The 67,475-nt window shown below is 35.5% G+C and overlaps 11 protein-coding genes and 2 pseudogenes across 27 annotated transcripts in view; 5 read left to right on the forward strand and 8 right to left on the reverse strand.

Annotated features, from left to right (window-relative positions):
• The window catches only part of LOC104724244 (cysteine--tRNA ligase 2, cytoplasmic), a 3,795-nt gene extending 2,910 nt beyond the window's left edge, over positions 1–885 (reverse strand). The window contains exons 1-3 of the mRNA XM_010442709.2: positions 583–885; positions 316–379; positions 81–242 (exon numbers count right to left, since the gene is read on the reverse strand). Of these exons, the coding sequence (XP_010441011.1) occupies positions 81–242; positions 316–379; positions 583–755 (399 nt within the window). The 5' untranslated portion in view covers positions 756–885. The remainder of the gene's footprint in view (positions 1–80; positions 243–315; positions 380–582) is intronic.
• LOC104724245 (kanadaptin-like) lies at positions 912–4,834 on the forward strand (the record flags this gene model as incomplete). Its single annotated transcript, XM_010442710.2, has 12 exons — positions 912–1,432; positions 1,579–1,664; positions 1,755–1,834; positions 1,935–1,990; positions 2,081–2,129; positions 2,245–2,391; positions 2,481–2,576; positions 2,767–2,880; positions 2,978–3,108; positions 3,280–3,530; positions 3,638–4,429; positions 4,538–4,834. Coding segments are annotated over 12 exons (2,373 nt in total), but the record flags the coding sequence as incomplete, so codon positions are not given.
• On the reverse strand, positions 8,928–10,642 carry LOC104728329 (annotated as a pseudogene).
• On the reverse strand, positions 19,719–22,024 carry LOC104728330 (annotated as a pseudogene).
• On the reverse strand, positions 32,140–36,557 carry LOC104724246. Of its 16 annotated transcripts, none has more exons than XR_002033889.1 (6): positions 36,266–36,549; positions 35,120–35,929; positions 34,775–34,806; positions 34,399–34,590; positions 34,219–34,288; positions 33,882–34,117 (listed from the first exon to the last, which is right to left on the reverse strand). XR_002033889.1 is itself a non-coding variant. In XM_019231547.1 (5 exons), exon 5 carries the CDS (start codon positions 33,312–33,314, stop codon positions 32,451–32,453), a length of 864 nt encoding a protein of 287 aa, XP_019087092.1. In that variant the 5' UTR covers positions 33,315–33,317; positions 33,402–33,591; positions 34,399–34,590; positions 35,120–35,929; positions 36,266–36,557; the 3' UTR covers positions 32,140–32,450. The 16 variants fall into 16 exon arrangements, 1 of the variants encoding a protein (XP_019087092.1); XR_757595.2 differs by having other exon boundaries at positions 33,882–34,590; positions 35,120–35,257; positions 35,488–35,552; positions 35,880–35,929; positions 36,266–36,542; XM_019231547.1 differs by lacking the exons at positions 33,882–34,117; positions 34,219–34,288; positions 34,775–34,806 and adding exons at positions 32,140–33,317; positions 33,402–33,591 and having other exon boundaries at positions 36,266–36,557.
• On the reverse strand, positions 39,785–42,049 carry LOC104728333 (UDP-glycosyltransferase 72E3-like). Its single transcript, XM_010447325.2, has 2 exons — positions 41,232–42,049; positions 39,785–40,758 (listed from the first exon to the last, which is right to left on the reverse strand). The coding sequence occupies exons 1-2, from the start codon at positions 41,829–41,831 to the stop codon at positions 39,913–39,915; spliced, it is 1,446 nt and encodes a 481-aa protein (XP_010445627.2). The 5' UTR covers positions 41,832–42,049; the 3' UTR covers positions 39,785–39,912.
• Positions 43,936–44,517, reverse strand: LOC109127346 (uncharacterized mitochondrial protein AtMg00810-like). Its single transcript, XM_019231950.1, has one exon. The coding sequence runs from the start codon at positions 44,515–44,517 to the stop codon at positions 43,936–43,938; it is 582 nt and encodes a 193-aa protein (XP_019087495.1).
• Positions 49,423–50,375, forward strand: LOC104728335 (alkane hydroxylase MAH1-like). Its single transcript, XM_010447328.1, has 2 exons — positions 49,423–49,689; positions 49,752–50,375. Exons 1-2 carry the CDS (start codon positions 49,423–49,425, stop codon positions 50,373–50,375), a joined length of 891 nt encoding a protein of 296 aa, XP_010445630.1.
• On the forward strand, positions 52,929–55,060 carry LOC104724248 (transcription factor BIM3-like). Its single transcript, XM_010442712.2, has 6 exons — positions 52,929–53,235; positions 53,346–53,421; positions 53,507–53,602; positions 53,693–54,021; positions 54,413–54,542; positions 54,688–55,060. The coding sequence occupies exons 1-6, from the start codon at positions 53,081–53,083 to the stop codon at positions 54,787–54,789; spliced, it is 888 nt and encodes a 295-aa protein (XP_010441014.1). The 5' UTR covers positions 52,929–53,080; the 3' UTR covers positions 54,790–55,060.
• Positions 57,315–58,448, forward strand: LOC104728336 (B3 domain-containing protein At5g38490-like). The gene has a single exon (XM_010447329.1). It carries the CDS (start codon positions 57,315–57,317, stop codon positions 58,446–58,448), a length of 1,134 nt encoding a protein of 377 aa, XP_010445631.1.
• On the forward strand, positions 59,821–60,669 carry LOC104728337 (putative B3 domain-containing protein At5g35780). Its single transcript, XM_010447330.1, has one exon. It carries the CDS (start codon positions 59,821–59,823, stop codon positions 60,667–60,669), a length of 849 nt encoding a protein of 282 aa, XP_010445632.1.
• On the reverse strand, positions 63,111–64,531 carry LOC104724249 (leucine-rich repeat extensin-like protein 3). Its single transcript, XM_010442713.2, has 2 exons — positions 64,279–64,531; positions 63,111–64,184 (listed from the first exon to the last, which is right to left on the reverse strand). Exons 1-2 carry the CDS (start codon positions 64,403–64,405, stop codon positions 63,229–63,231), a joined length of 1,083 nt encoding a protein of 360 aa, XP_010441015.1. The 5' UTR covers positions 64,406–64,531; the 3' UTR covers positions 63,111–63,228.
• LOC104724250 (AUGMIN subunit 5-like) overlaps positions 64,844–67,475 on the reverse strand; it is a 6,529-nt gene continuing 3,897 nt past the window's right edge. Inside the window, exons 6-11 of one of the 2 annotated variants that reach the window (XM_010442714.2) lie at positions 67,372–67,466; positions 67,104–67,289; positions 66,574–66,733; positions 66,008–66,203; positions 65,755–65,887; positions 64,844–65,347 (exon numbers count right to left, since the gene is read on the reverse strand). In XM_010442714.2, coding sequence (XP_010441016.1) covers positions 65,213–65,347; positions 65,755–65,887; positions 66,008–66,203; positions 66,574–66,733; positions 67,104–67,289; positions 67,372–67,466 — 905 coding nt within the window. In that variant the 3' untranslated portion in view covers positions 64,844–65,212. The remainder of the gene's footprint in view (positions 65,348–65,754; positions 65,888–66,007; positions 66,204–66,573; positions 66,734–67,103; positions 67,290–67,371; positions 67,467–67,475) is intronic. The other variant, XM_010442715.2, reaches the window with a different exon arrangement.

Consider the following 67,475-nt stretch of genomic DNA (forward strand, 5'->3'; position numbering starts at 1 on the left):
ATCTTTCAACCAACAACATTTAAGGAGACCAAAGAAGAAAATAAAAAAAGAATGTGAGTTCTCTTATCAAGCCAACATACCTTTTCAATCATCTTTATTATGTGGTCCATATGGTCGCTTACACGAGGCTGGTGGGTGGGAAGGAGGCACTGAAGAGCACCCATATCTACCAAATATTCCTCGCAAAACTGATTACTTAATGCTAACGGTTCTATACCACGCTCATTAGCACGATTGATGATCTGCAGAGATCCCAAAATTCAGATTCTAAAACATAATATGAACCCTAAACATAACCTTGGTTCAAAGCCATACCTTGTCATCAACATCTGTGAAATTGCGTACAAAATTAACTTCATAACCCAAATGCTTCAAGTATCTGCATATGTCATAACCAATCAAAATTACTGATAATTAAATGCCAAATCCACTTAGAACATTCCTTAATCCAAATATTCTTATCTTCAAATCTAAGTTATGAGGTCAAGTTTAAGCATATCCCCAAATTTGACCTCATCGATCTGACATATTCGACTCACCAAAAATGCAAACAATTTCTTAGAGAGGAAGAAGAGAGGAGACCTGTAAAGAACATCAAAGGAAACGGCGGCGCGTGCATGTCCGATATGGCTGAAATCGTAAGCAGTGATACCACAGACGTACAATCCGATTTTGCCGGGAGTGATCGGAATCAACACTTCCTTCTGCTGCGTCATCGTGTTGTAGAGCTTCAATTCCATTTTCTCCGCCTCCATATCTCGCAATCACCACACCACAAACTACAGCTCCACGGCGAAGTAAACAAATTTGATAAAACCCTTTTTTTCTTATCTTTTTTTGTTTGGTAACTTTTTTTTCTTCTTCTGTTACTTTATTTTTCGTTTTTGAACAGTTACTCTCTTTTTATTTAAATCTGTAGGTCGGGCCCAACCCATTTAGTTTATAAAAGCCCATATTCAAATCCGGATTTGAACCCGGTACCCGACCCGAGCTACAGTACTTGCCGCCTCGTTGATCTCTTTCTAATCTTCGGCCAAGTTTCTGAATCCTTCCCATCTGCAACCACGACTACATCGCCGATGGATCCTCCTCCGCCGCGAAACCCTAGCCATGATTCCGAACCTGAACCAAACACCGCGTCGATTTCTCAGAGCGACGAATCCGCAACCGTAACGGAAGTCGCGTCGATGAACCCTCCACCTCCCAGAAACCCTAACCAACCTGATTTGAAGACAACGGAAGTAGTAGAACCCAAGTTAATTGAAGAATCTAAGGAGGAATCTGTCTCTGTAGACGCGAATAAGCCAGTTCGTGCTCGAACCGTGAAGCAGAGTCCTGTCCCTTACACTATTCCGGAGTGGAGTGGCCCTCCCTGCCACCAATTTCAGCTTGAAGTTCTCAAGGAAGGCGCCATTGTCGACCAATTAAACGTGTTAGTAAGCTTTGTTTATCGCATTCTGAAGATTTAGGCTTTTGATTTCGCTGGAGTAGTAAAGTCTTTGAGTGGTTCTAGTTTCGGTTGATATTGAATTAGGAAGGAAAATGTTGTAATTCGTATGTTTTTTTTTCTCTTTGCAGCTATGAGAAAGGAGCTTACTTGTTTGGACGTGATGGTATCTGTGATTTTGCTCTTGAGCATCCCTCAATTTCTCGGTTTCATGCTGGTGATTATTATCTTACTGCTCATTTCAAGGTGTTACTGTTTTCAATTTTGGATTACGTTTCTTTAATTTTTTTGGTAATGATTTTGCCAGTTATTCAGTACAAGAGAAGTGGAGCTGCGTATATATTTGATCTTGGCAGTACGCATGGAACGACTGTTAATAAGAATAAGGTGTTATATCTGTGGCTTCAATATTTGTTATTTTCTTGATTGAGCCTTGATAAGCTGGGTTATAGTGTTTTTTTCTATTGGTGTGTTATGATTTTGGCAGGTGGATAAAAAGGTTTTTGTGGATTTGCATGTTGGTGATGTTATTCGCTTTGGCGGGTGAGTATATATATCTGTTAAGCTCATGATGATTACCTTGGTCGGTTCTGCTTTGATTTTCCTGAGCTCTTTTCTTTGTTTTTAATGTAGTTCGACTCGATTATACATTTTCCAAGGACCCTCGGACTTAATGCCACCAGTAAGATACACTTTTCACTTTGCACAATCTAATTTTTGTTTGGAGTTTTTTTCGGCATCGAGCCTTAGTTAGTTATTTGATGTCTTTTTAATTTACTTGTGGTTTGGATTTTTAGGAGAAAGACTTGCAATTATTCAGAGAAGCAAAGATGAGAATGGAAATGTCAGAAAGAGAAGCTTCACTGCGACGAGCAAGACAGCAAGCATCCATGGCTGATGGTGTTTCATGGGGCATGGGGGAAGATGCTATTGAAGAAGAAGAGGTAATAGTGACTATTGTATCTGTTAGTGGTTGTGGACGTAAGTGTATCTTTCTGACTGACCTTGTTTCTTCTATAATTTGGACATTCAGGATGATGTTGAGGAAATTACGTGGCAAACATATACCGGGGAACTCACTCCAAAGCAAGAAAAAACTAAGGAGAAAGTACTGAAACGGTTGGAGAAGGTTAGTTTTTTTGTTCTCAATTATTATTTCCCGATGCAAAATCATATATTTATCTGATGCTTCTTAATGACCTGAGTCTCTTGGATTCTCATTATAGTTTATAGTCTGTTCCAACTTTCCTTTATTCTTAAATGGTTTATAGACTGCTCCCACTTTGCGTTACTTTATAGGGATGTTTACTTCTTTGTAGATTGGCCATATGAAGAAGGAAGTAGCAGCTATTCGAGCCAAAGACATTTCCCAGGGTGGATTGACACAAGGACAACAGACGCAGATTGCCAGGAATGATCAGAGAACAGCTGAGGTAACCGTTTTGTTAATATGAAGTGTCCTTACGACAATCTTTTACTTTTGGTTGCAAAATCTGATTTGACTCTCCATTTCTATTAAATGTATGATAGCTTCTGGAAGAACTTGAGAGCTTGGAAGAGACTCTGAATGACAGCATCCGAGAAAGTTTGGGTGCGAAAACAGGGAGGAAACCACACGGAAAGAAGAAAGGAGCGGTGGAAGATGAGGAAGACTTGTCGAGGTAATCTTTCTTCTGTCTCAACTATTTTTCTCTAAGGGATCTTGTGGTATGCTTACCTGTGTTTCAGTCAAAGGCTGCTTCAAGTGTTCAACCTCTATATTTACATCTTCATGTAAAACTATAGCTTGTGTCTGTTGTGTTGTGATTCTCATACTATTATGTTCGTTTCAGTGATGAAGATGACTTCTATGACCGGACCAAGAAGATACCATCAACACAGAAAGGCAGCGAAAACCAAACTGTAGAAACTGTTGATTCACTTCTAGATAAGAGAGACAATGTTTTAAAAGAAATAGAAGAAAAGAATGAGCAACTTTTAAAAGAGAAGAATAAGATGGAGATAGAGAAAGTCACAGAGGTTGCATCTGGAGACTCCCTTGATGCCCTTGATGCATACATGACCGGGCTATCTACAACGCTTGGTAAATTACTTCTTATTTTGTGTCTTTTAATTTATATATGCGTTTTAATTCACATTGAGGAAAAAATTGAGAATGATCTCAAGGAATTTTCCTTTTATTGGTGTCAGTGCAAGATAAAACCGCCCAGATTCAGCAAGAGTTGTCTACTCTTCAGTCAGAATTAAGCAGGATCTTGTACCTTCTAAAAATTGCTGACCCAACCGGAGAAGAGGTTAAGAAAAGGGAGTTGAAATCACAAGAACCAAAAATGATGAAATCTGAAAAACCTCATGTAGAAAAGAAGACAAGTCTACTTTTGAAACCAGCTGATTCTGTTGAGCGTAAGGAGAAAGAAGTGAGCAAAGATTTATTGGACTCAGACAATAAGCCGGAAGTAGGAAAGAAAGAAAGAGAAACATCTGAAGAGAAGAAGACCACTGTGTATGTTCCATCAAAACCCCAATGGCTCGGTTCCGCTGCAAATAAAGCCACAATTGAAGAGAAAAAACCTGAGGTTGTAGCTGCTACTACTGATAGCACAGATGATGCTGATGGGTTTGTTGACTATAAAGATAGGAAGAAGATTCCTCTAACCACCACCACTGGAATTGAAGGTGCGACAGGATTGATAATAAGAAAACGTAAGCAAGAAGAAAAGAGTGAAGAAGAAGATGATAAGTCAAAGGAAAAGCAAGCAGAGGTGATGGCACAAGATGCAGTTGCTCTCTTATTGAAGCATTCTGTAGGACATCATGTAAACAAAGAAGACGAAGATCTCAGTAAAGAGGAAGAAAATAAGCAAGGAAGTGGCCATAGTAGGAAGAAGAAGAAGAAGACGGCTAAAAAAGTAGTTGGTCCTGATAAACCAGAGTATCTGAATGACAGCACAGATTATGATGATTCATGGGTACCTCCTGCAGGTAACGTAAAACAACTATTAGAAATACATTGTGCATTCTAAATCAAATCCAGTTTTAGGAAATGAGTATATATGGCTAATGAGTAATGCAATAACTTGAAATGTGCAGGACAATCTGGTGATGGACGAACATCTCTGAATGACCGATTGGGATATTGATCGAGTCCCCGGAGCAAACTATGGGATTGAGGGGAGGTTGAAGTGGCTTTAACATCTGTTAGTTTTACATCACCCGTCTGGTTATTTCTTGGTCAAACACTGTAAATTCAATACTAAATCCAGAGCTTCCCTGATTGATTCTTTTAAAATGAAACTTTACTTGCGACTTAAAACTCGTAAATAGTAATATTTTATATCAGGGTGTGCCATACTGCCATTATATAATGCTTACGTCTTTCTTTCTCTCTCTCTCAAAAGTCAAAAGTGAATAAGCCTTTACCATTTCTTCCATTCATTCATGGAGCATATCCAAACACAGATTTTTCTCCTATGGACTCTGCTCGAACTTGGAGATACAGCGTCTTCCTAAGCTTCCATGGACAAGATGTTCGTTAGACTTTACTGTTCCATTTGCGCCAACAGTTTAACTCAAAAGGGATTACGATGTTTGATGATCAAGAAATTGAGAGAAGCCAGACCATAGCCCCTGCTTTCATAGAAGCGATTAGAGAATCGAGGATATCGATCGTGCTTCTCTCAAAGAACTATGCTTCCTCAAGTTGATGCTTGAATGAATTGGTGGAGATATTGAAGTGCAAAAATATAGTGATGCCAATCTTCAACCAAGTTGATCCATAGACCATAGCCCCTGTTGGAAACGAGATACGGTTTGAATTCAGTAACATATCTAACGCCTATGAGATTATTGAGTGTGGTGTCCGATTTTATAAAGATGAAGAAGGTAGAAGCAGTAACGGGAGAAATGAGTATGAGATAGAGCAAGTGTATGACGGTGACTGGAGCTATATAGATTGGACCCGGTGAAGCGTCTGAATACGCTGAGAAACAATGGAAATATCGATAGACTAATCTGTGAAGGCAACAACATTATAGATTGTTGGAGTTGGCTCGTCCTCTGTTTTGATGTCTCTCATATCGTGACAACCATTGGAAGTTTAGTTTGGGGAGGAAGCTGAGATAGAAGCCAGAAGGGGAATATCATACGGGAGAAGTCGACCGAATTTGCAAGCGAGGAAAAGAAGATCTAAGACACTTCTTGTGTTTTTCTATGACTCAAATGTGTCAGGTGATTTAGCATATATTAGCTCATGATTTGATTATTGTTTCATGTACATGATATCAGATAGGATGTAAAAGCTGCGGAATGATACTGTAAAAGCTGCACTTTATATGTTTACAGTACCGTTTCAAGCTTATATTGTCTGTCGTTCTGAGGTTATAGCAGCTTTTGATAATGTCTTGTGTGGTTTGTGTGTGTAATATTAGAGGTAGCTTTTAGTCTTAATGTCCTATGTACCAGGTTCTTATTTACTGATGCCTATTTTGTTGTCAAACCAACAAGGAAATGGATGAAGAAACTGAATGAGAGAGGGAGAGAGAGAGCAACTACTTTTAAAAGCATATTTTATTCATTCTCCAAGTAATTTAAGGTACAATAACATTTTGAATGTATATGTCTGGTTTAACAGCATATGATATAAGAAATATCTCAGCATATGAAAGTACAACGGCACAAATTGGTTTTATCTCCGACACAAACTCCCTCCCCTCTGTACTTCATAAAACAAAAGTGTTGGCATTCTTGATAAGTGCATGGCTTGCTAAGTTCCACCTCCGCAGTACATTTTATTAGATCGATTCCCTCTACATTTGGCAAAGCCAACAAAGCTAAAAACAACACACAAAAGGCATAATATTTTAGAAAAGCTTCCAAATGCTTTTTGCGTAATTTGAAAATTATTAGTTCGGAGGAATCAAACCTATAGTTCTACATATATAAGATGGTATACATTTGCAAAATTTAAATACAGTGGCATAACTAATCATCTATCTAATCTAATCCATCAAGTCACAATTAATCATTTTATTATTTTCGTGTACTCTTTAAGAAAAATGACCAAATCAATAGTAAAGTATGTATACTCTAAAATTCACTTTTCTTTCCTCTGTTTTTCTTAACACTCATTCTCACTTCCTCTATTCACCTGCCAATAACCCCATCTATATATGTTTCAGTAATTTCTCTAAAGAGACTGAAAAAACAATTCTACTTTGCTTAATTGATCTGGAAGAATCAATTTCAAGAATTAATGTATGCTATGCGTTTACATGTTCACTGATAAGTCATACGAATTTATACCTGAGAGCACAAACATGGAGATGAGCAAATACGAACACGATGGTTTGGCCATGACTTGTGAAAATGAGCGGATTTTGTTAATCTAACACTTATTGTTGGATAGATTAGAATCACAAAGAAGGAACGTTTTTATAGATTACCAGTGACAAAAGAAACATAGATCAAACCTTTTTTAGGAAGCATATATTTAAAACAAAAGTGAAGATTTTGACTAATACATTAACAAATATATAGAGTCAAAAATAATAAATTTTGATAATTCTTTTAACAAATTAATCATCATATATTATTAAAGGGGTGAATTCAACTTGACATTTTAGGTGACTAATGTAAATTTTACAAATCATATTTTATTCAATCATGAATTTAAAAAGGTTCATTAAAATCCACGGTTATTGAACTGATAATTTAAAATTTTACTTTAAAATCCATTGTTATTCAAAACAATTTGTGGATTTAGATTTTAATAAGTTTTAGGGATTTTGGAGGATTTGAGAGGATTTGTTTAGTTAAAATCTAGAAATTCAAATCTCATGGTTTTAGGTGGGATTTGAAAGAATTTTACCATAAATCATATTAACTTCCCTAAATATTATTAAAATTCCAAATTTCCTAAATTTGGAAAAAATGTTATTAAAATCCTTAAGTAAACATTTTCGTTGATTTAAAACCTGAATTCTGTTTTTGGAAGGAAAAAACACCAATTATTTGTTAACTTCCAAATAAATCTCAAACTCTCGTTGATCTAGGCTTTTGAAGCACAACATTAAGTGGTCAAATAGAGAAATTAAACAGAGTTAATTATCCGTTAATAGCAAAACTACACTGTTTATAACACCCTAAAACCCCCATATTAAGAAATCGATTCTCAATTTCCCCAATTCACAAACCCTAATCGATCTCAATTTATCTTTTCTTCTTTAATTTCTCTTTTCTTCTTCGATTTCTCTCTTCTTCTTCGAGTTGACGAGATGAGTTCTAGCTCAAAGACATCAGTGGTAGCTTTGTTCGACCGTGGAGTGCCACTGAAGTGTGTTTGTGGAGCCGGTGTAACGATCTTTACATCGAGAACCGAAGAGAATCCTGGTCGACCGTTCTTCCGGTGTATAACAAAAAGAGATCTGGAATCTTCTCGTCATCGAAGATATCATGTTCGATTAAGGTTAGATCGATTAGGGTTTGTGAATTGGAGAAATTGAGAATCGACTTCTCAATTTAGGGGTTTTAGGGTGTTATAAACAGCGTCGTTTTGCTATTAACGGATCTTGTTAACGGATAATTAACCCCGTTTAATTTCTTTGTTTGACCACTTAACGTTGTGCTTCAAAAGACTAAGTCAACAAGAGTTTGCGATTTATCTGGAAGTCAACAAATAATTGGTGTTTTTTTCCTCCAAAAGCAACGAAAATATAGACTTGGAGATTTAATTGACATTTTTCTCATAAAAGAACTAATCATCAGATATTATTAATTTCGGTGCTCTGATACTAAAAGGACAATTCTTGGGTTCACTACTAAGGTGAACCCTTTTGTTCACTTCTCCTTATTTTAGCCAATAAGAATCTGACATCTCAAAATATATTTAAGAACCTATTTATTCACCTCTTTATAAAATATCTTTTTAAAAAACAATTGTCGGGATATTATTAGTTGCCGTAGATGGAGACCTATTACCTTGCATAGTGTCAAGGACAGTTGGAAGCACTGACAATGAGTTTCAGTAATACAAGGAGGATGAGGATCCATAGATGATGTTTCAGATCTTGTGTTTACTTTTGCAGGAGTGGAGTCAGAGGCCAAATCTGAGCTTGTTACCTACCACATTGAAGGGAGAAATTTAAGTGTAAGGAGCAGCCAATGTATTTAAGATCATGTTCTGATATTTAGAAGTTGATGATTAAGTGAACTCTCTCGATAAAAGTGTTTATTGAAGAGACAAAACGGGATGCTTTTATTGAAGTGTTTCAAGAACTAAGTACATTTTCAGAAGCTCCAATGCAAAACTATACACCAAAAAGCTAGACTCAGTACAATTTCAAAACTGTACACCTAAAAACGAGTTTTCTATTCAGCTTCTTCATTAGTAAGGTTCAGCCAATCAAACTCATTCTCTGGCAGCTCTTTCTCCTCTTCTTTCACTCCTCTCTCCACAATCACGTTAATTCTCCACAACACAATCTTACTTTCCCATTTCATGCCGTTAATTGCGTAGAGTCTCCAAAGCAGACACTTAAGGAACTTGTATTGGCATGTACTGTACCATTCCAACTGTTTAGTCACAATCCTTTCCACATCTCTGAAAGCTCTCCTCACAAGTCCAACTTCCATATCTCTTTCCACAAGCTTTCTCACAGAATCTATCATATTATGTGCAATCTCCTTAACGGACTTAGCGCGACTTGAGATCTCTATCAAGTGAATTGCTGCACAGAAAGCACCAGTAAACGTCAAAATCCAACAACTGTTATCTACCAACAACTCTGTTGGTGGGTCTTTTAGCCTTGTGATTATCTCTGTGAAAAGTTTCTCTATCATAGGAATCACAAAATCGTCTTCAACAAGCGCCATTGTTAAGCACTGGAAGATATAAACCGCTCTGTTAAACTCTGTTGTACTCGATGCAATATAATTACGTAGCTCATAACATGTCTCATCTTGGTACATCAACACCTCATACGCAACGTGGTTCACCACCTCACCTAGGACTTTGAACATTCTGTCAGAGATTCTTCTTTCCTCGTTTAAGCAAGACATGACCACTGGTTTGATTTGTCTCATCTCTGCAATGACTATTGGCACCTTCTGTGAACTGTGGTCAGATAGTAAGACATTGAGCCGTCTGATTGCAATCTCTCTAGACCTATCTTCAAGATCAGTGGAAGCAAAGATCTTTACGACTTGTAGTGAAGTTAAAGTCTTCAAATAGTCATTCCAGCCACGGTCAAACTCTTCTCTAGGACTCTTAAGTTCACTTCTCTGTGGTTCTGTAACAACCGTTTTGATCTTCCTCACAATTTCCTTGGTTTGTGTTCCAACTACTTCTTCGATCTCCATCATTGAAGCCAACACAAAATGGCACTGATCCTCATTGTAATGATACAGATTCATCTCTCGTGAGAAGAACCTCTCGAAATCTTCAAGCCCTCTTACCAAAATATGTTCCTTTCCCTTGTTCACCAACTCAGTTGCTGAATTCACAACATAGGAGAGCTGAGGCCCCATTAACTTCCTTATTGCCTTGAACTTCATACATGTATTCGTAAGCTGAATCCACATTTTAACAAGAGTTTGTAAATCCAAGCTCCACTCTTCGACTCTATAAGGATGAAGAAAGACATTGTCAGCTTTCTGTAAAATCGTCTGCGAAAACAGAGCGATGAACTCTTCGTAGACCGGTGGCAAATCGATGAAGACGTGAAAAGCCTTGCAAGGCTCTAGCGAGGAGATACAGTCACCTAACTCGTCCCATTTGCCGTTATGCAACAGCAAAACATTGTAAGCTACGAAGTAAACGATTCTTCTGAGGATCTTGATTTCAGATTCTTTGGTTTCTTGACTTGTCAAGCAAGAAATCACAAGTGGCTTGATTTCGTAAAGAGCGTCGAGAGAGAGTTTGTAGTTGCGGTTTCTGAGACCGGTGAGGGTTTCGTAGAGTTGATAGATGGATCTGAATCTTGTGACGCGATTGGAAGAACATTGGAATACCTGAAGAAGCTTGAGGGTTAAGCAATCTGGGAAATAAGAGACGAAGTAATCGTAAAGAGCACGAGCTGTTTTGTATTCTTCGGAGTCTTGACGCATAAAGAGATGATCGACGACTATAGCTAAATCTTGGTGGCTTGGACTCACAAGAATCTCTCTCGCTTTCCACTGAAGACTCAAAGATTCCGCCATTGCACTCTCTTCGTCGTCTCAGGATATTTCTTCTGCAAGATTTGTTTGTTAGGTTTTGCGATTTATTTTAAACCAAACTGAAGAAAAATCGCAAAATTAGTTACTTTGATTTTTTTTTTTTTTTTAAGTTAGTTACTTTGATTGACTCAAGATAAATTGCAATATTTTTAATTTTTATTTATTTTATTAGAAACTAGATTATGAGCCCCCGCAATATAGCCGGGAAACTCATTTCCAACAAACAAAATTACTGCAAATTCTGAATTACATAAATACTTTGTGATCGTGAATTTAAATGCTTAAAAGATTATCCAAACTCTACCAGGTTTTTACGTTACATTGTAAATATTTTTCCAGATTTCAGCGATTGTTAAAAGTTAAAACGTTTTTAAAACAGGATCTTTTTTGACATTTTTGATGATGGTAAAAACATTTATATATGAAAAATATAGAACAAATAATTCTAAAATAAAGAGATGTGACAATCAAAATTATTTTTTGCAGAAAAACCCATAATTCTTTTGTTAATCAATAAATGTCAGTAAAACATGGGGCAATTTCAAAATTGGGCATTTTAAAAAAATGCTGCTTTACCTATATCACTTTTCAAAAATATTTTTTTATGTTGCCTATTTTCAAAATACTTCTTTTATATGTATAAAATGACTAAATTTCTAAGCCTTGAACTCCAAATACTAAACCTTATCCTAAAAACTATACCCTAAATGTAAAATATAGAAATCAAACTTAAAAAAAAAATCAATTTAACATATTGTAAATAAGTATTTTTGAAAATGATATCTCAAAAGAGACATTTCTAACAAATTCTAAAAAAAACATGCAGTTCTCAGAAATATTTAAAAAAATGCAGTCCTCAAAATTATATTTTTTTGGATTTCAATTATCACAAAAAATTATAATAAAACATGCTAAAATTGCACTGATATCAAATAAAGTTGGTTATTTGATTGAAGTGAAGAAGAGAATGCAATCAGAGACACCATAACACCATGATGACATGCATAAAATAATCCATGAAATAGATAGATGATGTTTACTATGAACCAAAATAATCGCACCAATAGATTAATTCCCACAAAAATATCTTCTGGAAAAGATAAAATTGTAACGCCTTATCAAATATACCAAAAGTTAAAACACATCAACAAATAAACTAAATGTTGCAATGATTCATATCAATATACCAATGGTAGTAACTATTCATCAAAGAAGCTAAATGTTACAATGATTCATAAATAAGCCAAAAAATACAATGGTTCCTCAAGTAAACCAAATGTTGCAATAGTTAAATTAAACAAGAGCAACAATTAATTTAAATTTATTTTAGTAATTTAAATTTAACAATTTTGGAAGAGTTATAACCAAGAGAGATGGCTGTAGATATCAAATATATCAATAGTTGCAATGGTTCGAGAAATAAACTATTTTTACTACAGTTCAAAAAAACAAAAAAAAAGTTGCAAATCAATTAAACCAAATTTTGTAATGCTTCAATTAAACGGTTACTATAATTTATTTAAATATATATAAATAGTTAAAATTATTTTAAAAATAGATAAAAATTAATCCGAGAACACGACCATACATAGGTATCAAATATACCCAAAGTTGAACAGTTTGTTAATTAAATTAAAGGTAATAACAATATCTTATTATATAAAATTTGGTTTTTATAGTAATTAACTCACATGATAGCGACATGTGTCAAATCCATTGATTAGAGAATTTGACACATGTCAAAATAAAATAAATAAACACATATTAAATTAAACATTTTCAAAAAATTTATAGAATATTATAAGAAAATTATACACTATCATTCTAAAAGAAAAAATATTAATTTTATCTTAAAGTATATATGTATAATTAATGTTTTTGGTAAATCATAAATTTGTTTGTTTTCTTAATATGTATGTAAAAACCTTAAAGGACACTTAGTTTAAATCAGAGAAAATATATTATCACTATTTGTACCACCTCTTACTTTATATAACTCGTTTTGCAACTTCTTAGATTCATTTGAAACCATTAAATAATAAATACGTTAAATTAAGAAACGTTGTTTTTTTAAAATAGTATAATTGTTGCCCTACCAAAATCGACTTTAATTCAACATCGTCGTTTTATCTCAAAGGCAGCCAATATGGAAGCTGATGCCCTAGCTAAATAAGCGAAATCGACTTTAGTTTCTTTTCTTGTGAACAGTTGAATTCTTTAAAAAACAAAACACAACTTAATTTATTTCTTTCTGAAACGACCCCACCCGTTTTTTTAATAATAATAAATAATAAATAATAATAATAACAAATAACTACAACTAGTGGTCCAATACCCACTAGCCACACATCCACAACCACAACCAACAGCGGAAATAACAATACCAATAAATATCTAATAATAAAATAACTAATAATAATCCATAACATCAATCCAATAATCAAACATCATGAATCATGAAACCGGCAACCTAAACAATGTTTTCTAAAGACCCAACTCTAGCAACCTAGCAACGCTAGACAACATACAATCGAGTCCCTAGAACATCCTCCTCTTCATCGCCTTGATTCCACGATCACACTTTGTCTTTACCTGCACCACAAACACATATTGAGATGCATGAGTATTTGATAAACACTCAGTGAGACAATCCTCTCATCTACTGGGCTATACACACAAGCAACAATGATACCAATGGTCTAAACAATAAACAAAAAAGACAAACAAACCAGGAAATCAAACATCATCTCGCTGGAAGGGAGGTGTCGACCGACACCAACCGAGAGTCGACCGACACTGGCCTTGGTGTCGACCGACACTACCCCACAGTGTCGATCGATGCCTAATTTGCTGGTGTCTACCGACACCAAGTGGTGTTGATCGACACTCCCTCTGCAACCACGATCCGCTCAAAGCCGAGAGTCGAATCTCGCTTCCCAACCTCTTCCAAATCGTCCAATACTCAAAATCCAGACCAAATACGTCCTTAGGAACCTGTAGCATCCAATCCCAGCAAGAAAAACACACAAAACAACAACAAACAAGCAAGAACAAGGACATCAAAGGCTTAGATTAGCCATGGTCATGCACTCACCTCTTTGCAGGAAGATTCAGACCAACAGCAACGAATCCAACCTTCCTAGCAAGCTTCTAACTCCTTCCCAGCCTTGGATCTCTCAAGAAACAGCAATGAATCTCACAAATCTCTCTCAAAAGCTCAAGAACAAAGTTTTCTCCCTTTGACTCTCAAAAACGTTAAACGGCGACAAAGACAAACCAAAAACCCTTCCTTTCGTCGACAAACACTTAAGTAACCCGGTTCAATGGTTTCCCAAAACCAAACCGAACCAAATCGACGATTACAACATTCTGGTCGAACCAGAAAAATCCACCCCCAAAACTCCGAGTTTTAGTTCGCGAGGGTTACACTTTCGAATATTGTCATTTAATACACTTATTAGTACAATAGTAAGAATGTGTTTCTCTATCATTGAAAATAATTGTTAATTAATATGTATATGATTTACGTGAACAATGGTACAAAAAGATGTTACCTTGTAATTAACATGTACATGTTTTAGGTCACGAGTGCTAACTGCACTATATCTTGATAGATGTGAGAATCTGACGTGTTACATATGCTGGTTAGCAATGCCCGAGTTACAAGTCATCTCCCGTACTCCAAAAGCACTATGTAGTCAATTGCTCATGATCCAATAACTAATTAGGACAAATTGATCCGACTATCAACCAGTCCTCATACTATAATAGAAAAACATCCATATCCCTTTGATGGATCTAGAAAAGGGGAGGACGATACTTTTCTTATGTTTCATACATTTGTGTCTCCCCCACACGGCCATACATTACCTACGGTGTCTAACTAGATTCTTGTTCAGTTCATCATCCATATGACCATTCTTTTTGACATGGTCTATCCAGCCATACATGCTTTTCGAAAATGTTTCAATGCCTCTACGCCAACTCTACGTTAAGTTTACTCAAACATTCATTTTAATCTCCATAAGTACTTGACACTCTCTTTCTCGAGCATTAGATTCTTAATTTGACCAATTGTGTAGCCTTATTTTCATTTTGACTTAAGCAACAAATAATGTTCAAGAAAATAAGCTAATTTTCATTTTTGTTTCTAAAAACTGTCATCCATGTTGTTGTTTTAGGACTTCACTTGCCCCCGTCAATAAGGATGCCTCCCTATCAAGTGAGAGTGGTTTTTTGTAAGTTTTTTTTTTCGTTCTTTCTTTCTAGTAGCATACTATATAAAGGCACAACCTTGTGGTTAACAGATGGTATAGCTTTGTTCACTCCTTAACAGTCGAATCGCTCTCTTAATTAATTTTAATCCATCTAGATAACACATCTAACTCATCTGTTCAACGAATCTAACTTATATATTTACCAAAAAATAATATTAGTCATAGATACAAAACAATATTAACTCATATAGATGACTTTTTATTTTTGAATATTTGAATACCTTATATAACATTAACATATATATATATATATATAATGTTATTGACCTGTAAAATACAAATAAATTGTATATATAAGGTGAGCTATGCTTTGATGTAGATAACAACAGTTGGTGAGAAACCATTAAAAAAAAAAGAGAGAGCATTTTTGGCTCCTCCTCATTTGTTTTGTTTTTTTTTTAAAAACATTCATCATAATAATGCTATATTCAATTTTCATTTCCTTCTTAGATGATCTTGATTTTTCAGTTTCAAATATAATAATATAAAAATATTTGTCTTGTAGATCCAACGTCCTTTGTTGTTATTAGGCCTGAGATTATAAACAAACCAAAATAACTGAACCAACCAAACCGATATTTTGGGTGTTTGGTTCGGTTTAGGCTATGGTGGCTGAACCAATCGGTAGAAATTTTTTTTTTTAAAAAAACCCAAAATATTTCGATTATTTTTGGTTCGGTTATCAATTAATTTTTAGTTTAAGAAAAATCTACAAAACCAAAATTTATCCATAAAATAACCAAACTAACCGAAAAAACAAAATAATTGAAATAATCCGAAAAACCGAAAAAACCAAAATTATCCCTGATTAAACCGAAAAACAAGATTTTTTTTAAAATGGTTAATTTTCGGTTTTGAAAATTTAAAATGAGTTAACCGAACCGAAATAAAGTTCGGTTAAATTTGGATAGATTTTCAAAACTTAAAAAAATCGAAAAACTAAAAAAATCAAACCGAATTCACCGAAATAACCAAATCCTATGGCTAGTTGTTATAATGGATCCTATTACGGTCACAACAAAAGATGAGATCGTGCCTGCTACCATTACGGTCACAACAGAAGCTACGATCGTTTCCGCTACCATTACGGTTACAACAAAAGTTGAGGTCGTCCCTGCTACTGCTATGGTCACAACAGAAGCTAAAATTTTTCCTGCTACGCGATCAAAGACTACAAGATTTGTTGTGTTGATAGATGTGGAATTATGGTGTTTAAAAAGCCCCGCTTTCGAAACTGAATTTTAGATCCTCAATTTTATATGTCTCTATTGTTCAAAATTTTGTATATTATGGGTCTCTATTTTTTGTGTTGACTCCAACAATGATTTTCTAGAAAACTTTTTGGATACCCTTCGTTTTAACTTTTTTTTTATTGAATGTCCTTTTAAAAAAAAAAATCTTCAACAAAAAAAAAGCTTTCTTATTAAAAATATCATTTTTATTTTATTTAATATACAATTTACATAATTCATTTGATTTATATTTTTAAAACTTTAGAGTTATTAGATTCGATATAGCTAAATAAACAAATCTTTTATAGATAACACAATCTTAAATATCTTTATTTTATTTTTGGTATAGTGGTATAGACCAAAAATATATATACATATATACCTCTTATAAAACTATTATACTATATTTTCATCATCAGATTTTCACATATATTCCATCATCAGATTATATCTTATAACATAAGTTTTTGTATATATTTTTTTCTTTGCTAATAAATCTAGGGTTCCTATTTCTGAATCATGCCTTAGGTCCACCCTCAGCCCTGAGTATCAACTGATCATGAAAAGCTGTTTAATTTTACCATCTTATGAATTGTCTTTATATACTAACCGTGTAAAAATGTTTTTGCAGCCACTTACCTCTTCTTAGATGCCAGTTCTATCACTCCCAAGGCGGTCAGGTGATTCAAATTCCTTAACCAACTTCTTTTACATATTCTTTGACATGCACGTTATGATATTTCTCATCAACTCTTGGATATACTAAATTGGTCCCAATTCACGATACTTTTATCATTCGTTCTCTCATTCAAATTTGAATATTGGTTAGTTAATTGTATCCATGTTGTCTTTGTTTTATTGTCACTAACCAAAATATTTTTGTAACAAAGCCAATGATACTAGATGAAGTAATCTCTGACCGAGATAGCGAAAATAAAGCCGACAGTGAGGCTGATACTGAGACTGAGAGTAAGGCTCCAGATCTTGTATATTACATGGTTTATAAAACAAACAACAACAAAAATGGTATATGAAGACACTTGCTAGTGATTTTTGAAATTTTATAAAAACTACAGATGATTGATGATTCTATGAAAGAGAATGAAACTATGAAGATATTCATTCAATTGAGTAACTCTTTTGTAAAAAACAATAGGTAAGATTAATTTTTTCGTTGAACTTAACGTTCATTGTTATGTCTTGATTAATGGTTTTGGCTAAGAACTTTTTTGGTCAAATAGAAATTATAAATTATGTTGCAGGGTTCTCGAAGATGCTTATATTTCTTGAGCATGTGAAGAATTTTAAAAATTATACAAGAAAGAGTTGCACGATAACATAAAACTCGACATTTAAGTATTATCACTCCAAAATTCTATAAATACACCAACATATATATATATATATACTATAAAGCAGAAGTCACATAACCAATACAAATTATGGAGATATTCAGTCAAATAATATATATATATATATAGATATATGTTGGTGTATTTATAGAATTTTGGAGTGATAATACTTACATGTCAAGTTTTGAGTTATCTTGCAACTCTTTGTTGTATAATTCCGGAAATTCTTCACATGTCCATGGAATATGAGGATCTGCTAGAACCCTGCAACATAATTTATAATTTTGATTTGACCAAAAAAAATCTTATCCAAAACTATTAATCAAGACATAAAAATGGACGTTAAGTTCAACATAAAAATTAATGTTACCTATTCTTTTTCAAAAAAGAGTTCCAAAATTGAATGAATATCTCCATAATTTCATTCTCTTTCATAGAATCATCAATCATCTGCAGTTTTTACAAAATTTCAAAAGTCACTAGCAAGTGTCTTCATATATCATTTTTGTTGTTGATTGTTTTATAAACTATGAAATATACAAGATTTGGAGCCTTAGTCTCAGTCTCAGCCTCAGCCTCACTATCGGTTTTATTTTCGCTATCTCGGTCAGAGACTACTTCATCAAGTATTATTGGCTTTGTAACAAAAAATTTTGGTTAGTGACAATAAAACGAAGATAACATGGACACAATTAACTAACTAATATTCAAATTTGAATGAGAAAAGGAATTATAAGAGTATCGTGAATTGGGACCAATTAAGTATATCCACGAGTTGATGAGAAATATCATAACCTGCATGTCAAAGAATATGCAAAAGAAGTTGGTTACGGAATTTGAATCACCTGACCGCTTTGGGAGTGATAGAACTAGCGTCTAGGAAGAGGTAAGTGGCTGCAAAAACATTTTTACACGGTTAGTATATAAAGACAGTTCATAAGCTGGTAAAAGTAAACAGCTTTTCATGATCACTTGAAACTCTGGGCTGAGAGTGGACCTAAGGCATGATTCAGAAATAGGAACCCAAGTGTCTTCATATATCATTTTTGTTTTTGTCAATATTCTTGAATATCCAACGGTTCAGACATTAACAACAACAAAAAGTAAAAACATTGATGATATAGATGTTTGACAACAATGAAAAAACAAGTGTGTATCGTTTTCTTTAAGAGAAAAATATAAGTATTTAACTTTTTGTATAAAATGGGGGGAGGGGGAAAATCTCCTAATAGAGGGAAGAAATAAGATGGGAGAAAAATTGCCTAATAAGAGGAATCAATAAAATGAGAAAAAAATTTGATAAAAAAAAAGTAGAAAGTAATATCCTAATGAAGGAAGAAATAGAATGGAAAAATATCTCATAATAAAAGAAAGAAACAAAATTGAAAAAGAAAACCCAAATAAAAGAGAGAAAATTCGTCTAATAAGAGGAATCAATAAAATGAAAAAAAAAACGATTTGATAAAAAAAAGAAGTAGAAAGTAATATCCTAATAAAAGAAGAAATAGAATGGAAAAAAAAACTCATAATAAAAGGAAGAAATAAAATAAAAAGAAAACCCAAATAAAAGAGAGAAATAAAATGGGAGAAAATTCCCCTAATGAGAGGAATCAATAAAATAAGAAAAAAAATTTGATAAAAAAAAGGTAGAAAGTAATATCCTAATAAAGGAAAAAATAAAATGGAAAAAAAATCTCATAATAAAAGGGAAAAAAAAGATAAAATGGAAAAAGAAAACCCAAATAAAAGAGAAATAGAATGAAAAGAATCCCCTAATAAGAGGAATCAATAAAATGAGAAAACATATTTGATAAAAAAAAAGTAGAAAGTAATATCCTAATAAAGGAAGAGATAGAATGGAAAAAAATCTCATAATAAAAAGGAAGAAATAAAATAAAAAAGAAAACCCCAAATAAAAGAGAGAAATAAAATAGGAGAAAAATCCCTAGTGAAAGACTAGCCAGCCCACTAGAAATCACTAGATAAAGATTTTTATCGTCCCGACCTATGTGACCAATACCACCTTAGCCTTCACAGACATCACCTCTACAACTACAGCTTCCACAACTAACACGTCCATTCATCTATATCATCTATTTCATCTTTGGAACTTGTTTGATCAATGACCCTACATCACACATATATATATATATATATATATGTAAATATGAATATAGTTTGATGTATATTAATAAGTCTGTCGCATATTCAAATTAAAAACATGCTTCCCAAATTCCACACTTTAGTGTCCAATATTTCCCTAGTACATACATATAAATTTAGGAGATCGGTATCAATAATATCATGAAACCAACCACGTTAGTTAATAAACTCAGCAAGTTTCATCACAACTTGACGAGCATTATCACTCTTAGGATCCTTCAAATGAAAAACATGGCTTTCATCTTTAGTCTCCATGACCTCAACTTCACCATCCCATCCACTCTTCTTCAGCTTGGCCGCGTAACAAAAACCTTGTCTCACTAACTGATCATCTGCAGCTACCATAACCAGGACCTTTCCACAGCCTAACCCTGATAAATCAGAGTCTTCTGATCCGACCACATTGATCAACGGATCATCAACTCCGTCTTTACTATTCGGACTCGCGATTCCCCAACTTCTTTCAATCTTTTGGCTTCTTATATCATCTCTAACCTCAAACTCATCTATTGGAGTCTTCCCCCAAAAATACGGATGAATCAAGATCATCCCATAGATCAAAGAATCGAAAAGTCTCTCTTTTTTTCGCTCGGACCGTGAGATGATGAGCTATGTTCCCACCGGCGCTATCTCCGGCGAGAAACACTTTGTTGAAATCGCCGTGTTTGTTTATCCAAGTTTCCGACCCGGATCCGGTGATATGATGAGTGAAGATCCATTCGAGAGAATCCCATGAATCTTCGTACGGGATCGGAATCGGAAACTCTGGTGCGCGGCGGTAATCGACTGAGATCGCTGAGCAGTTGGCGGCGGTGACGGTGGAGGTGAGGAAATTGTGGTAAGTAGGAGAAAAAGCTGTCTCTATGATGAAACCACCACCATGGAAGTAGATGAGGATTGGGAGCTTTGTGTCGGAGACTTTCTCCGGGAGGTAGACGCGGGCGGAGAGGTTTTTCTCCGACGAGTAGACGACGTCTTTGGAGACGACGCCGTTCTGTGGGGTAAGTGACGGTGGGACGGTTGTTTCACCTGTGAGACGCTCGATGCGACCACTCTTGTAGACTCGATAAAACGGAGATTTGTCGAACGCGATTTCCGAATCCAATGTTGATGATTGGATTAGAGGTATGGAGAGATGAGTGAAGATGGTGAAAAGAAGATTAAAGAGTGGTGTTGTTACTGTTAATGTCTGAACGATAGTGTCTTTGTCTTTTTAGACAGAACATCATGCAATCAAATCATACGTTAAATATGATGTCTTGAAAAAGACTAAGTTTTATATTGTTAATGATTCTAGATAAGTACTCGTGCTATAACATTGATAAAATTTTATTTTTTAATTTTCTTTTTATATTTTATATTTTAAAATAAAATTTTAATATATTGTATTAGGTTATATATGTGAAGTTATTTCAACAATGTATATTCTACATCATGACTTGAATGTCATTATAAGACATAATTTTGTAAATTTTGTTTTTAAAAAGCGAATTATTATATTATGAGTAATTTAATATATTGTTATACTTTTTATTTTAATATACTTGGTTTCCTGAAATTCTTTTATATTATAGTGACATATTATTGATATTGCTATAACAAATCAATTTAGAGTGTTTATAGTTCCAAATTTTATATCAAGTTTTAATATATTAAAAATATTTCAAAATAAATTATTTAAAGTTTATTATATTATATAAAATTATAAAATTCAATAAAAATATGAAATTGAATTTAAATAGTCAAATTTTGACCCGTTACTCAGTAAAAAAATTTAATTCAATAGATATTATTTTTAAAAAATAATATTACTAAAGCTTGAATATTTTATAGAGTGAACAATTTATATTTAAAATTCAATTTATATTATATCCGGAAATAAAACTATTTTCTAATTATAATAAATAATATGATAATTTATTTGGTTCACAAAATAGAATCATATATAAAAATTAGAGGTGAAGTATAATGATAATTAACAAATTAACATGTTAATTTAGATATTAAAAGATTTTATTTTGATGAATAATTTAATAAAAAAATTAATATGGTAAGTTAGATGATATGATTCTTTAGAATATTCTCTTTAAGATTTTCGGTATAACCTATTTGTAACCAATTAATCTATCAATTAATGTATAACTTATTTGTAACCAACTTATTAAAATTATATAGTCTACAAAACAATTTTGTGTACTTCCGTTTTATTATAAAGGGAATTTAAATGTTTTAGTGAAAAAAAATTGTGATCTTTTTGGTAAGATTTTTCAGCAAAAAAATAATAATCATCCGATTGCATTACAAGACTTGATTCTAACAGCTAAATATAGATGTTATCATTTCAATTTATATACACATCAAATTTGTACAAATATGGTATAATAATTTTGACTTTGAATTGCAATTGGAAATTTTGGAGAATATTCACTCACACAGTCACACTCATAAAAACATGAGCAAATTATTAAGATATTTTATAGCTAATTTTTCTTTATTACTCAACTATTTTTAAAATATATATATATATATATATATATATATCTATTTTAAAAATATTGTATACTTGCTCACCAATATTTTTTCTACTCACTAAAAGAAAATCCTATCTTCTTAAGACACTATAAATATTTCTCATTTAGTGCATCTAATCTCACTAAACCCGATAAACACATCTTCTACATCACAAAAGCAAACCAAGAGTAATTGCATGAGCATAAATTATAGTGTGAAACCGTACGTGGTTTTTTAGCTCTGAGGGTGAAAAAACGGCGATCTAGGGTTTTTTGCTTCTTTCGCAAGTTCTGATGCCACCGGAGGCTATTCCGCCGGGGGCTGATGTTTCGTTGGATCGGAGTGCGGTGGTAGAGAGAGTGGAGACAGAAGATGGTGAGATCAGCAAGGCTGGTGATGGTACGACTATGATGTCAGATCTTGCTAGTTGTGAAGGTACGGTGTCTGTTAAAATTGGGAAGGAAGATCAGCAGAAGGGGGTGGAAACGCAAGTTGTGGCGAACATGGTACAGCCAGGTGGGGTTCTACCTACGAAACAACGATCATGGGTTTCGATGGTAAAGGAATCAGAGGAGATGGAACGAGTGGAATTGGCTATTGAAGAGGTTGATGGTATGCCGACTGTGCGGATACCATATAAAATTTTTGAGGAAGCACAGCCCCTATGGGAAGACTTTCTCATTGGTAAATTTTTAGCCAAGGCTCCCTTTGTGGGAGGTATCCATGCCTAGGTTAACAAGATTTGGACCTTGGGTGATAAAACGATGAAAATTGATGTCTATGCGGTGGATAAAACCACAGTGAAATTTCGAATCAAGGATGAGAAAACCAGGTTGCGTGTGTTGAAGAGAGGAATGTGGAATCTTTGTGGTGTTCCAGTGGTCCTTACAAAATGGACGCCGATTACTGACACAACGCAAGAAGGTCTCCAAACGGTTCAAATGTGGGTTGTTGTCAAAAATGTTCCTCCTAAGTATTTTTCTTGGAAGGTGCTCAGTGCAATCACGAGTCCTTTGGGTACGTCAAAGCGTTTACACGCTGAAACAGAAGCATGTAAATCCTTTGATGAGGCAAATATTTTTGTGGAGGTGGATCTCACAAAGAGTTTGCCAAAACACATGTCTTTTAAGTCAGGTAAAGGTGGGGATACTATTGTGGAGTTTGTTTATCCCTGGTTACCTCCCAGGTGTATCGACTGTTCCAACTGGGGTCATCTCAGCTCTGAATGCTTGGCAAAAAGGACTGTTATTGTCCCGGCAGTGGTTAGTTCTGGTTCTACGGAAACAGATAATGTGTCTGCAGTGTTACAACCTGCAACGGTCGATGTGAACACAATACAGGTACTGTCTGGTAAAGAAGATGTACCAACAAAGGCACTTGGTGTCGTGGGTGATAAGGAAGTGCTCGATACTGGAGCTCAGGATATTGGTATTGTGGGTCAGAATACGGATGTGGGATGGTGTACTCCGTCTAAGAGTCTCCGCAGTCCCGGGAAACCGGTGAATCAGCATAATCCAGAACTCTCTATTATGTCCAATTCTTTTTCTTGTCTTAGTGATAAGGGAGAAAAAGGTGAGGACATCAACTCAGAGGTGGATCAAGGGGACGATGTACGTGAGAACTTATCTGCAGATATTGATGTGGGGGTCTCTACAGAGGGTTCTATTCGCCTTGAGGAACAAGTAGAGTTGGAACAACAAGGAAACACGTTGCGCCCTTCTCTACCACGAGCTTCAAAGGAGGGACACAAGTATATCTCGGTAACTGGTCAGCAGAGCTCTAGGATTCAACACCCTAGTACTCTGAAGACACGTAACTCCCAAAAAAATCTCTGATGTCGGGTTTCTTTTGGAACATCCGAGGTTTCAATAAGAAAGAGAAGCAACGTGTGGTGCGAGAGTGGTTGGCTCGCGGAAACTTTGATTTTGGTTGTCTAATTGAAACAAAAATTAAAGAAAGAAGAGCAACACGAGTATTTACTCTGTTTTTGCAGACTGGTCTGTGCTTACTAATTATGAGGAGCATCGTTTGGGTNTCCTTTGGGTACGTCAAAGCGTTTACACGCTGAAACAGAAGCATGTAAATCCTTTGATGAGGCAAATATTTTTGTGGAGGTGGATCTCACAAAGAGTTTGCCAAAACACATGTCTTTTAAGTCAGGTAAAGGTGGGGATACTATTGTGGAGTTTGTTTATCCCTGGTTACCTCCCAGGTGTATCGACTGTTCCAAATGGGGTCATCTCAGCTCTGAATGCTTGGCAAAAAGGACTGCTATTGTCCCGGCAGTGGTTAGTTATGTTTCTATCTGCAGTGTTACAACCCGCAACGGTCGATGTGAACACAATACAGGTTCTGTCTGGTAAAGAAGATGTACCAACAAAGGCACTTGGTGTCGTGGGTGATAAGGAAGTGCTCGATACTGGAGCTCAGGATATTGGTATTGTGGGTCAGAATACGGATGTGGGATGGTGTACTCCGTCTAAGATTCTCCGCAGTCCCGGGAAACCGGTGAATCAGCATAATCCAGAACTCTCTATTATGTCCAATTCTTTTTCTTGTCTTAGTGATAAGGGAGAAAAAGGTGAGGACATCAACTCAGAGGTGGATCAAGGGGACGATGAACGTGAGAACTTATCTGCAGATATTGATGTGGGGGTCTCTACAGAGGGTTCTATTCGCCTTGAGGAACGAGTAGAGTTGGAACAACAAGGAAACACGTTGCGCCCTTCTCTACCACGAGCTTCAAAGGAGGGACACAAGTATATCTCAGTAACTGGTCAGCAGAGCTCTAGGATTCAACACCCTAGTACTCTGAAGACACGTAACTCCCAAAAAAATCTCTGATGTCGGGTTTCTTTTGGAACATCCGAGGTTTCAATAAGAAAGAGAAGCAACGTGTGGTGCGAGAGTGGTTGGCTCGCGGAAACTTTGATTTTGGTTGTCTAATTGAAACAAAAATTAAAGAAAGAAGAGCAACACGAGTATTTAACTTTGTTTTTGCAGACTGGTCTGTGCTTACTAATTATGAGGAGCATCGTTTGGGTATGATTTGGATTGTTTGGAAGAACAATGTCAGAGTCACTCCAATTTACAAATCATTTCAGCTGATTACATTCTCGGTCTGTATTGAAAATCAGCAGGAGTTTTTTGTTTCCTTTATATATGGATCTAATCTTGTTGCAGACCGTAAGGTACTTTGGAGTGATTTGCGGTTTCATCAAAACTCGCCTCTCTTACACCACAAACCATGGCTAATTTGTGGAGATTTCAACGAAAGTTTAGACATTGATGATCATTCTCTACATGATTCCTCGCCATTTGTTTCAGCAGGTACGCGGGACTTTCAAGATTTGGTACGAGATTGTGAACTTAGTGATATGGCTTACCAGGGACCACATTATACTTGGAGTAACAAACGCCATGATGGAGTTATTTGCAAGAAGCTGGATCGGGTATTGGTCAATCAGTACTGGCTCCAACGCTATGATCAATCATATTCTGTGTTTGAACCAGGCGGTTGCTCAGATCATCTGCGTTGTCGGTTTAGCATTACTGAGGAAGAACAGAGAGTGCATAAGCCATTTAAGTTTGTCAATGTTGTTACAAATCACCCGGATTACCTTTCACAACTTCGGGAACTCTGGCAGCGGTCACCCCAATTATTTCACTCAACGTCTGTAATGTATCGTTTTTCAAAATCCCTCAAAGGTCTAAAGCCGCTATTTAGACGCTTAGGCAAACAAATGGTAAGTAACATCACCAGTCGTACAAAAGCGGTGTTCAAAGGTTTATGTGAAGATCAAGAAAAATCAATGCAGTTCCCTTCGTCGCAAGCTGTTGATGCAGAGGCTACAGCATATGCAAATTGGTTGAAATTGGCTGACATTGAAGAACGTTTTCTGCAACAGAAAGCTAAGTTACATTGGCTCCGGATTGGTGATCAGAATAACAAAGCTTTCCACGCCTCCGCAAAAATAAGGGAGTCTAGGAACAATATCAAAGAGGTTAAGTGTGACGATGGGAGAGTAATCAAGACACAGGCTCAGATCAAAATTGAAGCTGAAAGATATTTTAAGAATTTTCTTACTTCCTCGCCTACAGATTATGTTGAATGGTCTTTAGAGGAACTAACAGACATCTCGGATTTCAGATGTGATGAGAATGATATGAACCTACTCACACGTGAGCTTACAGCGGACGAGATAAAAATAGTCCTTTTTGCTATGCCAGCAAATAAGTCTCCAGGGCCTGATGGGTTCTTCAAAGAATCATGGTCGGTTATAGGAGCAGATTGTGTTGTCGCCATTCAGTCTTTTTGCCAGACGGGTTTCTTACCAAAGGGTGTTAACTCCACCATACTGGCCCTAATCCCAAAAAAGAAGGACTCAACAACTATGAAAGATTATAGACCAATATCTTGCTGCAATGTCTTATATAAAATCATCTCCAAGATACTTGCTAATAGGCTCAAGATGATCCTGCCCAGATTCATAAGTTCAAACCAGTCTNAATGTATCGTTTTTCAAAATCCCTCAAAGGTCTAAAGCCGCTATTTAGACGCTTAGGCAAACAAATGGTAAGTAACATCACCAGTCGTACAAAAGCGGCGTTCAAAGGTTTATGTGAAGCTCGAGAAAAAACAATGCAGTTCCCCTCGTCGCAAGCTATTGATGCAGAGGCTACAACATATGCAAATTGGTTGAAATTGGCTGACATTGAAGAACGTTTTCTGCAACAGAAAGCTAAGTTACATTGGCTCCGGATTGGTGATCAGAATAACAAAGCTTTCCACGCCTCCGCAAAAATAAGGGAGTCTAGGAACAATATCAAAGAGGTTAAGTGTGACGATGGGAGAGTAATCAAGACACAGGCTCAGATCAAAATTGAAGCTGAAAGATATTTTAAGAATTTTCTTACTTCCTCGCCTACAGATTATGTTGAATGGTCTTTAGAGGAACTAACAGACATCTCGGATTTCAGATGTGATGAGAATGATATGAACCTACTCACACGTGAGCTTACAGCGGACGAGATAAAAATAGTCCTTTTTGCTATGCCAGCAAATAAGTCTCCAGGGCCTGATGGGTTCTTCAAAGAATCATGGTCGGTTATAGGAGCAGATTGTGTTGTCGCCATTCAGTCTTTTTGCCAGACGGGTTTCTTACCAAAGGGTGTTAACTCCACCATACTGGCCCTAATCCCAAAAAAGAAGGACTCAACAACTATGAAAGATTATAGACCAATATCTTGCTGCAATGTCTTATATAAAATCATCTCCAAAATACTTGCTAATAGGCTCAAGATGATCCTGCCCAGATTCATAAGTTCAAACCAGTCTGCTTTCATCAAGGACAGATTGTTGATGGAAAACATTCTCCTAGCTTCAGAATTGGTCAAAGATTATCACAAGGAATCGGTATCTCCTCGATGTGCTATGAAGATAGATATATCCAAAGCTTTTGATTCTGTGCAGTGGGGTTTCCTCCTTAACACGCTTCAAGCTCTAGATTTCCCGGATATATATGTTAAGTGGATCCAAACATGTATCACATCTGCTTCTTTTTCTGTACAAGTCAATGGTGAACTTGCGGGTTATTTCAATAGTCAGAGGGGTCTTCGTCAAGGCTGTTCTTTGAGCCCCTACTTATTTTTGATCTGTATGAACGTCCTCTCCCGAAAGTTGGATATAGCAGCTCAGCAAAAGAAATTTGGACTACATCCTAACTGTAAAACAATGAACCTCACCCATTTATGTTTCGCAGATGACATGATGGTCTTTACAGATGGTACAAAACGATCAATTGAGGGTGCTTTGGAGGTTTTTGCGGATTTTGCTACTCACTCTGGCCTCAACATCAGTCTTGAGAAGTCAACGCTTTACATGGCTGGTGTTTCATCAGAATTAAAAGATGAGATTCTACACCAATTCCCCTTTGCTTACGGCACACTTCCTGTTCGTTATCTCGGGTTACCGTTGCTAACCAAAAGAATGTCCGCTGTAGACTATCTTCCTTTATTGGAAAAGATTAGATCGCAGATCAACTCTTGGACGGCTCAGTCGTTGTCATTTGCGGGGAGGCTTCAGCTTATCCAGTCTGTGATTTTCAGTCTTACAAACTTTTGGATGTCAGCTTTTAGACTTCCAAAGGCATGTGTACGAGAGATTGACAAGTTATGCTCTGCTTTCTTATGGGATGGTCCTTCTTTAAACCCTAAGAAAGCAAAGGTTGCTTGGTCAAAAGTCTGTTTGTCTAAAAAGGAGGGAGGATTAGGCTTGCGGTCAATAGAAGAAGCAAACAAAGTGTGTGTTCTCAAGCTGATTTGGCGAATTCTCTCTGCAAGAAAGACGTTATGGGTGAACTGGGTGAAACGACATCTCATCCGTAAGGCTCCTTGTGGACAGAACAAGAAACTACTGCGAACGGTTCTTGGATTTGGAGGAAACTTCTCAAATACAGGACCATAGCGAAGCCGTTCTTTCGAATGGAAGTCCATAATGGGGAGTCCACATCTTTTTGGTTTGATAATTGGAGTGTTTTGGGATGTATTCATGAGCGACTAGGGGACAGAGGAATTATTGCTCTCGGAATTTCTTCTTCGAGCACAATGGCAGACGTCATGACTATGACTCGACAGAGAAAACATAGACAAGCTCTGCTAAACCAAGTTGAGGCAGAGATCCTCAAGCACAAGCTATCTAGAAATGAGGTTGTTCATGACAAGGCTCTCTGGAAGGGGATGAATGATTGCTACCGCGCAGAGTTTGTAACTAAAGACACTTGGTCTTTCATACGGTCTCCCCATCCAACTCTCGAGGGCTACAAAGTGATCTGGTCACCTTATGCTACACCGAAGTTTGCTTTTCTCAATTGGCTTGTGGTAAAAAACAGGCTCACCACAGGAGACAAATTGCAGAGATGGAATTCAGGGGCTAATACCAATTGTGTGCTCTGCAGCAACTCAATGGAAACAACTGCACATCTCTTTTTTTAGTGTACTTTTTCACAACGCATTTGGGAGGTTCTGGCAAAGAAGCTCTTGCTACATAAGTATACCACAGACTGGAAAGAGATTATGGCTCTACTCGGAAGCAAAGTGCTTGACAAGACCACACAACTTCTCGTCGGCTATGCTTTTCATAACACTCTTCACTCAATATGGTTAGAGAGAAATGCCCGGCGCCATGGTGAACAACCCGTTACGGAGGCGAGGTTACTCACGCTCATTGACAAAACAGTCCGCAATCGGCTAAGCAATCTTAGAACTGGAGATGACATAAACATCCAAGCCTGGTTTGCAGCAAGATTTTACTAGCTTTAATCTTATGATTCCATATGTTTATTCTTTTGAAATGGTTTTATCAACAGCTTTGTAAAACGTTTATTTTCTTTTGAATATAATTTAACATTAAATTCAAAAAAAAAAAAACGTACGTCGTAACTAATCTAAATGCTAGGTAATGATGTTGTAATCATATTTTTTATAAATTCATTATTATTTTCGACATTGACTTCATTTGCTTCTGTTACTAATGAGTTTTTTTTTACTGAAGGTACATGTTTATGTTACTTGGAGAAATCTTAAGAAGAATTGCAGAACTGTCTACCAAATCACAGTTTTATTATAATAAAGTATTCAAATAACATATAATTCTTTCAAATTCAACTCACATAAGCTCAATAACAAATACTATTAATTATTACAAAAAACACCAAAATATGTATAACATTGTAGCATCAATACTAAAAGTCAAAGAAAACTCTCTCTACTATTTATATAACAAAATACAGAAAAATTATATATAAAATAGTTCTCCTAGTTAAATCTTAGTATAAAATAAACTGAAAGCTGCAATGATTCGTCAAAGATAAGAACTAGTGGTATATCTCTAAATTTAAAATAATGTGCTTTAATGAATAATTTAGAGAGTAAAGAATGAGATGAATTATTTTGATACATTATAAACAGAAAAAAAAATCTGTCTCAAGACAAAAAGTAAATATATAAACTTCAAAAAATGTGAATTTTTGAATAAGCACAATAGTTAACAAGAATACATGTTTTAAATGAACAGATGCAACTTTTAGAAAAGATGGAACCCTTGATTTTTAGAATCAGTTTGTAAAAGGTTGCAACAAAAAAACGCAGCCGTTAGTTGGTTAATAATTAAAAAATTTAAAAGCAATTATGAAAATTATACTGTATGTATCAAATATACCATAGGTCGGATGATTTGTTAATTAAAATAAAGGTTACAATGGTTTATAAAATAAACCAAAAGTTACATTGATTCGTCAAAAATCAAGAATTAGTTGTACTTTTTTAAAATTAAAATAATTTTTTTAATGATTAATCTAGAAAGTAAAGAATGACGATGAAATTTTTTCATTCAGTATAAAGTAAAACAATTTGTATATAAAAAAAAGTTTATAAAGAAGTTAAATATATAAATTTCATAAGATGTGAATTTTTGAATACAATTGTTAGTAAGAAATACATATTTAGAATTAACAAATGGATTTTTTAAGAAGCTCAACCACTGATTTTTTTTTTTAAAAATAAATTTTATTTAATGAAAGTACACAACGAAAAAATACAACTATAGACTATGTGTACCGATGATATCTAAAGGATTTTTTAATTAAATAATAATAAAAGATGAGAAAAGATTCAAAAAAAACAGTTCTTACTTTAAAACTTCATATAAACTTTGCTGGACAGGTGGTAAATTGTTAATGATTGCATTTTTTATAATTTAATTTTTAAATAAATAATAATATTATATTAAAATTCTTAAAAATTATATATTAAGAGGAAAAACGGCTTTTTCATACACCCACAATTGCACTGTATTGAATTCATACATTTAACTATTGATTGGGCCTAAACATACATTATGTTTTCAAATATTTGAATTTCGTACCCCAACTTCTAAATCAATACCCCAAGTTTAAATGTTTTGCCATAACATACAAAAACGTGTTTATGGCGTAACTCTGTTAAGCTTCCGTTTAATCAAGCTGATATGGATACCACGTGTGCGTAGTGGTTCAGACGATGTCGTTTTGGAAAAATTGAGAATCAAAATTTTTGGCCAAAACGACGTCTTTTTAATTTCTCTCTCAAATCTCTCTTCCTCTCTCTTGACACTCTCTCTCGCGGCGGAAGAACCCTAGAATTTGGGCGTTTTCAATTTCGGTTCAATCCCACTTAGTAGCATCCAATGTCTTCATCATCTAATTCTGGTAAGTAATAATTTTTGTTTGGTTGATTTGAGTTATTCAATTTCGATAATATATAAGCGAATTTTGATTTGGTAATTTGGCGAAGGGTTGAAAGCGAGCTTCACACGTCGTGGACAAGAAAGAGGGATAGCTAGAAAATGTAGATGTGGTGCAGGATCTGTAATCAAGACTTCTGAAACATTGAAGAATCCAGGGAGGATATTTCATTGTTGTCCTTATGGCTCAAAGGAGAATAGTGGTCATTTGTTCAAATGGACTGATTTGTCTATGGTGGAAGAGATGGAAGAGGTTGAGAGTGTTGTTGAGAAGATACAAGTAGATGTGGGAAGCTTAGAGAAAGGTTTACATGATGTGGAAGCTGGGATGAAGAGTCTAGCAATGAATAGCTATGGAAGTGAAATAGAAGGCATAAAAGCTGTTGCACAAGGATATGAGAAGGAGATTAGAGTACTCAAAGCCATGATCGATTGTTGTGAGAAAGAGATTCAAGCACTACGTTGCTTCAAAAATTTGATTGTGTGTATTGTAGTCATGTTTGTTGTATATGCTTTAATCTTTTAAGCAATAAGCAAAACATGTTTATGTAATGGTAATGGAACTAAAATGCTATAAAGAGTGTTGTTTTAGATGATTCCATTTAGATGACAACGTTTTAAAAAATCCTATTCAATAAGTAGACAAAAAACAAGCATCCTACATCTTAAACCATATCCCAAAAAACCATCATCCTAAACATTCAATCCAAACAACATGATCCTAAAATATGAATCATCATAAGCTATAAAACACATAATCAGCAAGTGAAATATGTGATGGTTGGCTTGATTGGCTTGGTTAACTTGCTTGACTTGCTTGATTTGGACCTTCACCTTTTGTTTTCCTTGGCTTCTTGCGTTGGACCCCAACATTAAGACACCTTTTTGTGTTATGTCCTACCATTCTACAGTTAGCACAATGCAAAGTAATTCCTGCTATGGTAATTTTGATCTTCTTTGGTGGAGCCTCATCTTCTACATCCTTTGCTTGCTTTTTCCTTTTCTTTGGAGATTCATTTTTGCCCTTGATTCGTTTTGTATCTTTTTCCGCCCTTTAGTTGGCTCTCTAGGTGGTGGTTGAAGCTCTGTTTCACCGGATTTTCTCCAGAAGTACATACCATTAACTCCCCTCATTGTCTCATTGTATTGAGCCACCCATCTTGATGTCAAATACCAGTCAAAGTTAACAAAATCCTCAGGCTTCAGATTATTCTTCATCCCAATTACATGCAAGACATGACGACAAGGAATTCCTGTCATACTCCACCTTCTACATGCACATGTTTTTGCATTCATATCAACCCTGAAACCATGATGAACATGTTCTGCCACCTCATAATGATCATTGCCGCAGGGGATTACCTGACAATACTTCAAGTATCTCTGTTCTTCCTTAATGGTCTTGGCCACTTTCGGAGTGTACTTCCCCTTGTGCTTTGCAGCCTTCTTTCTTCTCATTTCATTTCGGATCAAGCATTGTCGCCTTATGGTCTTCAACATTGCTACCAATGGCATCTCTCTTGCTTTGTTGATAGTAATGTTGTAAGACCCTGAGAAGTTATTCGAGACATCTTCACACACTGAAGTGCAACTGAAGAAAGCACGGCTACCGTTCTCTGGATTCTTCGACATCAAAGCTTCATAAACACCTTGATCAAACTTCTTTAGATCTTCAGTGGCTTTGTAGTAGTCTACGGCATTGAAACTTTTAGCAACAGCCCAAAAAAGGTGTTTAGGCAGCTCTTTGCCTGGATATGCTCTCCTAAGGTTCCCATATATGTGGCGTGCACACATACGATGTTCGACTTTGGGCAACTCTTGTTCCACAGCAATAAGCATACCCTATTATAAAAAGAGTAAGTGTCTCAAACTCATATTTTAAGTATAATGTAGACTAAATTTGAGGTTAAGAGGAAGCCAACTTACCTTATGCTTGTCTGAGATGAGACTAAATCCTTCACCATCTCCAAGTTGCAAGTCTGTTTTAAGAAGCTGAATAAACCATATCCAACTATCTGTATTCTCTACTGGCACAATAGCCCATGCAACAGGGAAGAACTGGTTGTTGGCAGCTCGTCCTATAGCTGCCAAGAGTTGACCTCACTACAACAAATATCTACATTGATAGCAGTAGAGAAAAGTTATAATACGTCATTCATACCTTTTTCACAAACACTATGTTAGGCCACTGTTATCGTAGGTACCACACATACGATAACACCAGATATGTATGCTATGTTAAAGTCTTCAACCATAGCAGTAACGAAATGCTTTGTTATCACACTTTTTTAATTTTTTAAAATAATGTAATAAGTCATTTTTCATGCTATCTTAGGAGCTTCTACCATAGCTCTATTAAAACGATTTAGTTTATATTACAAAATTTATTTCTATATAGATTTCATATTTCATACATCATCTATATATAATATAAATATTTTAACCAAAACAATGTCATACATAAGATCATACCAAGTTTTATACTAATATCTTAATTGCAGCCAAGTATTGAAACAAAATTAAACAAACATCCTAAGTGCCACCAACTAGATCTTCCGTTGAACTCGTAACACCAACAACCAGATCTTCGCGGCTCTAGCCACACCATCGTCGTCCTTCATCGCCTTAACTAACGATTGTACCTGTGTTCAAGGAAAAACAAAGCTCTTTCATATTAACTTAAGTCCTTAACTCAAGGCTAAAAAACTAAGAGAATTTCCAGAATATTAGACATTACCACAACCTTGTATCTCGGGAATAGCTAGTCATGAGGGACACTATCCACTAGTAAAATAAGTACTTAGGTTCTTTCACTATATGAAACCACATCAAGTACATATTACAGTAACATATACCAAACATGCAAACATCCACTAATGGAAAGGTAATATGATAGATATAATTCAGTAAAAAAAAGACTCACGAGACTACCAAAGCCGATATATGTATGGGCTTGTCACCAGCTTCTGGCCATTCCACAATCTCTGCATGAGGGTTTTACTGAAATAATTTCTTCTGTTACCTCTGCTTAGGAGCCTCTTCGCCTTCAAATCTCATGCAGATGGAGTACTCCATATACTGATCAAACGGACCAATAAACTCAGATGGGCTCGTCCTGTATCAAACAAAACACCAGTGCAGGAACATTTAGTAGAGCAATTCACTGCCAAGCATCAGACAAATAGAGACAAGCCTTGAACATGAAACTGAACATCATGAACCAACAGGAAATCAAACAACTAACAATTCACCAATTGATGTATCATAAACCAAACCAATTAAACAAGTTTGATGCTTACCTTCACTATCATCCATCTCTCAATGCAAAAACCTGTAACGTAGTTAAACGTTTAGACAAAACAAGAACAATCACACTAATGTACTAACTAACCATTCAAAATACTAACATGTCTTGTGATTAAAAGAAAAGAGGAGATTCTCTATCTATAAAACTTGGAGAACACAAGAAGAAACGAAACAAAGTTCCGCAGTTTTAGAAAAGAGAAGCTGAGGCACACAACTAAGTTTCTGTAGAATCATAAGAATGAATCAAACATATATAAGTACCAAGTCCTTGAAACTAGAAGCCCATTAATGATAAAGAACAGAAAAGCAAAAATGTGTGTTGAACAAGACCAAGTTACCTCAGATTTCCTGTAGAAAGTATGCATATCATTGACATATTCAACCACGGCTAAAGGATTCTTCCCATCACAGAGGTCAATATCGCTCACACACTCTTCTTCTTTATCTGCATCTTCCATTTCAATCTCCTTCTCCTCCTTTTGAAAAACACAAGAAATATGAGTATAACTCTATAAGAAAAAAGGTTGAGAAAATATGTATAGCATATGTATACAAGTACACACAAAATTTAGGAAAGATGACAGTACACACCAAAGCTCCTAAATTTGGGAAAAAAAACAACAAAGCTAAGAGTCAATAAAATCCTACAATCTTTCCGACTGAAGAAGCAGACAAATTCATAATCGAGAATCAAATAATTTCTAACCTTGAAGAAGATCCATCAATTGAGAGGTTCCTTGGTGAAGATCGATCTCAGAACCATTTTATAGACTATAGTCAAATCAGGATTACAGAGGAAGCTAAAAATGGAAATCATTGATTACAAATAACATTAATGAAAATGGCTAAAGAACGGCTTTAGATCATCATTGAACGACTTACTAGAAAGAACATACAAGAATTAAAGAAAGACTATTGCATCAAAAGTACAAACTCTTTCTTCATTTCCTCTATTCTAAACAAAAGTACTAAACCAATTGTTAGGGTTTAGTTGTCAATCAATTCCCGATAAAGCTTCGATTTTGAGAAAAAGTTTACACCCAGCAGCAACAACACACAAAAGAGCCAGAGAGAGAGAGAGAGAGACAGAGAGAGTACCGTAGGTTCGCTGATTGATTCCTCCCAGACAAAACCCAGGAAACAAAAATCTGAGAGAAGAAGGACAATTGTGGATCAGAACGAAGAAGAGAAATAAACCTCTATCCTGCCAATTGTTTATAAAGAAATTTGATAGTGTAATTAAATATAGATCACAGAGCCGAGAAAGTGTAAATAACTAAACAAATTTGATAACTTGGTAGAGTGATTAGCTTACCTAAAAACAAAAGGTTCAATATTTTCTTAATAAAACGAGAAAACTTTAGATTTTTTGTACCAATAAGAGGAATTGAAACACATTTCTCTAGTCAAGCGAAGAAATAAAGAAAGATAATGAAATGAAGAAACAATGGAAGTGAGGGAGTAAGGATGATGATATACTTTACCTTTATAGTGACTCTCTCTCTCTCTCTGTTATCAAAACCTAGAAGAAAAGAAAAGGGGGAAAAAAGTGTTTTGAGATGAGAGGAGACGAGGAGAAGCAGCGACGACACCGGCGGCTAGGATTTTGAGATGAGAGGAGACGCTTCTTATCCACATGGTGATGAAGATGGATCGATAGGAAAAATTGATTTGTGTTCTAATGAGACCGAGGACCTAGGTTTGATTTCAGAGGATTTTTTTTTTGTTCTTTCTCTGTATGGAAAAGTGAAAGTTTTGTTGTGTTGTTGTCAATCGGATGTGGGACTTAAAATTTCACTAAGTATTGGCGGAATAAACGATTTTAACTTTCCTTTTAGTAAATTTTTATCTTAGCATTCATTTAGTGCTATGGTATAGAAATTAAAATAAACATAGATCTTTCATAGCAGTTCTGTAAAATGAGCTATCTTCTCATGCTATGAATGTTGATATTTCTTGTAGTGCCTTTGACATTGTTCTTCAAAAAACAACCATCAATCCCAAATATGAGTCGACAATAAGCAACAAATGTCTTCCGGAGTGCTGTCAAACAGACATAGAACCTGTCCAACTTCTCAATACCTTCATCAGCTCTCATTGTTCCCACTTCAACAGTCGACCCTGGGTTAGAACTGACAAACAAATAAGCAAGGTTAGAGATGAGAATCGGAATGTAAAAAGTTATGCAAATCTAAAAAGAAAAACTTACTCAAGTAGCTCTAGACAGTAGTCCTTTAGTCTAGCAAATTGTTCATCATGTTCAGCTTGAATGATTGCCAATGCTTTTGTCTTGGCTTTTCTACATTGATCTGGAGTGACCACCAAGTTGTAATGGTCCTCCATTACTGCTTGTATTGCCTTCGGCTTGAAAGTAGGATCATTCCTAATGTCATCCAATACTAACTTTGCAATGACCCCATCCTTCACTACCTTGCTATACTTGTTTGGGATACATGAATGCAAGTCATTGCATGACATGACTTGGAATGTGTTCTTTTCTTTTTGAAAAGAACAATAGATTCTGAATTTGCAACCACCACCTATAGAGCATATCACTTCTGATTTCTCAGATCCCCATCTTGAATACTTCACATTAGTTACTTCCTTAAGCACATACTCAACAACATCTTCCTTGAACAAAGGTATGCTGTCAAATACCTGCCCCAATCTTATCTCTCCACTGCCTTTTTTGTACCTAAGGTTTTTTTCGGATCCACCATCCTCATCATCTGAATTCTGAGGAGTGGCCTCAGAATCACAAGCCTCATCTTCCTCATCATCATCTCCTCTACCGATACAATCCTCATCTTCACCATCTCTAACAGACCAAGCTCTATCGTTGCCTCTCTCACCATCTCCATCATCATTGAATCCTTCTTGACCAGCTTTACTATTGCCTCGTTCTTCACCAGCTCCATCATCATTCTGTTCTTCTTCACCATCTCCATCATCAGAAATCTCATCCTTCTCCACATAGAGTTCTATTGATCTTGTCCACATCGCAGCTGAACACATTCTCTGGAAATTATCGGATCCATCATACAACAACTTCAACTCTGAGAACATCTCGTATGGGAGTTTAAATCAGATCCTTTGCCCAACCATAAACAACCTAAGCGACTCCACCATGTTTGTAAATATTGTCTCTGCCTTGCATTCAAGACTATGGGTCTCGCCTCCAACATATGCAATCACAGTACCATTGGCGACTTCAAACTTTCCATTATAGTAGATTATGAAAACTGGATCTTCAGGTCTACAAACAACAAAACCAAAGATTGTTCAAAACCGAGATTTTCTCTAACACACACACACACAAATTATACACGACTTATACAAAGACCCACTATTATATCACATTTGTGATGCAATTACACCAAAAAAATCCATCAAACTAACCAATGCTAATCAATCGATAAACTTTGAGATATTTCGTAAATGATCTTTCGAAAATTACCGGTTTGGAACTCCAGTGCGACTTCCGAACCACCTTCATCCTCGGGAATCATTGCCTTTGGCTTCAGAAAAGGACAATCTAAGTGGGATTGAACCGAAATTGAAAATGCCCAAATTCTAGGGTTCTTCCACCGTGAGAGAGAGTGTCGGGAGAGAGGAAGAAAGATTTGAGAGAGAAATAAAAAACAACGTCGTTTTGGCCAAAAATTTAGATTCTCAATTTTTCCAAAACGACGTCGTCTGAACCACTGCGCACACGTGGAATCCACGTCAGCATGATTAAACGGAAACTTAACTGAGTTAGGCCATAAACACGTTTTTGTATGTTATGGCACATCATTTAAATTTGGGGTATTGATTTAGAAGTTGGGGTACGAAATTCAAATATTTGAAAACATAATGTATGTTTAGGCCCGATCAATAATTAAATGTATGAATTCAACACAGTGCAATTTTCGGGGTATGAAAAAGCCGTTTTTCCTATATTAAGAGACTCTTGAGTACCTTGAGACCACTTCAATTAGTGATTAATGAGAGTTTGGGTGTCCTAAAAATAATCATAAATTAAGATTTAAGATGTTTCAGTTTTTTTTTGTCTTCATAAAGACATTAGCATCTATTCTTTTAGACATTCTTATTAAAATAACAACTAGGTACTATCCCGCGAAAAACCGCGGACTGAATTTTTTTGATAAAAATTTATAAAAATTTATTTTGTTATATGTTATTTATAATGGTTTGTGATTAAAAATTTGTTGCTTATATTATAATTTTTGTATTTTAAAAATGTTTATTGAAAACCTATCAAAAGAACATTTGCATGTAATGAATAAAATTATTTAAACCTTTGTGAAATCTTTGTTATAGTTGTGAAGTAAGTAAAAATATATAACTAACATGTAAAAAAAAAATCTTATCTGTTAGTTTTTTTTTAAGTACAAACAGATTTTTTTTTTCTTTTCTACAATTTATTTTATTTGATGTTTACGCTATTTTCGTTTTTTAATTAGAAATATTTATTTAATTAATTATTTAATTTTAATTAAGTTTTTCTAATTGCAATTGAATGTAATTTTTTACATATTTTAAAGTTAGTTTTATATTTGTATTTCCCAATTAATATAGTAGGATAACTCGAAAAGAAGAAATAAGACTAAACACGATTTTTTAAATGAGCAATGTTGCTAACAACCATCTAACATGTGTTAAGCAATCATTGGTTTAAATTTTTATTTTAAATTTTAAATTTAAATAAATATTAAAAATAAAAAAATATTATGTTTGAGCAACCTAGTATGTTTCTACTGATGGGAGATGGCCTTATAATTTCTAGCTATGCACGTTCTCATAATATCCTTACTTTACAAAACACTGACTATATTGTTATAATGAAAGAAAACAATAGTTTAAGAAACAACATGTACCGTTTCTAAGGGTATATACATTAGAAGTTTCTCAACAAAATTTATTACTTAAAATATATATATATATATATAATATAATATTTTTTAGTATAAGAATTTCTCCTAAAAGGTAAGAACAATTTTTAAATGAGAATCTTGGAGAAACTTACTCTCTTGTTTTAACAAACTTTTACAATAAAAATTATTATTTTATATTTTATTATTTCTTTCGTTAATAAGAAATTTAGTGAGAAACTAACAATGCACATGATCTAAGCACCAGTTCCCAAGCCCCCGACACGTTCCAAAAACCGTTGACACTCCTCCGTGATTCTGCAAAGTGACTCGTGCGCCAAACCACCAGCGTCAATGTTCAGCGACATCTCCGCCGTCTCTTTCAACTTCTTCACTTTCTCTCTCATCTCCTTACCTTCCTCCTCAGCCATGACCTTCCTCACCAACGCCTCAATCTTCGACCTAGAAATCGCCTCCTTTGAATAGTCCACTCTGACGGCGATTCCCAGTTCATCTCTGAGCAACGCCGCATTCATATTCTGCTCGGCGAAAAGCGGCCATGCTATCATCGGAACGCCGCCAAGGACGCTTTCCAACGTCGAGCTCCAACCACAATGGGTTAAAAACCCACCAACGGCCCGATGGGCCAGGACTTCAACTTGCGGTGCCCATGATGGGATCAAGAAACCTCTATCGCAAGTACAAGTCACGAACCCTTCCGGTAGATACTCTGGCGTGTGGTCTTTGGTACCACCGCCACTACCGGAGATATACTCACTGTAAGAGGAGTCGTCAACCGGTGGTCGAACCACCCATACGAACCTTTGCTGGCTCTGATCGAGCCCCCACGCCAATTCGGTTAACTGATTAGTTGTAAGAGAACCACCACTCCCGAAGGAGATATAAAGAACCGACTCATCTGGTTGTTCGTTTAACCAATCAAAAACCGGATGTGCGTTTTTAGATGATTTTATCGGTCTGCATAACGGACCGACCGGATAAACTGGTACACGAGCGACCCGACCCAAAAGTTTTGGGTCTTGAAGAGATTTCAATGATTTGGGCTCCATCTCTTCCCATGTATTCACCAAAATTCCATCAGCCTTTGGGTAAGCCAGAAAGTGACGAACCAAATCCCGGGACACCGGTTCGTCAAGAACCAAATATGAATCCATAGTATCTTCANCCCTTCCGGTAGATACTCTGGCGTGTGGTCTTTGGTACCACCGCCACTACCCGAGATATACTCACTGTAAGAGGAGTCGTCAACCGGTGGTCGAACCACCCATACGAACCTTTGCTGGCTCTGATCGAGCCCCCACGCCAATTCGGTTAACTGATTAGTTGTAAGAGAACCACCACTCCCGAAGGAGATATAAAGAACCGACTCATCTGGTTGTTCGTTTAACCAATCAAAAACCGGATGTTCGTTCTTAGATGATTTTATCAGTCTGTATAACGGACCTACCGGATAAACTGGTACACGAGCGACCCGACCCAAAAGTTTTGGGTCTTGAAGATATTTCAATGATTTCGGCTCCATCTCTTCCCATGTATTCACCAAAATTCCATCAGCCTTTGGGTAAGCCAGATAGTGACGAACCAAATCCCGGGACACCGGTTTGTCAAGATTCAAATATGAATCCATAGTATCTTCGAATCTAACCGGTTCACACCCCGGTACAGCGAGCGGGTTTCTTTGCACTGCGTGGTCTTCTTTGATATCTTTGTCCAAAGTTGAATAATACATGGAAACTCCGAGGAAACGCGCGTTGGAAGCGAAAAACACATAAGCCAACATGTTTAGTTCCGCTGCGAGACATAATGCATCTGTGCCGAACAAGTCGACGATCAGAGCCGTTGGCTTTTGATGCATGGCAGAGATCTTGGATCGGAGGGCTGGAACGGCTTCACGCATAATGACTCCGATCTTGGTCACCAAACGGTCTTCCGGGTACACTAAACCAGAAATGTCCGGCGAAGGAAGATCGACGAGGTCCACACCGGTTGAGTTTAGGAACTTTGACTGAACGGAGGCTGCGTCAGTTTCGAGGACGAATACGGTGACTTTAAACCCGTGGTTCGCGGAGAGACGCTTAGCTAGCTCCATCACCGGCATGACGTGGCCCATTCCGGGACTGGCAAACATGGCGGCATGTAGTTTTCTGATATGCATCACTTGTTCTTCAGTTGGCTTTTTTTTTTTAATTGAGAATACCTTGTTCTAGACTTCTATGGTCGTTGCATATATGCATTATACTCACTTAATTTATAGCCTGTTTCTATCATTACTAGAAGTCTAGAACAAGGTATTCTCAATTAAAAAAAAAGACAAACTTGGTTTCTCAAATATAATCATTTAAAGATTAAACTGTATTCATTTAAAGTAACTAATTTAAAAAATCTTAATTAACTGTATATCAAATAATTTTATAATCAAATTAAAATGTATGTAAAATATCTATGTTTTTTTCATTATAAAAAGCAAAAGTGAGAAAATGGAAATTTGAACAAATTCCTCACTCTAAAACATACAAAAGTAAAAATTTGTTGAGAAAAAAAATCATGCAAAAGTAAAATATCTTCATCTAAATACTGTAAATAAAAAACTACGAAAATATAACTAATTGCATGTCAAAATCTTTTAATGGTTAGTCAATTTATACATAAATGTTGCCGCAGGCAGAACCGTACATTTGGGTGAGGACCATAGGCTAAAGAAAGGTATTCTTACGGACAACGTCATTTCCCTGATAACATTTACGAATATGCCATTTTCCTAAATAAAAGTTTGGCTTTACCATTTTTTAATACTTAATGTCGTAGTCACCACCCAGATACCGTCTAGCGCCTAGAACGCTTAGTCGGGGTCTAGACAGTTTTTAGGCAGTTTAGGCGTTTACGACATAAAACATTATATATATAAAATATGTACAAATATATGTTAGAAAAATAAAAAAATTATAAATTATAAACAAAAGTAAAAAAATATATTTATTTAAGTTATATTAACAACATATAAATGTTTATAATTACGAATACATATAGAAAACTTAATAATTTTTATTATATGTAGTTAAAAATCAAAAATAAATATTAAAATAAAATTTATGTAATTTTAAGCGGTTTAGGCAGTCATTTAGGCGTCTGCTGAGCGCCTAGCGCCTAAACGACCACCTAGATCGCTTTCTTGAACACTGGATAAAATACGTATTTATAAAAAAAATATTAAATTTTAAGGATAAATATAATGGAACCAACTAAACCTAATCATAACACGTTAAACGCATGTTTAATCGTATTTTTGTAACCTAAAAAATGGCAAATTCATAACAATATAGACAGAATGGCAAAATCCATCAATGCCATGGCAAATTTATATTTGATTCCTATGGAAACAATAGGTTCTTGATCCCCCCACGTACTTATGCGTTTGAGTCGCAGTTTTAACTACGAGTCATCAAATGCAGTTTGGATGTTTTTGCATTATATTTGTGGTAAAAAAATGATGTTTAATTACTAGCCATGTAAATGATAGGTTCTTGCTCAAGGCAGAGAGGCTCATGGTGGAGGAATAACCACATGTATAAGTCATGTTTCCAAATTATTGGTCTACATCGTGGTGTAGAAATAACCACAGATGGTCCAGTAGTATTTAAATCTAATATAATTTTGTGTTGTTTTCCCTATTGAATATGTCATGATTGCATTTCTCTTGAAAAAGTAAATATGAAGTTTAATTTTCGAGTTAAAAAGTCTTTCGTGGAGATATAGGATAATCTACAGCTTTTTTTGACATACTAGATGAACTTTTGCGGCTAATTGTTAAAATCCATGTTTATGGAGAGAGTTGATCGAGTAGGTAGGTGGAAGAAACCAAGAAAACATATTAGTGTCGGTAACATAATAGTGTCGGTAACATAATAGTGTCGATTATATACCAATTGTATACAATATGTTGTTTGTAGATTGATTCGATGCTTATTCTTTTTTTGTGCACTTACTTATCTATATCACACGTATCAACGGCCCATGAGAAAAGTGTGCGAAGAGGAGCAAGATGCTCTAATACAGTAACAGAATGTGAAAGCTCCATGAAGAAGATAAAACTGAGCGCATTGTAAAAAGGTAAACTCCGTAGAGATCAATGTATTGATGATTCACATATATATACAACATACAGTAGTAGAGTTTATCTAATCACGAAGAGATATACACTAAATAGATTTATACATATCTAGAAAGATATAGGTATATCTTGTCTAACACTCCCCAACAGACTAAGCGGGAGGTTGACGAACGCTGAGGCTGCCCCGAAAAGTGAGGAACAGAGGTGACGACAGCCCTTTGGTGAAGACATCCGCAAACTGCTGAGCCGACGGGACGTGTAGAACACCCACATGGCCAAGTGAAACCTTCTCCCTAACAAAATGAATATCAATCTTGACATGTTTGGTCCATTGATGTTGGACCGGATTTGAAGACAAGTAGATGGCAAACACATTATCACAATAGACAATAGTAGCGCGATCCAACGGAATATGCATTTCCAAGAGAAGGGTGTGTAACCAAGTAGCCTCAGAAACAACATTGGCAACGCCACGATACTTGGCTTCAGAATTTGAACGAGAGACCGTGTGCTGGCGCTTAGAAGACCAAGAAATCAGATTGTTACCAAGAAAGACACAATAACCGGAGGTCGAGCAGCGAGTAGACGGACAACCAGCCCAATCAGCATCGGAATAAGCAACAAGACCAGTGACGGAGGACCGGTAAATATGAATGTCGTGACAAATAGTCCCTTTGATATAGCGTAGAATGCGTTTAAACGCCTTGAGATGAGACTCCCTAGGATCATGCATAAACAAGCAGACCTATTGTACGGCAAACGCAATGTCCGGACGCATGAAGGTCAGATACGCGTGAAGGATGTATGCTTTGATCTGAGAGATGGAGAAAGGTTTTTCATTGGAAGAGGGTGGGGTTGCCATGGCGACAACAGGAGGTAGAGAAAAAGAAGGAGGAGAAGAAACAGAAGAAAACAAGGAAGATAGCGGAGAGGATTGATCGCTGTTAGCTTGGAGGCTAATTGAATGCGTTGGATACCATGTAGAAAGGTAAACTCCGTAGAGATCATTGTATTGATGATTCACATATATATACAACATAATAGAGTTTATCCAATCACAAAGAGATATACACTAAATAGATTTATACATATCTAGAAAGATATATGTATATCTTGTCTAACACGCATCAATTGATAAACAACACCTTTTAGTAAGGAAACACCACTGAACTAAAATCTCTCGTCTATGACGTCACTTTGATCAAGACAGCACGACAATATAATGTCATCTCATATGAGAAGCAAAGAAGGGATAGAAGTTTGCGATAAATATTAGAAAGGGTGCATTTGTATTGGGATCATGTTAAATTAACATAAAAAAAATAGTGTATTTGAAAGTTTAAAAATAATAACTTTTTTTTTATATATATTTGAAATCTAGCTTTGTAAAATATTTGAAATACTTACAGGATATTTTTTTAAATACAATCAGCTATTAAAATCACCTTGCAAGTGCAAAATGAGGTCGTTTTTAGGAGAATATGTGAGGTTATACTCTCCAAGTTCACTCATGATTAATCATGCATGTTCAAGGCCACAATGAACACAATAGAGAACCTCGTTCTACGAGAAAATGAAACTTGTTATACCTGCTGTCTAAGTTTACAAAAAAAAACTCTGGATGGTTCAAGACATCATGTTCACCATCTGGCCGAGTAAACTCAACAAGTTATTAGTATAACAATGATTCGATTCAAGGTTGAAAAACGCCACCAACTCAGATACAATTAGTTTTTGTACATACTCTCGAAATTATGTCTAGTCTAGCTAGTAGTGTCAGTCTATAGGGTTAGTTTTGTGTCATATGTTTCGACTTATTTTTATTTATGTGGGAAATTGTTGGAACTGAATTTTTCAAAAATAAGTTTCAGAAAAATTGCAAGTTTTGGACAATGAATTTCCTACGACTTCCCCGCGATTTTTCGACGACTTTTCGGCGACTTTCTGGCAAAATTCCGGCCAAATGGCTAAACGGAATTTTCGGGTCGATAGTGCAATGGAAAGCTGGTAACGAGTACTACAAGATGGTATACTCATACATTTAAAACGAATTTGATTTGTATGAGAAATAAGAGTGTGAAGTGAGCAAGTTGGGATGTGGGAAAAAGTCCCACATCGAAAATAGGATGTGTTTTTCACTCCTTTATATATGATTTGATTTCACACTCCTCTAGTTTCAAAAGTGTGTAGAAGGAAGATGGAAAATTCCCACACGCGCCGAACCGAATCGAACCAAATCAAGCCAGACGCGGCCGCGGGCCGTTGGCCTTGGGCTCTTGGGCTCTTGGGAATCCTCGCGAGTAATTTTTGGAACGCTTTAGGCTCATTTAATTTTTGGAAAGACTTGGCGTGAACTCCAAATAACTTGGGCACTACTCCAAGGAACTTGCGGAGTACTCCAAGAATATTCAAAGAATATTCTCGCGAGACACACCTCCTTCCACTATATATAGAGGCGCAGCCTTTCATTATTTCTCAAGCTCAAAAACACAAAGCTCTTCTAGTTCTAAAATTGCCGCCGCTTCTTCTCTCTTTGGCTTCATTCAAGCTTTTCTCTCTTGCTTCGTCCAAGTAAGTTTTTAGCTTAGTAGTTTCAAGAGTATAAAGTAGATTTCGTGAGCGGTTGTATTCTAAGATTCATAAATCATGATTGTCCGAAAGGACTTACGACCGATTTAATGAATTAAGGAAAATATATCATATCTCGCTTCCATAATTTATTTTATGCTTTAATATTATGTTATTGTAATTCATTTATAATTTCGTTTATATAAATATAATTCATATTTTTTCCAATTCAATTTTTGCGCTCATAACAGTTAATTAACCCTGAATTTGTCAAAAAACAAAAAGAAAAAAAACTATCCCTGGATTTGTGAGACAGTCGCGCGTGTTCTAAAATTATTTTACTCGACGTTTGGAGTTTGGTCCATCATTATCTGCAGTCCATGCATGTGAGGCTTTTTTTATTTCTTGTCGGCAGCCCTGAGGCTTATATAGGCATCAAATATCGCCAGGTGTATTAAACTATTAATCTGCAATCCTATTTCATAATAACGATGTGAAAAGATTTGATATACACGATTATAAGTTTATAACTAAAACAAGCCGACCATTAATACATCCAAAAAAAATATAAAATAATAAATAGTATTATTTAATTATGAAAATCTCTCAGTAAAATTGAAAGAGTCTCTCATATAAGAGATCATGAGAGACTGTCACTTTTTTTTAGAGACTCATATAATTTAAAAATATTATATATTATTTTAATTTTTCGTTTATGTTTGAGAAACTTGGCGAGAGATTTACCACTGTTACCTGACATAATGTCAGTTAGACTCAAACTCAGCTTAATTTAGTCATCGCTAAGATATTAATTAGTACTAATATATATAGTGTGACCAAGATATTAAGAAACCACAACAAATGTTATATGTTTACCAAGAAAATAACATATCATTTATTAAGAAAGCTTAGAAAGCTTCTTAAAACTTGTTTACAGTTGATTTTAGAAGACTTTTACGTAAACAAATCTTCACAAACATTTTTAAACATTTTCATAGTATTAGATTATATGTGTTTTTGAATTAAAAAAAAAAGTCTATCCCACTAAAAAACCAATGAAGGAATACATTACATAACCAATATATTTGGTAAAACATCCTACTATATTAATTGAAAAGTACAAATATGAAACTAACCTTAAAATGTATAAAAATTACATTAAATTGCCATTAGAAAATTTAATTAAGATTAATTAACTAATTAAATAAATATAATTAATTAAAAAATAAAAAACGCTGACAGATCAAAAATTAAAAAAATCTAGAAAAGTAAAAAAATATATATTCAAATCAAAACTAATTTGTACTTGAAAAAAATATAAAAAATTAACCGCTAAGATTTTTTAAAAAATACAGATAATTATTAGTTAAAAAAAAATATTTTCTCTCTCTCTAATAAAATTATGGACGAAAATTACTATTTTTAAAAAATATATATATAAACCAATCAGAATTTCAACTAAGATTTTATATCCAAGTAGACAATATAATTATTTTTAATAACTACATTTCGAAGTTTTATTAAGATTTCAAATTATGATTTTACTATCATCTTTCTTTTATTTTATTTTATTTCAAATAACTTTTTAAAAGAAATATAACAATAATTTTTCTTATTATATTATAATTTTTTTTAAATGTTGATCCGTGCTTTAAGCACGGGATATATCCTAATACTATTATTAATTTCAATACATATATCCAATCATAATTTTCACTTATTTGATTAGCTAGATACAAAACTATATTTTGAAATTTTTTGAATATTAGATATCTGAAATTCCTAATTTCAAAAGATATAATTATCCATTTATATCCTAGTTTCAATTTTATTTTAAGATTCAATTTTTTTTCCCCCATTTTTATGTACTATTAATAAACCAAAAGAAATTTTAGAAACTTGAAGTGTAAACATCTAATTTGAGAGAAACCCTTATTTTTCTCTTAAAGTTATTATTTTTCTCTCCAAAATAATAGTATATACTTGCAATGTCCACAAATTATCTTCTCATCCTATACGTAGTGTGACTAATGAGCGTCGTCAATGTCATGACGTCGTTTGACATGTTGCGCTGATGTTGTTGTCGGTGCAGTTATAGTTAGTCATAGAAATTAGAAATTATTGCGCATTTATTGTTTGTGTATTCAGTTAAGTTGCGCAACTAAAACAACCCAATTTTACTCAAAAAAAGAAAAAAAGAAAAACTAATTAACAAGAACCCATCACAACTTACTTCAATATTTCAATTAAACTTCAAAATACTCAATGGCCTCAATAAGCTTAGTTCAAGCTTCCATAGCCATCGTTTCCTAATCATTTGGTTCTTCTACCTCTTCAAGAAACCTCGTAAAGGATTCCTTAGAAACTGGCCAGCTTTGGGATGCTTCCTAGTCTACTTCTGGAGTTTCATCGAATCTATGACTTTAGCGTGGGGATTCTGGAGAAGTCTAACTTGACGTTTGTATTCAAAAGACCGTGGTATTCTAGAATGGATATGGTGTTTAGTGCTGATGACAAAAATATCCATCATATGATGAACTCATCATACTCCTCCAATTAACTAAACCAAAGGTCCTGACTTCAAAGAAGTGTTTGATGTTCTTGGAGCTAGATGGGATCAATACTCACCGCGGACTCGGAGCTATGGAAGGAGTTTGAGGAAAGATTCTAAAGCCATGGTCGACCACCAAGGGTTTCAAAAGTTGACAATGAGTACCACGAGGACGGGCTTGTTTCTCTTTTCGATCATATAGCCGAGGAAGAAAAGGTCGTGGACTTGCAAGATGTGTTCAAGAGGTATACCTTCGACTAGGCCCGGCTCTATGCATGGGGGTGCAAATGCACAGGGTCCATTTATATTTTGGGCTTTTTTCTTTTGATTTTAGGGTCTAATTTTTTTTTTTTTTTTTTTTTTTTTNTTTTTTTTTTTTTTTTTTTTTTTTATCATGAGAAATAGAGTCCAAAATTTTTTTTAGCTCAGGCTCCAGAAAATATTTGAGCCGTGTCTGCCTTCGACGCAACTCTAATGACAGTAACTGGGTGTCATGATCCTAGATCTCTCTCTATTGAAATGTCAAAGGTTGATGATTTTGGTAAAGCTCTCAACGATATAGGAGAAGGGATTATGTATAGGCATGTTAAACCAAAGTTCTTGTGGAAGCTCCAAAGATGGGTTGGATTCGGACAAGAGAAGAAGGTGTATGAAGCTAACGCCACTTTAAATCGAACTTTTAAAAAGTTTATATTAGATAAGAGGGAAGATATAAGATCAAAAGAGAATTCTAGTGGAGAAGGGTGGGGATCTATTGACATCCCACATGAAGCTAGATGCAAGCATGTACTTGAAGTACCATAATGATGAGAAGTTTCTTAGAGACACCATGTTAGCTTTCATTCTAGCTGGGAGGGATACCACTGCTTCTGCGCTCACTTGGTTCTTTTGGCGTTTGTCTCAAAACCCTCATGTTGTCACTAACACTCGCCAAGAGATCTACACCCATCTACCAAGAAGGAGCTGGTGACCCCGAGAGGTCGACGTATGATTCGATGGAATTCCTGAACAAACTAGTGTATTTACGTGGTGCCTTGTATGAAGCAATGAGACTTCATCCTCCGGTTCCATTCGAGCGCTTGTCTCCCGTAAAACCAGATGTGCTTCCAAGTGGGCATAGAGTCGACCCAAGTATGAAGATTGTAATCTTTATTTACGCGTTGGGGAGGATGAACGCAGTATGGGGAGAAGATGCTTTGGAATTTAACCCCAAGAGATGGGTTTCGGAGACAAGAGGATTTATAGAAGTGTCTTCCTCCAAGTTCTTTACATTTAATGCAGGCCCAAGAGCTTGCCTCGGTAAGGAGGTAGCTATGACTCTAATGAAGACAGTTGTGGTGGAAATATTACAAAACTATAATATTGAGGTTGTCCAAGGCCAAAAGATTGAACCAGCTCCTGGTCCTATCCTCCGCATGAAGCATGGTCTTCGAGTCAAACTTAATAAAAGATGCTCATCTTCTGCAATATAAATGGTCGAAATGTTTTTATGTTTATACGCCTATATGATTCATTTTCTTTTTAGGATTAGAAAGAGTCACCATTATTACACTCATTCATACTAAAGGTTTTGTATGCATATTTATCATTTCAAATTAGTCACTTAAAGTCATAAATTCCATAGCATTTTTTTAAAAAATGGGATAGTTCTTACTATAGCATCAAATTAGTTATGGAATGAGAGGATCTTTCAAAAAAAATTTGCAAACCAACCCTCGATTAATTTATGAAATCAGAAGCATTAGTTGGCAACACTTACCATTTCGACCCAAAGAGACACTAAAAACCGACTCGGAAGCGCTCGTTGTTCCATGTGCTCATTCTTTAATGGTTCGGGTAGTCGGGTAGACTTATAGACATTCATAATGTCATTTATTATGCATTAAACCATCTCCGGTAGTGTTTCAAATTCAGATTTTGCAATTTTTTTTATTTATTTTGAAAAAAATGAAAATGGCATTTCAACTTGAAAATAAATAATTGAATAATATTTTTTTTATTTGAAAGAATACTATTAGCATCTTTCCGTTTTTTATAGTGAACGATTGTTTTTTATAAAATGATCCAAATTTATATTTTTTAACAAGTTTTTATTCTTTACCAAATAAATTATATTTTTTAATCAATTTTAAAATCTCATATTGTTATTTTACCCAATCAAATTAAAAAAAATTTCAATAATAACTTATAAATAATTAAAAAAGAAGGACCCTATCCTCAAACATGATTTTCGAGTCAAACTCAATAAAACATAATCACCTTTAGAAATTTTACTACTCCCATAGAATTATTTGGTTATACTCGTTATTAATAGGATCATGTCTACTTTCAACAAGAAATATATCGAAGAGTTTGTGTTAATGTTGGAATGGCTAAAAATTAAAGTTTATTAGAAGTTTAGGCTAAAATTCATGGAAAATAGTTTTTTTTTTATGATTATATTGGTAATAAATCCAGAAAAAAAGGTTGTTCCCAGCAGGTTCAATGGAAAATGGGAATGAAATAGATGGAGAATGGTTAGTACACTTCATCTTTATAAATAAATTAGGAGATATCTCGTGCTGTAAAACACATGTTAACATTTTTTCTAAAAATTATAATGTAATAATAAAAATTATTGTTATATTTCTTTTAAAAAGTTATTTTGTTTGAGATAATATTTTTTAATATTTCAATTATTCGGTAAATCTATATATATCTTTTGAATACTAATTATTTTAGATTATTATTGTTTTTAATTTGTTTGATGTATATTGCATTTTTATATTGTTTGTTTGTTGTATTTGCATCATTGAAATATTTTGAAGTAGTTTTATAGTTGTAATTGTGAGCAAATGAAATTTATTAATTTATCAATCACATACATTTAGTTTTACTAACTCGCCAATGTGGAAAATGAAAACACACATTTTTCTTCATAGATTAAGTAATATATTATATGATAATTCAAAACAATTTGTAAATAACATAAAAGAAAGGTGATAAGAGAATCATAATCTAAAATCTTAACAAAATCTTTGAAATCTAGATATTAAAAGTAGTCATATTGTATACTTAGATATAAAATCTTACTTTTTGAAATTCTCATTGGTTTATATTTTTTGAAAAAATTATTTAGTAATTTTTGCCATCCATAATTAACTAGAGAGAAAAATATATATATTTTTTCAAAACTGATAATTATTTAAAATAAATGGCATGACAATGTAATTTTTTACACTTTACGAGGCTAGTTTCATATTTCTACTTCCCAATTAATATAGTAAAATAAGTGCGTGAATATTTTGTATATCATATGTCTATTTACATCATTTCATTTAGTTTTTTTTCTTATAATTCTGATGAGTTCGATGTGGATTAAAATATTCTTTACAAGAAAAGTTAAGAAAACACCGTTTGAGGTCCTTTACACAACCTTCTAACATTAGAACTTAATTGAAGGGATGTGAATTATGTAAATTCATTTAATCATCTTAATCTGCTTATAATTTATTCCTCTTGAATCAGATCTTTATACAAATTAATTGAGAATTCAAAAATTGAATTTAGCTATACTCAAATTTCTTAATCATGCTTTGTTATTAGAAATTCACATTCAAATTTTATCAAAATCATTTAGATAATGTATTTTATTTAGATAATTTTAGATATTTTAGAATCTTTTAAATTTTCTTTGAATATTTTTTAATATTTAATATAGATATTTTGGGATATTCGGATATTTTATCCGATAATTTTTGGTATTATAGTCGGTTAGTCACTGTAAAAATAACTAAAATACTTTTCTAATTTCAGTTATCGAATACAGTATACTTTAGTTTGGTATCAATTCTTTTGATTCGGTACTGGTTCTCTTGATTCTTGAATGTAATCCATTTGTAGATTTTTTTTTTATAAAAAAAATCGGTTCACTTTCGGTTCAATACTTTCGGTTTGGTTAAATTGCCTATGACGACTTACAAGTTACAACAACAATACAACGCCTTATCCGTTTTTAAATGGGCTTTGACGCTCTCACAATATTGCTTTTTTTTTTTTTAATAGGCCTTTCTAAGGCTTTTTGTTTTTGTTTTTGTTTTTTTTTTCCCTTCGTCTCAAGAGATCAATCACAGTCTCTCTCGTCTCGCCGGAGTTTCGTCTCACCGGAGTGTCGATTTATTCATACCTCCTCGGAACCATGAACTCTCCTGACCTAGATGAGCAACTAGAAGCCGAAGTGTACAGTAACTTGCCTTCTCGAAACGATTCTTCAACAGTGAGGAGAAATCGAAGCTCGGGTAGATCGAAACATTCAGAGACAGAGCAACGAAGAAGAAGCAAAATCAATGAAAGGTTAATAAAATGTTCTAAAGTTTGGATTTTTATCTGATTTTTTTTTTTTTTAAAGGGTCGGTCAATACTGAGTAGAAGCTTTCCTGATTTGTGATTCTTGGTGGGTACAGGTTTCAGAGTTTAATGGATATTATACCTCAGAATCAAAATGATCAGAAACGTGATAAAGCTTCTTTCTTGTTGGAGGTTAGTTAAAAAAATGTATAGCTTTGGAACAGAACATGTGTTTCAGAATCAGAATCATGTTTTATGCTTTTACGTTGTATCTCAGGTTATAGAGTATATTCACTTTCTTCAAGAAAAAGTTCAGATGTATGAAGGTGCTCACCAAATGTGGTTTCAAACCCAAACCAAACTGATTCCTTGGGTATATTCATTCTCCTATCTTTGGTTGGGTTCCATCATTCTTTACTGTAGTGGTCTGTTTTGACAACAGTTTCATGTAACTTTGATGCAGGGAAATAATCTTGGGTCTGTTGTGGAGGTTGGTGACCATCCTCAACTCGGTAAAAGCTTTTCTTGTAATGATGAAGTTGCTGCTTCTTCTGGTTTCCTCTTGGATATGCAAAATTCTGTGGATTCTGATATCGACCCAGCAGTTAGTACCAAGATTTTTGAACACAGTCCTATTTCAGCTTATGTACCTACCGAGCCTTTGCCGCAGTTTGTTCAGCATGACTTTTGGCAGCCAAAACCAAGCTGTGGACCAATTACTTGCAATACGAATGAACTGGTAAACTCGGAAGATAAAACATCATCCAGCTTGTCCACTGTCTGCTCACAAAGGTAAGATTTACATAGATGGAAACAAACCTTTTTTTGTTCTTTGATTAATTCATTTTCTTTAATATAGGAAGTGTGGGCTAAGGTTATAGTTGGGGATTAGGGATGTATATTCATTTCCTGCCTGTGTAAAACTTAGGGCTCATCTTTATACAGTGGCTGATCTTTTAACATAAATAGGCTAGGAAGTCTAAATTGCCTAGGCATAACCATAATACTATGTCTCTCTTTGAAATAGTGTTATTCTTTCTAAATAGGTGGTGATGCTGTTAGGTATGCAAAGATCCTAACTGGTATTGTACTTGGAACAGACTCAGGGTTCTAAAATGGAACCATTGGAGGAAATTTAGAAGGAGATATTTGATGTAACTGGTTTTTGGTTTGATTTTGACAGGGTACTACACACACTGACTGAATCATTTAAGTCATCAGGTGTCAACATGTCAGAGACTGTGATTTCTGTGCAGTTAAGCCTTCGGAAAAGAGCAGATCGTGAGTATTCTGTCGCTGCATTTGGTTCTGAGGTATGCCTGTAAACATTTTTTTTCATTTGAAAGAAACGAAAGAAATAGAAGTCCACTACTATGCAAGACTGCAAGTGATTGTTATATATATACTTATGCCCGTTAATCTTAAATTGTATTTTGATGTTTTGATCTATTTTGTTAGGATAAGTGTGATAGCATCGCGGATGAAGAAGGGAATTCTCCTACTGAAACAAGAAGCTACTGCAAAGATTTAAATCTTTCCGAGAAGAGAATAAGACGATAAAAAATCTGGTTTTCTACTTTCAACTTTATCACTGTTCGATATTTGTTATCAGTTTAGTCGGGTTCAATTCGGTCCAGGGTATCAGTAGGTTTAGATTGGTGTATATAGTTGTGCTACTTCTGTCTAGCTGCAACTATTCTCATGATGTAGTAAAGACTAAGTAGAAAAGAAGAGTGTAGCAACTTTCAAAAATCCATAAGCAGAGATTGCTCCATCTAATGGCATTTTTTCAAGTATATGGTCTCCTAAATAAATAGCTTATTGCCCTTCTCTTTCTTACACTGCTGTACTCAAACTAGTAGAAGTTGAAAACTCATATTTATACTTTACTCTTATGTAAATATGACTGTCATATACAACAGATCTCTCAACAGATATGTAAGTGTTTGGTATGTATATTATGAAACTCTTGTTCGATTACACAAGACAAGATGCTAGAACAATATAGAGATGAAGAGTAGACTCCGTAACAGCAACACCTCTGGCCTACTTAGAGTCTTCACTCCTCTTTGCTGACTCATCCAATTGTGCAACCTCAGGATTAGCCCATGTTTCACTCTTCTCACTTCCTTTCTTCTTCTTCATTCCTTGAACCGTATCAGTATCCAACTCAGCAATATCATCATCAAATCAAATGCCTGCTGCATAGATCCAAAAGATAGCTCATTCAGTTAACAATTTCACATGACGTAAAACACTGCTTTGCAAGGCTCCAAGCGCGATCAAGCGAGTTCAGGAGTAAAAAACTGAGAAGTTGTGGGCAAGACCAAGCCTGAAGTAAAGAATAATCACTTACAGAAGCAGACTTGTAAGCAACCAAAGTGCTTTCAGCAGCTTCTTTCCTCTCAGCACCAGCCTTTAAACTCAGCAAGATACCTGTGATAGCCTCCCTTCATTTTTAGGTAAAACACTTTTTGGTTTATAAAGTGGAAAGCTGGATGTAAACGAGCCAACGAGGAGAATCCTTTGGTTTACGTGGTATAGGAAAATGAGAAAAACTATATTGAGTTCTTCTCACATTTTTGGTTTATATACCTCAAGTTCTTTTTTTGGGTTTTCATCAGCTATTTTCATGCAATTATATGTTCAAATCTCATGTTTTTATGTAGACATGTCTCATTGTAAAGTTGTGACAATACGGTTTGGTTTGTAAAGATTAAAAAACTTTTGAGACTATCAGTGCCGGTTCAACATTTTTTAATGCCCGATGCAAATTAATAAGTTATGCCCTAAATTTTTTTTTTGCACACTCATAAATAATACTATTGAAAAAACCCAACTGTATGAATTTATTATCTATGAAACAATTAAACGAATGGCTAATGATAATTTGATTAATCAAAGAATTTTTTTCAGTCTTTTAATCAAAGTCCTGCCTTTAAGGTACATATCTTTCTCCTTAACACTTTGATTTCGTTTTTTCAAAGTAAACAAAGTTTTCCATAAAAGTTGTTTAGGGTTTGATTTGTGGTTTTCAAAATTTGAATAATTGGAGACATATATCATGTTTATCATAATTTGGATAATGTATAAAATTACACAAGCTTTGATGACTTTATAAAATTACACAAGGTCTAAATTTCTGTAAAGTTCTGATTATGATATCAAGTGGATCAACTCATTTAACTCATTAATCCATTAAGCTAAATGAGTTGTGGGTTGATCCAAACCATTTGCTTAATGAGTTGAGTTGACTCATTATCCATTAAATACTAAATCTCTATGATTATAGGTTGGTTTGGGTTGGTTTACACATTTTGACATCCCTAGGTTTTATTAAAAAATTAAAATCTTACTAAACAAAGTTATTAACAAATTATTTTAATTTCACATTTTTATTAATTTAAAGAATTAAATCCCACAAAATATGGTGAAAAGAAAGCCCAACAAAATAATTTATAAGAAAAGCTTAGAATTTTTTTTCTTTAATGTAAAAGACCTGTGAAACAAAAAAACTTAAAAAGCCTTAAAACAATTGTTCCTAAAATAAGCCCCTAAATTGCTATGCCCTAATTAATGGCTTCATTAGATTGTGCCATAGGGCCCGGAGACTATCCACTGTTTTGGATTGTATGTTATTGTATGAAGTCGAACGTAAAATGCCAAAACACTTGATAAAATTAAATACACAACAACAACAACAAGAAAAAAAATGAAACGAAAACGAAGCTGCAGAGAAACTTCCTAAATTTTTTTCACTACTTCTCTTTTCATTCTCGGGGAAAAGGAAATACCAAATAGGGACTAAATCGTAATTATGACATTACCCTAATCATCCATAATAATTTGATCACAACGGCTATAATTAGTTACTAATCACAATAATTAAACCACTAAACTCAAAAGAAGAATGGAAAAAAACAAAAAACCCTAGCCTCTAATGTAAAGTATATAAGGCAAGAAAAAGGCACTTCTTCTCTTCAGTTTCATTCGTTTCTCTCCTCTCAATAACAATTTCCTTCTTCGCGTGATCACATACGTCTTTCATTATCACAACTTTTTGAGATTCTTTCAATTCGATCACCATGAGTATGAATCATCTCACGGATTCAGGTAAGGATATGTGGTCGAATTTGTTTTTACTTGCGGATACTGCGGTTATGGTTCAGGAAGAAGAACAACGCCGTCGTCGTCGTAGAGAAGAAGATAGCAAGAAGAGTTTCTTCTATCTTTTCCCGAGGAAGAAAAGGTCGTCTTTGGTTAAGAGAAGATACACACAACAAAACCCTAATGGGACTTCTAGAATGTCTTCTTCTTCATCGCTCGATGATGATCACGAGAAGAAAATTACACAAAACCCTAGTTTTTTTTATGAGCCTGTGGTGTATGATGCAGAGCTAGTACGTGCAAAGAAGGGGAAATCTGAGATCGTCTGTGAAGGTTATGACTACCGCGGAGAGAGTGATGATGCGACGAGACTCTTTGAGAAGAACATGAGGAAATTGGTAAGAAACCTAAGACGAAACTCGGATGATCTTGATGGGTCGTCGTCTTTTATGTCTTCATCGTTCTTGAACCTTCGTTGTTTTAATTACCCTTCGTTACTCCTCGGTTACAACACGGCTAAGTCTGATAAGACAGAGACGAACGACCCTAGTTACGAACCTTGCCTAAAGGAGAACACGACAAGCCGCAAGAGGCGTGCTGTGCAACAGAGGAAGGGCGGTAATTTCAAGAAAGCAAAGGCTGCTACTTTCTCAAGGAGGACGGATGCAGAGGCACCAGAGTGGATTTTTCAGGTGATGAGAAGAATGAGAGCTGATGCCGCAAACCCGTTGCTGATCTTTGAGAAGGGTCTAAAAGCGAGTGATGTGAAATCAGGCCAGAGTCGTCTCTTAATCCCATTCCAGCAGCTCATCAAGAACGACTTCTTGACGCCAGGGGAGTATCGAGCAATAGATAAAAACGAATACAAGGAAGAAGACGATGAGAGTATTGGTGTTGGAGCGATTTTTGTGAACCAAAGATGTGAAAAGTGGGGTGTGCGTTTTAAGATGTGGGCGATGGAGAAAGACAGTGGACACGGGACCTTGAATTATGCTTTGAACTGGGGGTGGAACGATGTCGTCAAGGGTAACCACTTAAAAGAGGACGACAAGATCAGTCTTTGGACTTTCAGGTGGCGTGGAGTACTCTGCTTTGCTCTTGAGACATACTAAGCTTCTTCCTTAATTTGCTATCTGATAATGTCTGATTTGTCTCTTGAAACGTTGTAATTACTTGATTGATATCTTAGCTTATTTCTTCTGCACAGTCATTGAACTTGAGATTATGGTAAGTAGTAACTTGTAGGAAGTGTTAATTAGGTAGCTACATTAAGGGGGTTTACTATGGTTTTGATGTTAAACTCGGTTGGGTTCATCTCTTCTATTATATTAGTACTTAGTAGTAACTTGTGTAAACTAAATGTTGTTTCAGATATTTTCTCTCGTTTGAATTGAACATTTTTTTTCATAAATAAATATGGTCTCTTGTTTTGTCTACTTTAGTTATTACTGCACTGTTCAAATACCTTTGTGATGGAAATAATCAACACAATACACAGAGAGAAACAATAAGATCATGACAAACCATGTACAACATTAACATCACAATCACACCCAAAAAAAGGAAAGACTATGTATTGTCTATGTGAATTCTGCAAATTACAGAAATTGCAGGCTGTTTGTTGTATGCACAAACTGAAAAACAGATCTCTAGAGGTCTCATTCCTCCTATGATAACTTAAAACTGAAAACGTTGTTGCTTCCTTCTTCCGTCTCCCAGATCAAATGTATATTGTGTTGATGCTTACAGAGTTACAGTCATATTTGAAGTCCAGAGAGTGAGATTGTGCTGCATAATCAGAGTACTGTCCATGTATGATTCAGAGTCTTCACTCCTCTTTACGGTTTATATACCTCAAGACTCAAGTTCTTTTTTGGGTTTTCATCAGCTATTTTCATGCAATTATATGTTCAAATCTCAAATTTTCATGTAGATGTCTCATTGTAAAGTTGTGACAATACGGTTTGGTTTGTAAAGATTTATAAACTTTTGAGACAATCCACTGTTTTAGATTGTATGAAGTCGAACGTAAATGCCAAAAGACTTAATAATAAAACTAAATACACAACAACAACAACAAAAAAAAAACAATGAAACAAAAACGAAGCTGCAGAGAAACCAAATAGGAAATACCAAATAGGGACTAAATCTTAATTATAGCATTTCCCTAATCATCCATGTTAACTTGACAATAATTAGTTACTACGAATCACAATAATTAAACCACTAAACTCAAACGAAGGATGTAAAAACAAAAAACCCTAGCCCTAATGTAAGTATATAAGGCAAGAGAAGCACTTTTTCTCTTCAGTTTCGCTTGTTTCTCTCCTCTCAATAACAATTTCCTGATCACGTTCGTCTTTCACACTCACAACTCTTTGAGTTTCTTTCAATTCGATCAACATGAGTATGAATAATCTCACGGACACGGATTCAGGTAAGGATATGTGGTCGAATTTTTTTTTACTTGTGGATACTGCGGTTATGGTACAGGAAGAAGAACAACGTCGTCGTCTTCCTAGAGAAGAAGATAGCGAGAAGATTTTCTTCTATCTTTTCCCGAGGAAGAAGAGGTCGTCTTTGGTGAAGAGAAGATACACACAACAAAAACCTAATGGGGTTTCTATGATGGCTTCGTCTTCATCGCTCGATGATGATGACGAGACGAAAAGCACACAAAACCCTAGTTTTTTAGATGAGCCTGTGGTGTCTGATGCAGAGCTACTACGTGCAAAGAAGGGGAAATCTAAGATTGTCTGTGAAGATTACGACTACCGCCAAGAGAGTGATGAGGCGACGACAAGCGGCAAGAGGCGTGCCGTGGAGCAGAGGAAGAGTGGTAATTTCAAGAAAGAAAAGGTTGCTTCTTCCCCAAGGAGGACGGATACAGATGCACCGGAGTGGATTTTTCAGGTGATGAGAAGAATGAGAGATAATGCCGCAAACCCGTTGCTGATCTTTAAGAGGGGTCTAACACCGACTGATGTGAATTCAGCCCAGTGCCGTCTCTTAATCCCATGCCAGCAGCTAATCAGAAACGACTTCTTGACGCCGAGGGAGTCTCGAGCCATAAATAAAGAGGAATACATCGAAAACGACGATGATACTATCGGTGTGGGAACAATTCTTGTGAACCAAAGATGTGAAAAGTGGGGTTTGCGTTTCAAGCTATGGCCGATGGAGAAGGAAACTGGAGTTGGAACCTTGAATTACGCTTTGAACTGGGCGTGGAACGATGTCGTCAAGGGTAACAACTTAAAAGCCGAGGACAAGATCAGTCTTTGGACTTTCAGGTGGCGTGGAGTACTCTGCTTTGCTCTTGAGACATACTAAGCTTCTTCCTTAATTTGGTGTCTGATAATGTTTGATTTGTCTCTTGACACGATTTAACTTGATTGATCTAGTTTTTTTCTTCTGCACAGCCATTGAACTTGTGGTTTTGGTCTAGTAATAGCTTCTAGAAAGTGTTAATTAGCTAGCTACATTAAGGGGTTTTATTATGGTTTCGTTCGTCTCTTCTAATATTTTTTTTGAAAATTAGTGAATTTTCATTAAAGAAAATGAATTGTAACAGCTACAATAACTTTACACAGCCGATAGGCCTTGCCAAAAAAAAAAAAAATCAAGGGCTATCACGTTAAGAGAATACTGTCTAGAATTGTAGTCAGCATTACACAAGCCTTAGCCAGTCTCGCAGGAGGTGTTTGAAGAGTTTCCTGTGGCTCCTTGCAAGGATCGCGTCTCTAATATTAGAGTCTCTTCTAATATTAGTAGTAACTTCTCTATCCCTGGTGTTGTTTCAGATATTTTCTTTGGTTTGAATTGAACATTTTCTTATAAATAATATGGTTTCTTGTTTTGTCTACTTTAGTTATTACTGCACTGTTCAAATACCTTTGAGATGGAAATAATCAACACAATACACAGAGCGAAACAGTAAAATCATGACAAACAAGTTTAGGTTTCGTTAGAAGTATAACCTGTTTGTTGGAAATGATAATTTGGACAGCTCTCAAGAAATTTGGCAACATTTTCTAAATCAGTCATTAGATTTCACAAGGAATCGCGTCCTGTATACGATGACAGATGATCTGAAGCAAAAAAAGGAAAGACAAATATTCAATCTAAAAGACACATACTTTGAATTGAGGTTTGAACGACAAGATCAGTCTAATGTTGGTGTGTCTAAGGCCATTGGGCCATTGGTTGTTGCTAATCGGCTTTGTGTTTTCTAAGCCTCATAAGGTTTTTTTTTTTACTCCCGCCGAAAGAAGAGTCTTCTACGTGTTAGAGATATGATAGAGATATGATAGAGATATGATAGGATTCCTATTAACTCCTCAATATTTGATATCATTGTATTAGGAAACCTCTGTAATTACGCCTAACCTCTGTAACTACTCACTGTGTATATTAGCCTACTTCTACATGGTATCAGAGCAAGGTTTCGATATCTAAATTTTTTTCTCGGCTGCCTCTCTTATTTCATTGTTTCATTGTTGTCTCCTCCCTGCACTCACTCTCCGCCGCTCCAACTTGCCGCCGCTGTTTTTGCAGACTTCGATTGCTGGGTTCAATGCCTTCTTCGTCCTCTTCACGTCGTGTGTTGCCGTCCCGCGCCGCTGCTCCTCCCTATGCACTAAACACTCCATTTTTCTATTACACCACGCATGGAGCTTGCTGATGATTTGTCTGATGTTATTGAGCTTCTTCTTCAGTAAGCTCCAAACAAGTGTCGCCACGCATGGAGCTTGCTGTAAGCATCACTTGTTTACTTGTTCCTCTATTATAGTAACTTGTCTGTCCGTCTCCTCTGTTATATGTTCGTCTCCTCAGAAAGATGAACATGGTGAACAATGATCAAATGTATATCGTGTTGATGCTTACAGTCATATCTTAAGTCTAGAGAGTGAGATTTGTCTCTGAGAAGCTGCATAATCAAAGTCAGAGTACTGTCCTTGTATGATTCAGAGTCTTTCACTCCTCTTTACGGTTGATATGCAGAGCACTAGTAGGCCATGACAAATAGTGATTGTCCTGTAATCGCAGCCACTCCGTTTTAATTAATTAATAAATTGTTAAGCAAAATCAATGAAAGGTTAATAAAATGTTCAAAAGTTTGGATTTTTATCTGATTTTATTAAAAGGGTCGGTCGATACTGAGTAGAAACTTTCCTGATTTGTGATTCTTGGTGGGTACAGGTTTCAGAGTTTAATGGAATCATACCTCAGAACCAGAATGATCAGAAACGAGATAAAGCTTCTTTCTTATTGGAGGTTTGTAAAAAAATGAATAGCTTTTTGAACAGAACATGTGTTTCAGAATCAGAATCATGTTTTCTTATACGTTATAGAGTATATTCACTTTCTTCAAGAAAAAGTTCAGATGTATGAAGGTTCTCACCAAATGTGGTTTCAAACCCAAACCAAACTATCTCAAGTTATAGAGTATTGACTTGTTTGTGTTTGCAGTTCAACCCTTTATGTTGCAACTATTCTCATGACTAAGTAGAAAACAAGAGATGTAGCAACTTTCAAAACACCGTATGTAGAGATTGTTCCATTTAATGACATTGTTTCAAGTATATGGTCTCCTGTGCTTCTCTTTCTTACACTGCTGTTCTCAAACTAGTACTACAAATTAGTAACACTTTGTTGAAATCAATGAAATGCCTGTATCATGTTGTGAGCTTCATTTGATAGAAGAGAGTTTTCTTGAGAAGTAAATTTGATTTGAGCCATAGTATCTAAATCTATAAATTCAGGAACAGATATAGAAGTTGAAAACTCATATTTTATTCTTTACCCTTATGTAAATATATGACTGTCATATACAACAGATATGTAAATGTTTGGTATATATATATATATATTATGATACTCTTGTTCGATTTAAGGAGGCTGCTTGTTTGCTGAAGAAGGAGGAGGGCCAGGGTTGCGTGGTGGTGGGAAGAACGGGAATGGAGGAAATGGAAAGATTGATGGAGGTGGAGGAGGGGGAGGAGGAGGTGGCGGTGGTGGATTTAAGCCTGGAAAGATCGGTGGCAATGGAGGAAAGATAGACCATGGCGGAGGAGGAGCGGGAAGAGGAGGACGAGGCTGAAATGGATTTGGAGGGAATATTGATGGAGGAGGAAGAGCTGGGGGTGGAGGTGGCTTAGGAAATAATGGAGGGAATAACGATGGAGGAGGAGCGGGGGGAGGCTGAGGCGGTCGAGGCTGAAATGGGTTTGGAGGGAATATTGATGGAGGAGGAGTGGGAGGAGGCTGAGGTGGACGAGGCTGAAACGGGTTTGGAGGGAATATTGATGGAGGAGGAGCGGGAGGAGGCTGAGGAAATAGTGGAGGGAATATTGATGGAGGAGGAGCAGGAGGAGGAGGCTGAGGAAATAATGGAGGAAATATTGATGGAGGAGGAGCACGAGGAGGCTGAAACGGGTTTGGAGGGAATATTGAAGGTGGCGGTGGCCGTGGCTGAAACGGATTGGGTGGGAAAATCGAAGGTGGAGGCGGCTGAAATGGGTTGGGTGGGAAAATGGAAGGTGGTGGTGCAAACGGGTTTGGTGGAAAAATGGAAGGTGGCGGTGCAAACGGGTTTGGGGGAAATATCGAAGGTGGTGCAAATGGGTTTGGAGGAAAAAACAATGGAGGTGGGAACAAGAACTTCTTGTCTATTGGGTTCTTGTTTGACTTTGCTTTGTTTTGGAGGTGTCTTGGTGATCTCTTCTGTTTGTGTCGATGATCTCTTCTTCTTGCTTGCCTAATATGTTTCAGAATCCGTCGAGTCTTTGCACATTTCACCTCAGAGAAACTTTGTTTTGCTTGTCTGAATTTGCAATCAAGCTCACCTGCACAAATCGTCACAGAAGAAGGCAAAAACTTCTCAAAATAGAACGGAGAAAAGTTTCTTAAATACTAAAACCAGTTTGTTGGTGATGATACCTGAGACTGAGAAGAGGTTCTTGTTGTTACGATGGACAGTGTCAGGTAGAGTTGTAGCCACTGAAGAATAACTACTACTGAATGTTATGGTTGTAGCAATGAAGATGAGGATGAGAAGAGGAGACATTTTGGAGCCCTGCGCCTTTAGAGTTGAACGTGGTTTTGTTTTACTCTGGTATTATTATTAGACACTGAAGCATGCTTCTTCAAAAAGTTTTTTTGTTCTTTTCTGTCCCGTGATTCAACATTATTGATTTCAGTTTCTGGAAAGACAAAGAACAAAAGAACAAAACCTTTGGTATTTATCCTAATGTTTATGATATATTTTACCCTAATTACTCATAATTGATCTTTAAACATTAAAAAAATTGGTAACTGATTCTCTAAATTTATAGATTATGTAACTTTACTGGACTAGATAATTCCATTAGTGTCCGAGTTAAAAATCAACAGAATCCAATCTTCACGAGAGTTCAATGTTCAAGTGTATTCCTCAAAACGCTCTCGACCGTGACTTGTATACACAACAAGAAGTAGTTGGCAACACAGTCTTTATCTCTCAACATCCACATTCAAAGATTGAAGCTAAAAGAAGGGCTTACAAAGTTGCAGAAACCTGATTCATATTAGCTAAGAATGTATGGAAACACAAACCTCGTGATACAAGACTGATTAAGAGAATCAGAAAAACAGAGATACTTGATAAAAAACCACAAAACACAAATGGCGAAACACATTAGTTTCCAGGTTTCCCGCAATGATGTAAAAATAAAACCTGAGGAACTATAACGACGACACACACAAAGAGAAGAAGAAGAGTTACCATTTTCTTTACAAACTGCACATCGAGTTTTCCCACTTTGCATACATTGTTGTAGAAGATCAGATTCACTAGTGTGTATAATGAGAATTGAGCGGGCCACGATGGGGGTTTTTACGTTCTCAGTGATTCTTTATCGTAAAAGGCAAGAAGCTGTTTGACATGGTTTTGCCAAGCTGCAACACTTTGACCATCTACAGTGACCCAATCAACAACTGTTGCTGCAGGCTGTTCCCACCATTCATCAAGCTGCATTGGATACACAAACAAAAATGTTATCAAACTTCCTATGTGAAAGGGTGTGCCGAAGAATTTTAAAAGAGGTAAATTAGGATTTTAGTACAATATATCACAGAGAACAAAAAGACTAGAAAACATAAACTGGATTTGCAATTTTGTAAACCCCATTAACTAGCTATAATGGAGACTACATTAAAAGGTAAGCTTAAAGAGCACCACCTGTAAGAAGGATCCTAAATGCCAAACACAAAACAAAAATCATTTAAACACGGTCAGGCAGATTTTATGCTTCTCATTTTATGGTTCTGATAAGCCATATGACTTAGAACGTCCTCGTGAAAATGCATTAAGATGGTCACTATCTGTACTATATTATGCATAACAAACAAGAAATATAGTTAAAAGTAGTTCCATACCAAACCCCTGACGTATTTGCAGTGCTCAGAGGAAGCTTGAGCATTCTGGACTGCAGTCCTAAGTTCAGGCAACCATTGGTCTGATATTGTATTCTCTTGCTCAGAAGCTAGATCTAGGCAGTAGTTAGTTGTTCTGCATACAAGATACGTAGTTAGTACAATGAAAGTTTACAAAGAATATAGAATACCGTGGGGGAAATAAATAAGATATCGGTAGCCTGTGTATGCCAAAGTACAGAGGAATACGCCTTACCTTTCATATTTTTGCTGCGCACGGAAAGCATGATCTAACAGAGAATGGCCACTTTCAACTAGATCCTGCCGTATATGGACCAAATCGATTGCCTTTGCTAAGTCTTCTAAAACACATGCTTCAGATCCACGAACCCGTAAGCAGAACTCAAGAGACTCTAAAACTGAGGCCAAACTTGCATCTGAACCCTCCAGACCTATTTAAGAAGCAAGAACATTGATTATAATCAAATCCTACTAAGAAGCCACTACAACATTTTTGCCTATGAAAGGAATTCATATCAAGGAACACTTTCTATGCTTGAAACCAGCAGCAGGTCTACGTGGCTATTCTAGCATACATCAATCTACTGGTAGGTTGATGAACCAACAGTGAACAGAAAAAGTCTTTCTATGTTTGTTTTGTTTGATTTTGCATTGCATTGAAAGACACTGTAATTCATGAGGCAGTGAGCAATGGTTTCAATAGTCTTTCAAACTTGGATGGTTCAATACACATGAACCTTTCCAGAGCGATGAACTGTACGTCCTTGGGTGTTTTTCTTTTTAAAAAGAAGAAAATCTCACCTGCAGGATATTGAAGGGCAGCAGAAATGCGACATATAGATGGAATTGCTGATGGATCTCTTGCACCTGCTCTTGCAGTTAATAGAGCAGCATTCTTCTCTGCATAGGCAACAGCTTCAGGTCCTGTTGATCCATTAGCTCCCATGGACTCTAGAAGTCCCTGTTGAAGAAAATTGCATATAAATGACAGAATCGAGGCATCTATATACAAGTTTGCTAACTTAAAAGAACACAAAGTCATTTAATTCACATTCCGTTACACCTATGAGACCAGCAAAAATGTTTCTTGAACCATAAAGTCCCAACGTTCTTCGATGGTGCATGATTACTTGACTTACAGACCAAAAGAACCTTGAGGCTAGAAAATATACCACACATTATATGCAACTTCTGTTATTTGTGTATTATTCAACAAACATCAGTCTTCAATTATCAGTCAAATATCTATCTTACGATTGAACTAGAATGCACTTGTATCTCGCAGAAATTGATAGATGAAATCATCAGAATGTCATCTGCAATTTACATACCTGGGGAGTAGCCGGAAGCATATAGAGAGAGTTATCAGGACTTTGAAAGAAAGCAGACACTTCTTTCTCAATAAAATCTTTTGCGCTGTTTGAAATGTCCACAACAACTTCACTAGCTGGAATTACAGTTGCTGCTGCATATTCCCTTGCAGCGAGTGGTTGCTGATTCCAGAATGCAACAGCATCCTATATAAAAAAAAAAGGTCAGAGTAATGCCCATAGTAACTATCCTTCAACAGCATCAATGAAAGAGAAGTTGGGATATTACCATGTTAGCCTTGAGAAGAGTTGTATATATGGTTTCAAGTTCGGATCTGCGAGCATCAAATTCCTCAATTTTCTTCCACTTCTTTTTCAAGGAATCTTCGGCTT

This window comes from Camelina sativa, chromosome 11 (genome assembly GCF_000633955.1).
Source record: "Camelina sativa cultivar DH55 chromosome 11, Cs, whole genome shotgun sequence".
NCBI lineage: Eukaryota > Viridiplantae > Streptophyta > Magnoliopsida > Brassicales > Brassicaceae > Camelina > Camelina sativa.

Excerpts from the sequence above, each read along its gene's own strand:
- LOC104724246 (XM_019231547.1), bottom strand. The coding sequence starts at position 33,314 with ATGCTTATTGCTGTGGAACAAGAGTTGCCCAAAGTCGAACATCGTATG.
- LOC104728333 (XM_010447325.2), bottom strand. The coding sequence starts at position 41,831 with ATGCATATCAGAAAACTACATGCCGCCATGTTTGCCAGTCCCGGAATG. Across the intron at positions 40,759-41,231 it reads ACTATCTGGCTTACCCAAAG|GCTGATGGAATTTTGGTGAA; the intron begins GCTGATGGAATT and ends GCTTACCCAAAG.
- LOC109127346 (XM_019231950.1), bottom strand. The coding sequence starts at position 44,517 with ATGCATGATCCTAGGGAGTCTCATCTCAAGGCGTTTAAACGCATTCTA.
- LOC104728335 (XM_010447328.1), top strand. The coding sequence starts at position 49,423 with ATGTCAAAGGTTGATGATTTTGGTAAAGCTCTCAACGATATAGGAGAA. Across the intron at positions 49,690-49,751 it reads ATGAAGCTAGATGCAAGCAT|CTGGGAGGGATACCACTGCT; the intron begins GTACTTGAAGTA and ends CTTTCATTCTAG.
- LOC104724248 (XM_010442712.2), top strand. The coding sequence starts at position 53,081 with ATGAACTCTCCTGACCTAGATGAGCAACTAGAAGCCGAAGTGTACAGT. Across the intron at positions 53,422-53,506 it reads AAGCTTCTTTCTTGTTGGAG|GTTATAGAGTATATTCACTT; the intron begins GTTAGTTAAAAA and ends GTTGTATCTCAG. Across the intron at positions 53,603-53,692 it reads AAACCAAACTGATTCCTTGG|GGAAATAATCTTGGGTCTGT; the intron begins GTATATTCATTC and ends ACTTTGATGCAG.
- LOC104728336 (XM_010447329.1), top strand. The coding sequence starts at position 57,315 with ATGAGTATGAATCATCTCACGGATTCAGGTAAGGATATGTGGTCGAAT.
- LOC104728337 (XM_010447330.1), top strand. The coding sequence starts at position 59,821 with ATGGTACAGGAAGAAGAACAACGTCGTCGTCTTCCTAGAGAAGAAGAT.
- LOC104724249 (XM_010442713.2), bottom strand. The coding sequence starts at position 64,405 with ATGTCTCCTCTTCTCATCCTCATCTTCATTGCTACAACCATAACATTC. Across the intron at positions 64,185-64,278 it reads GAACCTCTTCTCAGTCTCAG|GTGAGCTTGATTGCAAATTC; the intron begins GTATCATCACCA and ends CGATTTGTGCAG.